The following is a 72,089-nucleotide window of genomic DNA, read 5'->3' as shown; positions in this document are numbered from 1 at the left end:
ATTAATTTGCTATAAAGAAGCGAATAAAAGATGATTTATGTGTGGATTAGTGAATAATTAATTAGAGAATTCTAGTAATTAATTAGAGAAGCTTAATTTTATATTAGAGATTATAAAATGGAGGAACGTGGACGACAAGCCAAGTGAGATTATAAATGATTCCACACTTAAAATTCTAAAGCATATTTATTTTTTTTAAATATCTAAAATGTTTTGATTTTCTATTAAATAAATCTCGTTTGTATTCGTTCAATAAGTATAAAATACATAAAATAAGTAAATGTAAACACTAATATATTTAATTAATTAAAACAGTGTATAGAGAAATTTATTTATTAAATTGTATATAAAATTTTTAATAAAAAATTAAACTTGAACAAACCCAATGATAATAAATAAACTTGAAGTAAAGATTCATTGGACTCATTTACACCCCTAGAAATATCTTCAAAAAAAATTATTATTATTCTTTAGAAAGAACCTATTAAATAGCCATTTTCTAAAATATTATATATATATATACATAAATGCTAAGATGAAAACGTGATTAGGAAAAATTAAATATTTGTCAGGAGTTGTTAGATCTTGACTGGTTGTGCCAATAATTAATTATCTGATTGTTTATTTATTTATTTTAAAAGTATTTATTTTATTTTATATTTCTTGCTTAGCTATTCACCACCATGAAATTAAATGCCTGCGGCAGACCAAAAGTATACATTCCACAAAACAATAAATAATTTAATATTTGCACGAAAAAAATATTTAATCTTAATCCTTGTATCAAGCTTCTTGTTCCCCATCATTAAGGAATTAATTAGTACTAATCTATGTTTTAAATGGCCGACATCCATATTTGTAATTTTATTTTAGAATAATGACAACTACACATTTGATGTTAAATTTATATTTTAAAAAATAAATTAAAGTAATTATATAATTTTATATTGGCTGTCACACTAGTTGTTAGATTTTGCTCTTAATTTATGTTTTAATTGATTAAAAGTACACCTGCCTTGAGCTATTTTAGAATTCAAGGTGTTATTTGTTTCTTGTGAGAGTTAGATTCAAGGTTAAAAATAGCAAGTGTAGTTATGCGATAATATATATTAATTATTAACAAAATCAACTTATTTATATCTATTTATATCGTGACCTTGTGTTTGACTATAAAAAATGTTATGGTGCTTTAGGATATAGCGTAGATAGTGAACCCGTGGCATATCTGATGTAATGATCAGAAGTCAATTTTCAGGAGTTGACGATATGTGATTTACCCCACTATACATTTAATACTTGTGTACCTGTATTTACCTCTTTCCATATCTGTGAGACTAATACTAGGGAGTCGTTAAGATAATGGATCTTCTTTTTTTATGACAGATATTATGGTGTAAGTATATGTCATTTATATGATTGATGTAAAATTTGATCAGAGGATGATAGTGAAAGAGTTTAGTCCGTCTTTTATTTGAAATTCAACAGTCAATTCGACTGAAGCACATTAGTGATTGTCTAGTCGATTGAGTTCAATCAGAAATCAAATAGATTAGGTTTGTTGTAAATCAAGTCTCAATCGACTCTCTAGTTGATTTAGTTCATTATTCAACAGAAATAAACTTTTAATCGACTGAGAACCTAGACTATAATATTGTAAAATATTGTTTCATGAGTCTCACATCTAAGTAAAAAAATATACCTCAATCTTGAAATATCGTTCATTTGATTCTTGTTGAGAGATTGTTAGTGCAATTATCTTTAGGCCAAGGTTGGCCAGTTTGACTAAGTTCGAGGGGATTCGAGTTTGAGTTTCGATGTTGGGATAATATATTTAGAAAATATCTGAAATAGGTCAAGTAGGTTAAGGTTGACCGAATACTTGATAATATGTAAAAGGAAAGTCAAGTAGGTCGTGGAAAACTGAATACTTGATTGGTAAAGTCCTAACTCGAAAGTTAGGCAAGGTAATGTTGGGTTTTTCGGACCGCGAAAACTGCTTTTTCGCGTCGCGAAAATCCCGAAACCCCCATGCCACCAGATCCGTGCGAAGAGTATAGAACAAAAATTTACATGTACGAGTTTACTAACTAGATCTACACTTAGATCTACATGTTTAGAAAGTTACCCTTGTTGCATGCCTTTTGCAAATCCCGCTCGTCCAAGGTACGCCGGATCTCGAGTGTGTTCAAATGTACACACCTCTAGTAGTATCCACACGAACAAGAAGTGTTCTCTAACACTCAAGGATGGAGAAGAGAACACCACAAGTGTGCTAGCACTTCTTGATGCTCTCGGATGGGATTGGAAGAAGAAGAAAGGAAAAAAGAAGAGAATACACTCCTCTAAAATCTCTATGTGACTTCCACTAACATTTCTTCTTGGATTAAACTCATTCACCTTTTTCTCCCTTGCTTGAAACTCTCGGCCAAGAAGAGGAGGAGGAGGAGGAAGAGAGCTAAGGAGGAAGAAGCATTCAACACCACCAAATCAATGCCACAAAAATGAAAACTCCTTTTCTTTATGTGGCCGGCCACACATGGGTAACTCCCCATTTAATGTGGCCGGCCACATTAAATAAAAATGAGGCTTGTAACCTCTTGATCTCCCTTGATGATGTGGAGATGATGTGGCAAGGTTAGTCATGTCATGTAGGATGAGTCAACCTTCATGATGTGGCAATACATCAAGTCAAACTTGATGTTTCAACTTCCATTTGGTCAAGTCAAAATTGATCAATTCTCTTCCTTGTTGAGTTAAATCCAACCTTTGATTCAAGTCAATTTTAATTTAATAAATCTCAATTCATTAATATAAATTGACTCAATGAATCAAATTTAAATTAGACTCATTCAACAATTGAATCTAATTGAGTCTAACTCAATAAGTCTAATTTGAATTAATCCGAATCCAATCTTTGGTGCATCATATGAACCTAATCTAATTGGTTCATCATATGAACCTAATCTCCATCTACTTGTTCTTTGTGTGTGACCCAATAGGTTCTTGTAACGTTAACAATGTTTCTAAACTCCTTTAGAAAACATAAGCAATGAGCGGCATCTAGCAATACATCATTGCTACCCAAGTTACAAGAATGTTGAGATCCAACATCACCTTGTGACTACTAATTGTGACTCCTCACAAAATATGACAAGTGTCCTTCTATCCTAGACATCTAGATTGATCAATGTGAGGCATAAACCGTGTCATCCTCTGATCAATCTAAATCTTGAACTCCAAGTAGACTCACTAAAACAAATGAGCTCAATATCTCATATTGACTCATTTGGGCATGGCCATGCACTTCGTGGTCTCACTCTATCAAGAATACCGATGTCTCTCTCGTCATATAGGAGGGATAGATCTCATCTACATCACTCACATCTCTCTGCATAATTCGTTACATACCCAGTAATCGCCTTTATAGTCCACCTAGTTACAGGTGACGTTTGACGAAACCAAAGTACATAACTCCTTATGTAGGGATCCATGGTGACTTCAGGTCCAAGGACTAGTAGTCATACTAGTAGCCACATGAGAAAGTATATGACACTCATATAACGATCCATGATACTTTCTCATGGCGGGTCATTCAGTATACATTCTCTAATGCATACCCATGTGTCAACTTGATATCTCTATATCCATGACTTGTGAGATCAAGTCATCGAGTTGATCTACATGCTAGTCTTATTGCATTAACATTGTCCCTGAATGTTAATACTCGACTAGGAATGATTAAGAGTAGTGTTTTCTATATCATCTCACTATCGGTTCAGCTAACCGATTGATATAGGTAAGAACCTTCTACTCAAGGACGTTATTATACTTAGTTTATTTGGCACCAATACAAGTAAGTATAATAACTAAAAACCAAATGCCTTTATTTATATAGAATATGATACAACAAGTCCATAATACAATCATCAAATGATTGGCTCTAGGGCTCTAGCTAACAATCTCCCACTAGCACTAGTGTCAATCAGTGTAGGCTATAAGCCCCAATGACCTAGTGTGACCATCATGCTTCCTCTGTGCCAAAGCCTTGGTCAAGAGATCTGCGATATTAGCCTCTGTGGGTACTCTGCAAATCTTCACATCTCCTCTCTTGATAATCTCTCGAATGAGATGGAACCGTCGTAGTATGTGTTTGATCCGCTGGTGTGAGCGAGGTTCCTTCGCCTGTGCTATAGCTCCATTGTTGTCACAATAGAGCTCAATAGGGTCAGCAATGTTATGAACCACCCCAAGTTCAGTGACGAACTTGCGAATCCAAACTGCCTCCTTTGCTGCCTTTGATGCAGCAATATACTCGGCCTCTGTCGTAGAATCAGCTACTGTGTCCTGCTTCGAACTCTTCCAGCTCACAGCACCACCATTTATGCAAAACACGAACCCTGACTGCAATCGATAATCATCCTGGTCGGTCTGGAAGTTAGCATCACTGTAACCCTTTATAGCTAGCTCATCATCGCCTCCATATATCAAGAAATATTCTTTAGTCCTTCTTAAGTACTTAAGAATATTCTTGACCGCTATCCAGTGACTTTCACCTGGATCTGACTGGTATCTGCTCGTCATGCTCAAAGCATACGAGACATCAGGTCGAGTACATAGCATGGCGTACATGATAGATCCTATAGCTGAAGCATAAGGGATCTGATCCATGCGGTCTCTCTCCTCTCTAGAAGAGGAACCTTGAGTCTTCGAAAGACTCACGCCATGTGACATCTGCAGAAACCCCTTCTTGGAGTTCTGAATGGCAAACTGAAGGAGTACCTTGTTAATATATGTACTCTGACTTAGGCCAAGCAATCTCTTAGATCTATCTCTATAAATCTGTATCCCTAGAATGCGGGATGCCTCACCTAAGTTCTTCATTGAGAAACATGTCCCTAGCCAAGTCTTGACAGACTGTAGCAAAGGGATATCTTTCCCAATGAGTAGTATGTCATCCACATACAATATGAGGAAGACAACTATGCCCCCTACAACCTTCTTGTAGACACAAGGTTCATCTTCGTTCTTGATGAAACCAAACTATTTGATTGCATCATCGAATCGAAGAGTCCAGCTCCGAGAAGTTTGCTTTAGTCCATAAATGGACCTATGCAGCTTGCATACTTTGCTAGTATGCTTTGGATCTACAAAACCCTCAGGTTGTGTCATGTACACATCCTCGAGTATGTTTCCATTCAGAAACACGGTTTTGACATCCATCTGCCAGATCTCGTAATCGTGGTAAGCTCCAATAGCAAGCATGATCCGAATGGACTAAACATCGCTACTGGAGAAAATGTTTCATCATAGTCAATACCATGAATCTGCTTGAAACCTTTAGCTACCAAGCGACCCTTATAGATAAGTCCATCCATGTCAGTCTTTCTCTTAAAGACCCACTTACACCCAATGAGTTTACCCCTTCAGGTGGATCAACCAAAGTCCATACTTGGTTGGTGTACATGGATTCCATCTCGGATCTCATGACCTCTAGCCATTTCTCGGAATCTGGTCTCATCACAGCTTCATGATAGGTGGTAGGCTCATCATCTATGAGCACAACGTCATCATGGTCAGACAAGAGAAATGAGTATCTCTCAGGCTGACGACGTACCCTATCAGACCTGCGAAGAGGTATGTCTACTTGAACTGGTTGTTGTTCCTCAACTCTTTGTGGAACAACATCATCCACAACACTTTGTGGCTCCAGTTCAACTTCCATCGAAGCTTCAGTGCTAGGATCCGCATCTTGAACTTCTTCAAGATCGAATGTACTCCCACTAGTCTTTCTAGAAACAAAGTCCCTTTCTAGAAAGACTCCAGTCTTTGCCACAATTATCTTGTGCTGACTGGGAATGTAGAAGTAATATCCCTTAGTTTCCTTGGGATATCATATAAAGTAGCACTTGTCGGATTTGGGTCCTAATTTATCTGAGACTTGAAGTCTAACGTAAGCCTCACAACCCCAAATCCTCATGAAAGACACCTGGGCATCTCTCCCAGTCCATATCCTATATGGTGTATTTATCACGGCCTTAGATGGAACTCGGTTGAGTATAAAAGTTGTCGTGTCTAGAGCATAGCCCCAAAGGAATATCGGAAGATCTGTGTGACTCATCATAGACCGTACCATATCTAATAGGGTACGATTCCTCCTTTCGGATACACCATTCCACTGTGTTGTTCCAGGAGGAGTGAGTTGGGATAGGATCCCACACTCAGCTAGATAGTCACGAAACTCATGGCTAAGGTATTCTCCACCTCGATCTGATCGAAGTATCTTAATACTCTTGCCAAGCTAGTTCTGTACTTCATTCTTGAATTCTTTGAACTTTTCAAAGGATTCAGACTTATGTGTCATCAAGTACACATAACCATATCTACTGAAGTCATCAGTAAATGTGATGAAGTACCTATAACCGCCTCTAGCAGCGACATTGAAAGGGCTACATACATCACTATGTATAAGTCCTAACAAATCAGTCGCTCTTTCGCTGTGCCCACTAAAAAGTGTCTTGGTCATCTTGCCTAGTAGGCATGACTCGCACGTCTCATAAGATTCAAAATCAAATGAGTCGAGCAAACCATCCTTATGGAGCTGGGATAAGCGCTTGTCATTTATATGACCTAAGCGACAGTGTCAGAGGTAGGTTTGGTTCATGCCATTTGACTTGAACCTCTTGGTATTTATGTTATAGATAGGGCTCTCAAGGTCTAGAATATAGAGTCCGTTCATCAGAGGTGCACTACAATAGAACATATCATTTAAATAGACGGAACAACATTTGTTCTTTATTGTAAACGAACATCATTTCTTGTCCAAACAAGAAACTGAAATTATGTTCTTAGTCAAGGCAGATACATAACAACAATCATCTAATTCTAGTACAAGCCCAGAGGGTAGAGATAGATAGTAAGTTCCTACAGTAATAGCAGCAACCCGTGCTCCATTGCCTACTTGTAGGTCTACCTCACCCTTCGTCAATGCCCAGCTATTCTCAGCGCTTGTACATTAGTACAAATGTGCAAAGCACATCCGATATCTAATACCCACGATGAATAAATAGAGAGGTTGACTTCTATAACATGTATACCTGAAGTAGAAATCTTATTTCTCTTCTTCTTAAGATCTTCCAGGTATTCTTTGGAGTTCCTCTTCCAGTGCCTTGCTTGTCCTTGATATAGGTGACAAAGATGTTCAACCATATCGTATGCGCCCATCAACTCATGTTGCTTCTGAAGCTCAGAGTTCATGGTCGCGAGCATAAGATAGGACACATCTAATGCGTCATCTTGATGCTTCTTGTAAGCATCTCTGTCTGCTCGCGTGGCAGTGGCAGGAGGAGCCTCCGGAATGGGCTGCTCCAGAACGTACAGTTTACGTTCTTGGGTGAGAACTATTCTCAGGTTCCTGTACCAGTCCAGGAAATTTGCTCCGTTGAGCTTGTCCTTCTTAAGGACCGAACGCAGAGAGAAGTTGTTCGTGTTTGACGTCATGGAAATTCTACAACAGAAATAAATGCAGAATAAATATCATATTCTTTTTAAATCATTTAATTAGGTCTTTAACTAAATGATGCTCCCACTGAATTCTATAATTCATGTGGGACAAGATCCACATCATACTAACCCTTGAGTTAGTTTTGGCTAATACGCCCAAGATTTAGTATGATCGGTAGGTAACGATTACCAACTACATCTCTATGCAACTCTTGTTTATAGGATCATTATCCGCAGTTATATTAAAACTTGAGTTAGCTTTGGCTAATACGCCCAAGAATTAATATAAATGTGATTTATGTCCTATATTTCCAACTGTTGGAAGAATGCCTATAGTTGTACTCGATCCAACCGAGTTAACTAGTTACTCAATCTAATTGAGTTGTACTCACCCATGCGTTGATAGGCGGGACCAAGATTGTCCCTCCGTACCCTACCAAGATAATATGTGTTGCTCTGCTTTGGCAGATTCAACAACACATGTGATCGAGGTAGTGATAGGTATAACGACACGGTAGGCATTAGAGTTGACGTGATTTAGATCTAATCTAAACGTCGATGTTGTATCATATACTCGATATAGATCTAATCTAATCAATAGGGTGCATCTTGTACACGATGTAGATCTAATCTAATCGTAAGGGTGCATCTTGTGCACGATTTAGATCTAATCTTAATCGTTAGACACTAATTAATTACTTAATTAAACATGCATCACATACACAAGTAATTAACTAAATTTTGTGATTATGTCATGGCCCTACTACGATCTTCTCAAGCCAATGAGAAGATCGGATGGTCAACCTAAGGTCAATAGCTTCTCAAGCTCCTTCCTTTCACCACCTCGTGTTGCTCGCGCCCTTCTCGTAACTCCGTCTCGAGTGGACCTTCCACCGCTTCAAAATTTACATTACAATTTTGAAACTCGAGTTACATTTGAGTCTAAATCTAATTTACAACCAGAATATAAATAGGGAGGCACGACACGCAGGTCGCGTATCAAATACAGCACACACAAACACATGACGGCACGCAAGCCGTATTATAAATTACAACACAAATCCAATCATATTGGGTCTTTTTGGGCCATGACTATCACAAAAATAATATATAATTCAAAATTATATATTTTCATAATTTTTTGTAATTTTTTCATAATTTTTTTCATAATTTTTTACAATGTTATGAGTAAAATTTTTCCGGCGATCCCGATTAGCGATTTCGGTCGCAATCGCGGAGCAAATCCCCTTGCGGGGTTAGGGACAGTACCCCTACCCGCGATCTAACCATCGCGAGTTGCTCCTAAGCGATCCAACAGCGCCTTAGCCCGCTGCCCCAAAAATGTTTTGGGTCGAAACATTGCCGTTACGGAAAAATATTCTCGGTAGTCGAAGCCTACAAGTGTCTAAACACTTGTGCTTCGCTTCTACGAGAAAAATACCCTTTAAAACTATAAAAATCATGAAATTACAGAAATTCACAGAATGTTTATTTTTCATAAAAACCAAAATAAACTCGTACACGCCTTCACACGTGGCTCTGATACCACTGTTGGATTTTTCGGGCCGCGAAAATCACTTTTCCGCGTCGCGAAAACACTGAAACCCCCATGCCACAAGATCTGTGCGAAGAGTATAGAACAAAAATTTACATGTGCGAGTTTACTAACTAGATCTACACTTAGATCTACATGTTTAGAAAGTTACCCTTGTTGCGTGCCCTTTGCAAATCCCACTCGTTGAAGGTACGCCGGATCTCGAGTGTGTTCAAATGTACACACCTCTAGTAGTATCCACACAAACAAGAAGTGTTCTCTAACACTCAAGGATGGAGAAGAGAACGCCACAAGTGTGTTAGCACTTGATGCTCTCGGATGGGATTGGAAGAAGAAGAAAGGAAAAAAGAAGAGAATACACTCCTCTAAAATCTCTATGTGACTTTCACTAACCTTTCTTCTTGGATTAAACTCATTCACCTTTTTCTCCCTTGCTTGAAACTCTCGGCCAAGAAGAGGAGGAGGAGGAGGAGGAGGAAGAGAGCTAAGGAGGAAGAAGCATTCAACACCACCAAATCAATGCCACAAAAATGAAAACTCCTTTTCTTTATGTGGTCGGCCACACATGGGTAACTCCCCATTTAATGTGGCCGGCCACATTAAATAGAAAGGAGGCTTGTAACCTCTTGATCTCCCTTGATGATGTGGAGATGATGTGGCAAGGTTAGTCATGCCATGTAGGATGAGTCAACCTTCATGATGTGGCAATACATCAAGTCAAACTTGATGTTTCAACTTCCATTTGGTCAAGTCAAAATTGACCAATTCTCTTCCTTGTTGAGTTAAATCCAACCTTTGATTCAAGTCAATTTTAATTTAATAAATCTCAATTCATTAATATAAATTGACTCAATGAATCAAATTTAAATTAGACTCATTCAACAATTGAATCTAATTGAGTCTAACTCAATAAGTCTAATTTGAATTAATCCGAATCGAATCTTTGGTGCATCATATGAACCTAATCCAATTGGTTTATCATATGAACCTAATCTCCATCCACTTGTTCTTTGTGTGTGACCCAATATGTTCTTGTAACGTTGGCAATGTTTCTAAACTCCTTTAGAAAACATAAGCAATGAGCGGCATCTAGCAATACATCATTGCTACCCAAGTTACAAGAATGTTAAAATCCAACATCACCTTGTGACTACTAATTGTGACTCCTCACAATATATGACAAGTGTCCTTCTATCCTAGACATCTAGATTAATCAATATGAGGCATAGACTGTGACATCCTCTGATCAATCTAAATCTTGAACTCCAAGTAGACTCACTAAAACAAATGAGCTCAATATCTCATATTGACTCATTTGGGCATGGCCATGCACTTCGTGGTCTCACTCTATCAAGAATACCGATGTCTCTCCCGTCATATAGGAGGGATAGATCCCATCTACATCACTCACATTTCTCTGCATAATTTGTTACATACCCAGTAATCGCCTTTATAGTCCACCCAGTTACGGGTGACGTTTGACGAAACTAAAGTACATAACTCCTTATGTAGGGATCCATGGTGACTTCAGGTCCAAGGACTAGTAGTCATACTAATAGCCACATGAGAAAGTATATGACACTCATATAACGATCCATGATATTTTCTCATGGCGGGTCATTCAGCATACATTCTCTAATGCATACCCATGTGTCAACTTGATATCTCTATATCCATGACTTGTGAGATCAAGTCATCGAGTTGACCTACATGCTAGTCTTATTGTATTAACATTGTCTCTGAATGTTAATACTCGATTAGGAATGATTAAGAGTAGTATTCCCTATATCATCTCACTATCGGTTCAGCTAACCGATTGATATAGGTAAGAACCTTCTACTCAAGGACGTTATTATACTTAGTTTATTTGGCATCAATACAAGTAAGTATTGTTGGTGCAATATCCCTCAGGTCAAGGTTGACCTGGGTAACCAAGCTGAGTCTTGGTTTGGGTTTAGATGTTTGACAATAAGATATTGATTGAAGAAGAGTCAAGTAGGTCAAGGTTGACTGGATACTTGACTGGGAAGTCCTAACTGGGATGTTAGGCAAAATGAAAGACCTAGTGAGTGAAGCTAGGCAGTATGAAAGTCCTGGTGAGTGAAGCCAGGCAGAAGAAAAGTCCTGGTGAGTGAAGCCAGGCAGAAGAAAAGTCCTGGTGAGTGAAGCCAGACAGAAGGAAGTCCTAGTGAGTGAAGCTAGGCAGATGGAAGTCCTAGTGAGTGAAGCTAGGCAGATGGAAATCCTGGTGAGTGAAGCCAGGTGAAAGTCCTAGTGAGTGAAGCTAGGCAGATGGAAATCTTGGTGAGTGAAGCCAGGTGGAAGTCCTAGTGAGTGAAGCTAGGCAGATGGAAATCCTGGTGAGTGAAGCCAGGTGAAAGTCCTAGTGAGTGAAGCTAGGCAGATGGAAATCTTGGTGAGTGAAGCCAGGTGAAAGTCCTAGTGAGTGAAGCTAGGCAGATGGAAATCCTGGTGAGTGAAGCCAGGTGAAAGTCCTAGTGAGTGAAGCTAGGCAGATGGAAAACCCTAGTGAGTGAAGCTAGGTGAAAGTCCTGGTGAGTGAAGCCAGGCAAGGGAAAATCCAGATGGATCAAGGATGATCGGACATCTGGTGCTGGGAAGTCCAAGTAGGTCAAAGGATTGACTGGATACTTGGCATGAAAGAAAAGTCCAAGTAGGTCAAAGGGATTGACCGGATACTTGGCACAGAGAAAAGTCCAAGTGGGTCAAAGGGATTGACCGGACACTTGGTAAGGGAGTCCTAGCAGGTCAAGGGAGTGACTAGATGCTAGGCATGACATACCAACAGGTCAAGGTTGACCGGATGTTGGTTTGGGAGGTTTGGGACTTGGTTTTGGACAAAAATCAAGTGCTGGATCGATCAGTGGATCGATCCAGACCTGTCCCAGCGAACAGAGAGCCTCTGGATCGATCCGTGGATCGATCCAGAGGTCCCAATCGATCAGTGGATCGATTGGGACGCGGCTGCTTCGCGCGATAAGCGCTGGATCGATCCATTGATCCAGAGCACAGAGGCGCTCTGGATCGATCCGTGGATCGATCCAAAGCCTCCCCGATCGATTGGGAACATTCGAATCGATCGGGATCCGACCGTTGGCGTCGTTTATAGCTGCAGGCGTTCGATGGCTGCGGCAGCTCTTCTCCGATTCACTCTAGATTACTCGCCAGCTCCTCCACAGCGCTCTCAAAGATCAGATCGCCAGTTCTTGAAGGATCTTGGAAGCTTTCCAAGTCAAGAGGCGGATCAAAGGCAAGAAGAGAAGCTAGGGTTAGGGTTTTGTACTCATTGTAAGCTTGTAAGCTTGTATTTCTTGTATCCTTTCCCTCTCTTCTTGTATTGAGTCTTGTAGGGCTTCTCCGCCCTTGGTAGTTACCATAAAGGAGAGTTTTATTTAGTGGAGGGTGTGTGTGTTGGTGTGGATCCTTGGATTAGTCACCTCTTGTGAGGTGGATACCAAGTAAAACCAACCGTGTTAGCGTTGTGTGTTTGTTTCTGTATTTTCCACTGCACATCTTTGAAGGAACAAGCAACACCGAGCACCGAGCGAACGCGACGAGCTATTCCCCCCCCCCCCCCCCTCTAGCTACTTTTGGTCCTAACAAGTATAATAACAAAAAACCAAATGCTTTTATTTATATAGAATATGATACAACAAGTCCATAATGCAATCATCAAATGATTGGCTCTAGGGCTCTAGCTAACAGGTAATGTCCTAACTGGAGGTTAGGCAAAGACAAAGTCCGAACTCGCAGGTTAGGTAAAGCAAAGTCCTAACTCGAGGGTTAGTAAGAGAAATTTCAAATGGGTTAAGGAGAACCGCACATTGGCAAGGAAAGTCCTAACTGTGGTCAGGCAAATGAAAGTCCAAGTCGATCAAGAAGGACCGCACGTGTGCAAAGGAAAGTCTTAACTGTAGTTAGGCAAAGAAAAGTCCAAGTGAGTAAAGAAGGACCGCACATTGACAAAGGGAAACCTAACTATGGTTTGACAAAGGGAAGTCCAAGTGAGTCAAGAAGGATCACATGTTAGTAAGAGGAAAGTCTTAACTGTGGTTAGGCAAAAGGAAAATCTAAGTGGATTAAGAAAGACCGCACTTGGTGATTAGAAGTTAAACAGGAAGTTGGCACGAGATGAAAAGTTTAAGTGGGTCAAAGGTTGACTAGACACTTAGTGAAGAAGTTCCAACATGTCATGGTTGATCGGATGTTGGACAAGGGAGCCCTAAACTCGAGTTAAGTGAGTTAGGATTGGACAATCAATTGGATAATCGATTGGGTCAAAGCCAATCAATCAATTGGGGGTTGTTGTCGCGAGAATAGAGAGGCGTTAAATCGATTGGCCAATCGATTCAGCCCTCTTCAATCGATTAGATAATCAATTGAAGTGGGGTTTTTTCACGAAGTACAGTCTTTTACTGTACTAAATCGATTGGGAAAGTGACCAATCGATTAGGAGAAGCTCGTGACAAACAATGAGCTTCTGAATCGATCAAGTGATCGATTATGCCACGTGAAATGATCGATTGGGAGAGGTTCGTGAGCGAACAATGGGCTTCTGAATCGTTTGAGTGATCTATTAAGAAGCCTCGTAATCGATTAGCTAATCGATTGTGAGAAGAAGAAAAGAGTCGTTACGAGATTTGGATGGTTGGATTTGCTTGGATTTGACGTGGCAATTGATTGGGGGTAACGTTAATCGATTGAAAACCCTAATCCGCGGGATATAAAGGCATTCGAAGATTCAAATAATCACTTCTTCTTCCCCAACTCTTCGCTTCCAGTCCTTGGACGATTCAGAGTGAAGTATTCCTACACTTCCAAGTCTACTGTTGGTGCAATCGACCTCCAGTATTTTAATGTTTGTTTGCCAATATATTTAATGGAGCTTGTTCAAGGTTGACATAGGCAATTGTGAAATCTAGTCAGGTTAAGGTTAACCAGATAACTGACAAGTGGTGAGTAGTTTACTGAGTGACTGCAAGTGGTGAGTAGTCTATCAAGTGACTAACAAATTCAAGCAGGTTAAGGTGACCTGATGTTTGGCAACAGAAAAATCATAGGGGGAGGTAACCCTAGGTTTTGGAGGAGTGAACTCTAAGTAAAAGCCTTAGTAAGTGAAGTAAAGTGGTGAAAGTTCTAGTAAGTAAAGTTAGATGGTGAAAGCCTTGATGAGTGAAGTCAGGCAATGGAACCCTAGAGGAAGATAATCTTAGGTACCTAGGGGGAGGTAACCCTAGGTAGTGAGAAGTCTTTGAGGAGTAAACTCCAAGCATATATAATCTGATGGTTTTTGGTAAACTTAAGTATAATTTTGCCAACACTATTTTACATTACTATTATTACTGTTGTACGAATTTAGTATTACAGGAAATATCTTAGTGCATCAAACAATCAGACACTAAGTAGAAAAGGTTTAAACAGCTGGTCCAAACAGGTCTGGAGGACCAGATATTTGCCATGTGTGTTGAGGTAAGCTCCTAAAGTAGTGTAGTGAGGTTGTGTCCCAATTTGGGCAAAATCTTAGGCACTGATTCAACTGAAGAAATTAAGAGATTTTTAAGTTGAGATTAAGACAATCATTACTATCATACTCATGCATCATTATTATTTATTGAGCTAACTTTGTTTTGCTGAATAAATATATTATCTGTGCTAACTTTATTTTGTAAAAAAATGAAGTTGACATTGATTGAGGGGTTCAGTTGACAGAACGGGGAGGTTCAGCCAGCTGATCCAAGATTGTTCCATCGAGGAAATAAATGGATCAGTCGACAGATAAAGCTATGATTAGAGCAAACATGGAAAGCAACGTTTAGTCAATAGATAACTTGGATCCGTCGACGGAACAATATGATTTTTGAGATCGAACGGATTAGATCAGATCAAATTAGGAAAAAATTGTTCAGTCGACACAACATAGGGATCAATCAATGGAATAATTTAATTTTTGGGATCGGACGGATTGAATCACAACAAACAAGGAAGAATCAGGGATCAGTCGACGAAAAGGATCAGTCAATAGAGCAGTTTATCCGTCAACTGAATGAAGCCTATAAAAGAAGACCTTGGGATCCGAACTCAGCACAACTCCTCTATTTGAAATAACTTTACATGTGCTTCATTCCGTCGTGGTTTTTACTACATGTGCAAGTTTTGCTCCTATGACGCTGGAAGACTCACCGACAACCAATGCTTCATTTTATTTATTTATTATCGGTATATTGCACTTGTACTTCATTATATTATTACTTGTACTTCTCATTCATTTATTGGATTGCCTAATAAAAGTGATCAAGGATCACGAGCCTTGGAGTACGAGTCGACTGGGCTTCGAACTAAGTAAAAAATCAAAATGTGTTTTCTATTTCTGTTACCCTTTTTCCCTATTTCTATTCCGATGTGTACTCAAGTTTTCCGAAAGATTTTCAAAAAGAAAATAAAAGCTTTTAAGTGACAATATTCACCCCTCTCTCTCGTCCTCAATGATCCTACATCTACAAGAGACGTTTCCAAGCAAGAAGAAAACAAGCAAGGTTCTCATTGTATTTGTGTATTCAATTCCTTGTTCTTGTTGTATTGTTCTTGTTAAGAGCTTATATGAGGTTTCTCCACCTCGGATTATTTCCAAGAATGAGTGATTTTTAGTGTGGAGTGTGAGTACTATGTGGATCCTTGGATTAGTCATCTCAAGGATGTGGATATCAAATAAATCCGAACATTAATATTACTTTGAGTTTTTCCACTACAACAAATCAATAAGATGAAGTGATTGGAGCTAATCACCCTTTAGCTCCGGAGTTCTCAAAACCCATTTAAGAGTTATCATATGTAACGATACTTTGCCATCATGATCATCTCTCGCTAGGTCATTTATCTCTCAGATGCACCAAATCCATAGCTCATTTCTAAGAATGAATTCAGGAATTGGAGGTGAGCTAAGCTTTGGGTGTGGAAGGGTTGAACTTTAGTCGGCTAAATAAAAAATTTACATAGGTGATTAATTGCGCTTCTTTAATTGTACTATTAAAGAAGTACAATTAAGCATCTTAAGCAAGGCATCCATTATATGGATCAATCCTTGCTCACTCCTTATGTTATCCTTCATGCTTCCGGCACACCCCTACCTATTGTCAATCACTACACTGTTGATGCTCCTCTTCTTGTGATCCCTTAGATGACCAACTTCATCCTTCTCCAAACTCCAACATCCTTGAGTCATCGAGCTGCCAATTTGTCCATACCAAGTCATCATATTTGCCAAATTAATTTTTTTCGGTAGATACCGATCATACCAAGTAGATTGATATTGCTCTGTAGAAAAAGGAGGATAAAGATTTAGGAGGATACAACTAACAATCTTATGAGATGGTGGAAGAAGGGGGCATTAGAAGGAACAAATGCAAGTAATAATATCATGTGTTTGTGAAAGATAAAAAGGGTGTTGGAAGAAACATCAAACAACTAATTCCTAAAATGAAAGGAAACAAGGTGGATAAAGCAATGGAAGACAACAAAGACAAGATGAGATGACAAGATAAATCGACCTATCTCGTGAGATCAAGAAATAGTGGAAGGTGAAATGAAAACTTAAAATGCTTGAGAAAAAGAGATACTAACCATCACTATAAGACTCTAAAATTAATTAGTTTGTTATTTTTTTATAAATGTAAAGTTCATTGATGTCTTTCAATTAGCAAAGGTGATTACGCTCATTCCAATTGCCCATCACGGTTTGTCCCTAGATTATGTGAAGGGAGATAAATCACAGGGTCAGCTTATATTATTGATGTCTTTTAAGGACTTGCATGCAGACCACTCAAAAATTGAAATACGTGTTTTAACCTTTTTAAACAAACTCTCAATATTTTGCACTCCCTTGTCATATTGACACTAATTCCGGATTTGCCAAATCAAATAGAGCTAGCATATAAGAGATACTCAAGTGGTGGGCTTTGTTGAGCCGACGAACCCTGTGATGTTACTATCCAAAACTATCTAGCATCTCCACCGATAAGCCGATGGTGTTGCTGATGTGGAGCCAACTACGTGTCATGTCCCATAGAGGTTACTATGGAACAGTAGAAGAAGAGGTGGTTCACAATCACATCCATATGTTGGCACAATGGACAAGTCTTGTAGGCTTCATATGACAACTTGTCTTTGGTCCAAACCTTAAAGTTTGCGAGCTACCACATGAAGAATTGGTGCTTCAGCATGATGTACGACCTCCACATGATTATTGCCCATGTCTTTTTAGTACTCCATGGCATGAAGAAGTCATACGCACTCGTAACCCCACAAGTTAGTGTGTATCAAACCAACAACCCAGCTGATGGGTGACAATCTAGATAGAATCGCTAGCTCTAAAGATTGCCTACTGAATTTGGTGCAAATGCTTGATGAGGGGGTTGCCCGACGGCTTGACTTGCCACTTCCACAAGTTGGTGCGCTGGAGGTACTGATGATGGATCCACCACACCCTAAAGGGAGTCCTTTTTCCATTGAATGTTCCATAAAAACTTAGAACTGAATTCCATGTTTGTAAGTCTCACAGTCTGTATCCACCTTCCTCTTTCGCCAAGCACATCATTGCCCAGGAGATGGGTGAATGCTTGTAGGACCAAATAAAGGAGCAGAAAATAGCATATATCTTGCCAATCATAGCACACAAAACTAGAAAGATGCAAAGTCAAAAGCACTCAATACCTTGGAGCATTGACTTTACCAATTCAAGTTTGTCGGCGTACAATGACGTTTGCATGGGCTAAGAAGCTAATCTTCGGATGATAGCCTCCGTCAAGGGTCCTTAGTTGTTGATTCATAGCTTCTTCATTGTGAGGGGAATGTCAAAGTAGTGAAACGGAAACCTTCTGCGCTTAAATCAAGTGATCTCATGCAACCAGGCTATCGTGTGATCACTAACCCCTGCCATAAATAAATTTGACTTGTTGAAGTTAGGGAGAAGACCAGCTCGACGTCCATAGTCTACTAAGCAATCCAATATCACCGTAATTTTCAAATCATCAACCTGCGAGAAGAGGATCAAGTCATCCGTATAAGTTAAGTGAATAATCCTTAGACTGGCGCACATAGGGTGGAAGTTGTAGTCATGCAACAGTGAGGTGGCTTTGAGCGACCTCGAAAAGACCTCCAAACATAATCCAAAGAGGAAAGGAGAGAGCATATCCCTTTGCCATTTGAGGAACTCGTACATAGCACCATTGATGGCCACCGAGTAGGAGACGGTGGCAATGCACTCCTCGATCCATTTAATGAATTGATATGGGAATCTGAATCATCGAATGATAGTGAATAGAAATGTCCAATCTATCGAATCAAATGTCTTTTGAAGGTCCACTTTGAGTACACACCATGGGGAAGATCTTTTGCACAAACTTTTGTAATAATTCTTATGCAAATTGGATGTTCTCGACAATAAAGTGTCCCTCGGTGTACGCAGTTTGTTCCAGATTGAGTAGATTGCCCATCACTTCTCACAATTATTTTACCAACACTTAGGAGATTATTTTATACACCACCATGCAGTATGAGATCATACGGTAGTAAAAAACGCTTGATGTGTGAGCGGGCTAAGAACCAACACGATCAATGTGTGGTTTCGTTGCTTGAGTAACTAGCCTACTGCAAAGATTTGCTTGACAACTTCATACAAATCTATGTGCATCTTCGTCCAAGCTACCTTAAAGAAGTTCGATCTGTAGCCATTTGGTTCAGGAGCTTGATCACTTGCAATGGTGAAAAGGGCTATCATATTTGATGCAGGAATAGAAGAACAATTTTAATTTTTTTATTATTTTTATCAAGTTTGATATTTAGGATATTTTGATAATTTTTATTTTTTATATTTTTGAATTTTAAGACCATCTAGGATATTTTTAATTTTTAGTATATTTAGAATATTTTTATGTCAGGATTTTTTCTTTCTTTATGTCTTAGGATTTAGAGTTTATTATATAAATAATTGTTTAAGTTAATGTAAGGAATTTTTTAATTCATAAGAATTTGTGATTCTATCATTTCTTCTCAATCGTCAAGTTTCGTTACCTATCTTCTGACATTCTACCAAATCAATAAAGTTTAGAAGATTGCTTCCGGTATTTATGCATGAATTAATGAAATCGATAGTTATCCGTCGCATCAGTTGGTATCAGAGCGAAGTTGATCTTACAAAGTCAGTCATCATCTCCTTCTTTAGGAACGATGAGTTTTGTTTTTTTATTTCTTGATATTCATACACGAATCAATAGAGTTTAAAAGATTATTTTCGATAATCATATGTAAATTAATGGATTCAATAACATTCTATTACATCAGTTGATGTCAGAGTATCATTTTCGATATTCATAAGCAAATTATCAGAATTGATAGTTATTCATTGCATCAGTATCTCCTCTGAGGTGACCGAGGCAACAAGATTTTGCTATTGTAAGCCTGTGATAACCGATTCTGTTGTGAAAATGCTGTATAGTTGACATTTAAAAATATATAACATATATAAAAACTTAGAAGTTCATTCGAAGTGTAAACCTAGATAAAATTTGTCTTCGTACATGAAAACCCAAATAGCTCCACTCTAATCAATCAAATGTTAGCTAATTGTGCTCAACACATTAGAGAACACGAGCAATGTGTTGGAAGCAGTACGAAGATGGAACCTTGTTTTGAGCGTGAATCACTTTCCTTAAGATTGTTAGAAGCAATACGAAGATGAAACCTTGTTTTGAGCGTGAATCACTTTCCTTAAGGAAATTTTGCCCCCACTATGTTGCTGCCGGGTTTTAGTGACAAATTCCCTCCAGGATACTCAAAACAACGTAGATTCTATAGACAGCAATTCTATAGATTCTCCCAAGACAAACTAGAGAATAAAAAGTGATTACCGAGAAGATGTTAAAAGGATGTATTTGTAGTGAACAATTCAACCTTTGAGAAAGGTTGTGGAGACACCTATTCATGAGCGGACACGTTAACTGTCACATCTGTTAACCAAAAATTCAAAATTAAATTCATTCCAAATTTAATATTTGTGTGCCCACGTGCCCCGAGTGCCCAAGTGCCCATCGTTGACATATATATATAAATATGCTCCACTTGGTTACCAAGGTCACCAATTAAATACAACACACTTGATGCACATCCTTTAATAAGTCTATAAAACATCTTCATTCTTTTCAATGTGGGACTAAACATATATCACTATTTCAACAATCCCCCACTTAGTGATATTTGTAATCAACTGCAAAGTTATATGTATCTAGCAGGTGTCTTTCAACTTAAACCTGCTATTAGTATAAATATTTCAAAATCTCATCGAAATATATGGTAGTTAATGAACTTAAACCATAATTTCTATATGATAAGATTGGAAATATCATACACATAGAACTTTTGATTTCTCTAATATGTCCACCGTGAGCTTTAGCACCATATTATGGCCTTGTGCTACCCTGGATTCACAAACACTTACAAAGGTTTTATTCTCAAACCTTTGATAGAAGCGGCACCACTTCTTGTGTTTGCATAGGTGAAGACCTTTAAAATCTCGTTTGAGATTTATTGTTTATGACCAACATACATCTTCATTAAGAATATTTTATATTCAGCCTCTTTTCCATAAGTACTTCATTGATTCTAGTACTTGCTACATGTCATTAATAATTTGTTGTTACCTGTTAAACCTTTAAGATTGCTGTGCAATAAGAAAGGTAAGGTTCCCATTATTACTGACAAATCAGAATGGTTTTAGACCCATTGCACTTGTAGTGCTTTTTATCATATCTCTCGAGAGTCCTTTTGTTAATGGGTCGGCTAGGTTCTTACTAGACCTAACATAGACAACTGTTATAATACCATCAGAAATTAGTTGTCTAATATATTCATGTTTCAGGGCAATATGTCTTGATTTACCATTGTAAATCTTGCTAAATGCTCTAGACATAGTTGCTTGACTATCACAGTGCAAAGAAATCGCTGGCATTGGTTGTGGCCACAACTCTATGTCTGTCAACATGTTTCTTAGCCATTCAGCTTCTTTGCTTGCCGCTGCCAAAGCAATGAATTCTGATTCCATTGTAAAATGAGTAATGCATGTCTGTTTCTTGGAAGCCCATGAAACAGCTCCTCCACCTAAAGTGAAAATCCAACCAGATGTCGATTTATTATCAGTGATACTAGTTATCCAACTAGCATCTGTATAACCTTCTAGCACCGATGGGAACTTATTATAGAATAAGGAATGAGACTTGGTTTTCTTTAAATATCCAAGAACTCTTCCAACTGCTCTCCAATGTTCGGTGCTAGGATTATGTGTATACCTTGAAAGCTTGCAAATAGAAAAGGCAATGTCGGGTCTTGTACAATGCATGGCATACATTAAACTGCCAATAGCACTTGCATAGTCTAATTGACTAATTGATCTACCCGAATTATCTACCAATTTATTCGAAACATCAAATGGGGTGTTGGCTTCTTTTATTCCTAGATGAGTGAACTTAGAAAGAACTTTATCTATATAGTGAGATTGACTCAAGGCAAAACCCCCACTATGTTTCGTCACTTTTATTCCTAAAATTGTATCAACTTCTCCTAAATCTTTCATCTTAAACTGAGAAGATAAATAAGATTTAGTTTCATTTACTCCTTGCATATTTGTTCCTATAATTAACATATCATCAACATAAAGACATATAATTATTCCAGCAAATTTTGTAAACTTAGAATAGATACATTTGTCTGCTCCATTATGTCTAAAGCCATGTGATAAAATCACTTTGTCGAATTTTTCATGCCACTGTTTAGGGGCTTGCTTCAGTCCATACAAGGATTTAACCAATTTGCAGACTTTCTTTTCATGACCAGGAAGTTCAAAACCTTCTGGTTGTTCCATGTAAATTTCTTCATCAAGTTCACCATTTAAAAATGCTGTTTTAACGTCCATTTGATGAATATGTAAATTGTAGATTGATGCTAAAGCAAACAAAACTCTTATTGAAGTAATTCTTGCTACAGGAGCATATGTGTCGAAGTAATCAACAACTTCCTTTTGCCTAAAGCCTTTGGCCGTAAGCCTTGCCTTGAAGGTTAGTAGAGAACCATCAGTGTTGTATTTTCTCCTAAACACCCATTTACAACCAATAGGTTTTAATTTAGAAGGTGGATCAACTAACACCCATGTTCCATTTGCTAGAAGTGAATCCATTTCATCGTTTAGTGCTTCCTTCCAGAAACTGGAATCTCTTGAAGTCATTGCTTCACTATATGTTTTTGGATCATCTTCTAAATGCAAAACAATAGGTATTTTACCCAACACCTCATCTCTACTTCCTTCGACCAAAAACATTAATGATTGTGAATTTATAAAATCATTACCAAAATATTTTTCCTTTCTTGCTCTCTGACTCCTCCTTGGTTCATTAGGAGGTTCTACTGGTTTTCGTTTCTTAGTTGAACCAGAATTCATAATAGTGCTTTGTGTTGTATTTTCAGGGATTTCTTCATTTGATTGTGGAACACCTTTTGAATCTTTTAGAAAACTTGTTTCTAAAAATTCAACATCTCTAGATTCTATAATAGTATTAGAATCTGCATCCAACAACCTGTATGCTTTTGAATTTTCAGCATATCCCCCGAAAATACTCTTAAGAGCTCTAGGTCCTAACTTGGTCCTCTTAGGATCAGGAACTCTATAATAAGCTATACACCCCCACACTTTCAAATAACTTAGATTTGGCTTCCTTCCTTTCCATACTTTATATGGAGAAGTTTTAGTTTTCTTAGACGGAATTCGATTGTGCACATAACAGGCTGTTAGTAATGCCTCTCCCCATAGATTTGTTGGTAGTTTAGCATGTATCAGCATAGCATTGATCATATCTACCAGTGTTCTATTTTTTCTTTCAGCCAAACCATTCTGTTATGGGGTGTAGGGTGCACTAGTTTGGTGGATTATGCCATTATCTTCACAAAAATTCGAAAATTCGATTGGAAAATATTCACCACCTCGATCACTTCGTAGGATCTTAATTTTCTTTTCCAATTGATTTTCAACCAAAACCTTATAGTTCTTAAACATATCAAATGCTTGATCTTTTGTTGTCATTAAATAAACTTGCGTGAATCTAGAATGATCATCTATAAAAGTAATAAAATATCTTTTTCCACCTCTAGTTAAGTGACCATTCAATTCACATATATCAGAATGTATTAGTTCAAGTAATTTGGTTGTCCTTTCATTTTTTGGAAAAGGTTTTCTAGTCATTTCGCTTGTATGCAAATCTCACAATTTTCAAATTTTTCATTTGGACATGAAATTAAATTATGTCTTGACATAAATTTAATTGAACTAAAATTAACATGAGATAAGCGAGCATGCCATAAATTAAATTGAGACACAATCATATAAGCAGAATTATTATCTTTATTGATACTTAATTTAAACATTCCATCACAAGAGTATCCTTGTCCTACAAATACACCATTCTTAGAAATTATAAGTTTCTCTGCTTCTATGACAGCCTTCAGTCCCCTCTTGCATAACAAACTGGCAGAAATCAGATTCTTCCTTACATCAGGAACATGCAGTACATTCGTCAAGATCATCTTCTTTCCAGAAGTAAACTGCATCTCAATGGTTCCTTTTCCAAGCACTATGGCCGTATCATGATTTCCCATCAAGACTTTTTCTTCCTTTGCCGCAAGTTCATAATTTTTGAATAAATTTCTTTCATTGCAAACATGAACTGAAGCGCCAGAGTCAAACCACCAATCAGCAGATTTTTCACTTGTTGCCATGTTGCATTCAGTTATCATGCCGATTTTAAGATCAGCAATCATAGCAACGATATCAGGACTTGGTGGACGTTCAAAAACACTCACAGTTTTTTGTCCAACATTTCCTTCCACCTTTAGTCTCTTGAAAAACCTGCATTCATTTTTGTAGTGGCCTTTCTTTCCACAGAAGTAACAAGTCTTGGTTTTCTTTTTGTTAGCAAAGGTTTCAGGCGAAGTTTCAGCAAACTTTCTTTTCTTTCCAGAATATTTTGTTTTCTTAGACTCAAGATTATTAACCTTAGAACCAGACTCACAAGAAAATTTATTTTCACGAATTCGAGTTTCTTCCTCAATTCGAATATGCTTTATGAGTTGGTCTATGGTGAAATCCTCAGAAGTGTGTAACAATTTCTTTCTGTAGCCATTCCAAGTGGTTGGCAATTTTGCAATTACAGCAGCCACTTGCAATGGATCAGACACTTCTATTTTCAGATCTTTGAGTCTAGAAACTAGGACAAGTAGTTCATCGACTTGATCCATGATGGACTTATTATCAATCATACGAAATTCAAAAAACTTCATACTTAGAAATCTGTCCGTACCTTGTTTTTCAGATGTATATTTGTTCTCTAAGGTATTCCAGATTTCTTGTGGAGATTTGATTGAACGAAAGAGATCATATAATCTATCAGTTAAGGCATTCAGGATGTATCCTCTGCATCGAACTTCATCCTCTTCCCGCTTCTTTCGAGTTGCTCTGATCTCATCAATATCCTTATCAGTTGGTGCAGGAATCGGAGGCAGATCATGCAGCAGTAGATATGCGGCGCCCAATTCAGTGAGGAGGAAGAATAATTTGTCCTTCCAGCGGGTGAAGTTTGTCCCATCGAACCGGTCCAATTTGAATGCATCGAAAACAGACTTTGAACCAGTGGCTTCCATTGTAAAATGGATCAAAATTTCCTTAAGATTGTTGGAAGCAGTACGAAGATGGAACCTTGTTTTGAGCGTGAATCACTTTCCTTAAGATTGTTGGAATCAGTACGAAGATGGAACCTTGTTTTGAGCGTGAATCACTTTCCTTAAGGAAATTTTGCCCCCACTATGTTGCTGCCGGGTTTTAGTGACAAATTCCCTCCAGGATACTCAAAACGATTCTATAGACAACAATTCTATAGATTCTCCCAAGACAAACTAGAGAATAAAAAGTGATTACCGAGAAGATGTTAAAAGGATGTATTTGTAGTGAACAATGCAACCTTTGAGAAAGGTTGTGGAGACACCTATTCATGAGCGGACACGTTAACTGTCACATCTGTTAACCAAAAATTCAAAATTAAATTCATTCCAAATTTAATATCTGTGTGCCCACGTGCCACGAGTGCCCAAGTGCCCATCTTTGACATATATATATAAATATGCTCCACTTGGTTACCAAGGTCACCAATTAAATATAACACACTTGATGCACATCCTTTAATAAGTCTATAAAACATCTTCATTCTTTTCAATGTGGGACTAAACATATATCACTATTTCAACACAATGGACGACACATCTAGTCAATCTACTTTCTTTTGGTTCTTATATATAAAAGATCCATCTCTTGACATCGAGAATTTCATTCTAATGCTTAACCTTCTTCGATATTCGATAACAAGTCGGTGGCGTGTGGATCCCATAAGATCAATAGACATGAGCCACTCATGCATTACATGGGCAATATAATCACCTAAATGACATCTACAAAAGTTGGCATTAATGAGATTGATAATAGCTAGCTATTGCCCTTCTAAGGCCAAGTGTTGTTGCCCTCGCAAACCCTTCATGGCGCTCTTTAGATATTAACACCACCATTCATTGCCATGACTTCGATGCCAAACCATTGTCCTTGTCCTACAAACTCAATATCCATCACTTTGTTGACCAAAATAAATGGTGTGAGTTTAAGGAGTCAAATCCAAGTCAAGTGGGATTGCTCATTGGGCCATATTTTTTTAACCAAAATAAATTATTTGAGTTTGAGTCAACTCAAGTCAAGTCAAGTCAAGTAGGATTGTTCATTAGGTCATTGCATGATTTCTCTCATGTGAATCACAATTACTTGTGAAAGAAATCATTCCCTCCATCTATATTTACCAAACAAGAAATTCAAAAAACAAATTGTGGATATACTTTTGCATTTGGTGGACTCTTTTGATTGAAATGCTTTTTTTTCTCATATGAATCAGCTAGGCAGAACATCAAAAGAGAATCCAAAATAATTTTTTTAAAATCCATGTGTTTAGATTTTGTCCAACTAATCTTGGAGATAGACGATCTAATTTGAACTCTAGTCCTTTTATTTGTATCTCTAAATATTTTATTACTACACAACACTTATAACGGAAAAGTATAATAATTCATTAGATATGGATGGATGCGATAGTATTACCCTATAATCATTAGACTCTTACACTTGATGTAGTCAAAGTAAACTCCAACTTAGTCACCACTTTTTGACAATGAGCAATCGAACATCTTGCTTCAATAATTTCTTAAAGAATCAAAAGTAAATTGTGGGGGCAAATCAAGATTCACATTGGACTTTCTAAGATAGTGCTTACCTAATAATTTCTATTGTTATTATTATTAAACTCGAGTTAATTGTTGTGATCTCAATGATCCATTATATAATAAGACTAGCCACCTTGAAACTTATTTGGCTCCCTCTTTGTTAATGATTGCGTACACATTGACGGTTGTCGATCTCATTAGAAGATAGAGATCAAATCAAGAGGAATATTGTTTGGTATGTGAAGAGTGACAAATTATTATTCTCTTGGTAAAGATAGAAATGATTTTAGATCATTATTATGGTGATTAAACCACTCCTAAACGACTAAAAATATGATAGCTATAAAGTTAGATATTAAAAGGTCGATATGGAATCTCCTAGGGTTAAATGAGAGTGAACTCCATCAACCCTAATTTATAAAAGATAAACGCAATGATTGATTAGCCCATAACAGAGGCATGCTTTAACCTCCTTTTTATGAAAGAAAATATCTTCTTTAATCCCTATTCATCCTACTCTTAATTATATCACTAAATAAAATAATTGTGCATACCTAAATCTCTATATCCACCTATTTCTTTGACCATGTTGGATTTACTTTATAGATAAATTAGGTAAATTAGAGAAAAGGCCGTTTACCTGTACTAATTAGACGGGCAGACTATTGATAAAAAAAAATATGAATAAAGTATAATCTAAATTCATTTGATTAAAACACTATAATTATTGAATGATAATAGATGAAAGGGTATATTTAAAGTTGTCAAAAAGTGCACCTAACTTTTAAATTTCTCGAAGGCCCTACTTATTTTCTATTTTATCCCTCCCGTCAATCACTGTAGTGTTGAATTCAAAGAATAATATCACTGTGATGTTGAATTTAAAAAATTAACATCACCATAATGTTACATAAATCCTAAAATTAACATCACTATGGTGTTGATTTTTAAAATATAATATTACAATGATATTATTCTTTGAAATCTAGTATCACAGTGATATGCTTTTTGAATGCGAGGTATAAAATGAAAAATAAATACGTTATTTTTTAAAAAAATCTAAAAGTTAAGCATGTCTTATGAGAATTTTATAATTTTAAATGTGCTCTTTAGTTTGATTATTGAAAGAATGAGTCTCTTTTCTTTTCATTTTGAATGGTGTCCAATCAAAACAATTAAGGACATATAGCCATAGCCATAGCCATAAAATATAAAAATGTGTTCATAGCTCCTAAAGATGGAGAGCTTAAAAAAAAAGTGATCACTTAGGTGGAAGTGTACCCTAAACTTTTGTGCATTGGTATTCAAATATTTTCTCATTAGTAAATTCAGAATATAACTTATCCACGCTCAAAACATATCTAAAAGGTTCATCTCGTTTGAAATTTAAATTTTAATATTTTTATTATTTGATGCATCATTTATCTCATTGGAAATAAGAGCACCCTTTCTAGGAAGATGTGATGAACTCTAAGGCATAAGCCTTCATATGCCCGTTGGGGGTAAGGACTAATTAGAGGACACATATTTATTATAATAAAATAAAATCAATTTCTAATAGAAAAAAATTCATCTAATCCTCAGTCAGTCAATCAGCAGTATAATTATATTAATAAATAGAAGTAATAAAAGATCATTAATTAAGATTTAGAAATGTCACATCTTAAGTTTGAAAAGTCATTGTTTTAATTAGTACCTTTAAGTGAGTGACACCCTTTTAAGAATAATATATGTATTTTTTTATTTTAATATGTCAAAATAATAATTTTATTTATTTTTACTCTGTTCTTCGTCTTCTTCCTCCTCTCTTTACCCGAAGCTGAGCTAATCCCCATAAAAGGTTACCGCTGGTGGAGGGGCACATACGCCTCCTCCGCCTCGCCGCTGGCGTCCAAAGCCCGGCATCCTCTCACCGCCTCTTGCGGTGACTCTATCTCACCTCCCTTCCTCTATATATGCTCCGAGGTCAACTGCAATGCCTTTCTCCCCGCTTTCTTCTCTTCTGCTCTTTTCCTTCTTCTGCCGCCTCCTTCTCCATTCTTATTCTTATTCTTCTTCTTCTCCGTCGTCGTCGTCGTCGTCGTCTTTCCGAGCTTAAAAACATCGCCTTTTCCCCTTTTGCCTGCTTCTCGCGGCGGTTTTTCGTGTCGGGAATGGAAAAGGAGCGATTTTTCGGTGGCGGCTGGAAGTCGGCGCACGCGGGGCTTCTGCCGGAGGTGAGCGCCTTCGCCGGAGATGAGCATCTGCCGCATTCCTTCGTCGGCTTCGGGTGGGAGCAGCCTGTGCACGGCCAGGAGGCCCACGCGCAGCAGCTCGAGTCGGCGCTCAGCTCCCTCGTCTCGTCGCCGTCGTCCAACGCTCCGGACGGCAACGACAGCGTGGTCATTCGCGAGCTCATCGGACGGCTCGGCAGCATCTGCAACTCCGGGAACGTCTCCCCTTCCTCTCGGTGCCACAGCGCGCACGCTTCCTACTACAGCACGCCGCTCAGTTCTCCCCCGAAGCTCAATCTCGCCGGGGCGGATCACCAGCGGCAGCGCATGCTCGTGAACCAAGTGGCGGCCGCGCCGTTCTTGGCCGACCAGGGGTTCGCAGAGAGAGCGGCGCGGTTCTCCTGTTTCGGCGCCGCCGAGGCCGGCCAGCTCTCGAGGGTCTCCAGCAGACAGTCTCTGGCGAAGGAGGTAGCAGCATCCTACGCGATGATGGCAGGGTCGTCGTCGTCGCCGGAGGCTTCGTCGGCGTCGGAGAAGTTAACGGCGGTCGTCGCCGAACACAATGCGCGGAAGCGGAAAGCGGCTCCGAAGGGCAAAGGAAAAGCGGCGGCGCCGTCATCTTCCTCCGCCATGGATCCTCCCGAGGCAAGCCCCAAAATCGAATCTTTCATCGACGCATCGAAATTGTGCGAACTCATTCCCCTTCCGCAGGAGGAAAACTCTGACTCAAAGAGATGCAAAGCAGCGGAAGCCGGCGGCGCCGACAAGGATGCGCCCGTCAAACCCAAGACCGAGCAGAACAGCAGCGACGACGGCAATGCCAAGCCGCCGGAGCCGCCCAAGGACTACATCCATGTCAGGGCAAGAAGAGGGCAAGCCACCGATAGCCATAGCCTCGCCGAGAGGGTAAGCAGAGAACTCATCTTGCATGCTGCGCCATAGTGCTTTCTTAATCCTGATTCCGCCATTGTCTTCTTCTTCTTCACCAGGTCAGAAGAGAGAAGATCAGCGAGAGGATGAAACTACTGCAAGATCTTGTGCCAGGCTGCAACAAGGTAGAATTTTGCTAACATTTCCAATATTTTTCATGTTAAGAAAAAAATAATAATAAGAAATTCTAGCACAATAATAGAAGGTCGAGGATAGACAAAGAAGATAAATGAAATTTGTGGCCATCACAAATTTGTTATTGCCTCAAACTTCAGTCACATACAAAAATTCCTATTGGAGTAAAACTTCTTTATAATCAACACATTGTATTATTTTTTCAATTGCTATAATTTCATCATTCATAGTCTTTCTTCATTTTGGTTCTTTGACATTTTAGACATATAAATTGTTCTTGTGCCTTTGAATTGAAGGTCACAGGAAAGGCTGTTATGCTCGATGAGATAATCAACTATGTGCAGTCCTTGCAGCGGCAAGTCGAGGTAGAACTCCGAAAGAGAGCCCAATTTCTTTCAGCAAAACTAGACTACTTCCTGTTTAAAATTGTGTTCATTCTGGTTTCAGTTCTTGTCCATGAAGCTGGCCACCTTGGATCCCCAGCTCGAGTTCGACACGGAGACTCTTCTCTCGAAAGAAGTAACTCCCGTTTCATCCTTTTCGCTCGCTCAATTGCTACATTCGATATGTTCATTGTGTTTGAATGGTCTTGTGGTTTATAGATGCATCAAGTTCATGTGCCATTGCCACAGCAAGTCCTCTTTCCATTAGACATGGCGACCTCAGCTTTCTCACTTGCTCAGCTGCCTCTGAAGCTTGCTGAGAACCCGCCGGACTCGATGTTTTCGAGCTTGCAACTACCTCCTATCGATCATGTAATGATAATGCATCACTTTCGACACAAATTCAAGAGTGTCGAGAATAACCTGACTGACCCCAAACTTGTTGAACTTGTTTGCAGCTTGCCAATCTCTGGGAAGACGACCTTCGGTATGTCGTTCAGACCGGGTTCCCGCAGAGCCAGGAGGCACCATTCTCCTCCGGAGCTCTTCGAGCCGAGTGAACCGGAAGCGCCAAAGAAGATTGAATCATGTGTATGACTGCTTAGGATACAGATGCATTTTGTACATATCTACCTACCAAGCAATATATATGTGTGGAACTAACTCCATTAGAGCTGATGAAGAACTCAAGAAACAGGAAAATCTGGTAGGTTGATGAAGAAAATAATACATTTTTTTTTATATAAATTAATCAAGTTGCTTGTCGTCAAAACTTTTGGCTGTCCCGTGTTCGTATGATCTTTGGTTGTATCTGTTTCGGCTGGAAGTCAGAAACATATTTTAGTGGAAATTTGAAGTTGTCTTGTTAGTTTTTTTCACCATTGGTTGAGCTGGAATCCATTTCTGCATTGAATGGGACAAACTACGACAATAATTTTGATTGAAAAATATATATGTAAACTGACACTGAGGGAGATGATCTTTATTCAGTGCCGCATGTTGGGGCAAGACTACTCACACGCAAAGCCAGGATCCGATAACCTATTAGAAAACATGGTACCGTTAACAGTCATGTTAACGAGCCTCTCGTGAGTGTTCCACTCCATTAAGAGAAAGTTCAGTACAAATTTAATAAGTATATGGATAGGAGCCTAAAAAGGTGATAAAATTTATTTGTCGAATTTTGACCCACCCCCTTTCCAACACCACTACAGTCATTATTTTATGAGTCGTGCAACCATAATATATTTTATAAGTTATTATTAAGGATATTTTAATAATATCATATTTATACATTAATCACATACATATATTACAATTCATTTTTAATTAGTCAGATTCTGATCAACAAGATTTATTGTTATCTTATACACTTACCAACAGAGCTAGTCGTAGGACTATCCAATAACTATTAGGGTGTGTTTGGTTCGGGGTTATTCTTGATAACCTTGATTATTCATCCAAGGTTATCAACAAAAACCTTGTTTGGTTTAGGTATTCGATGATTCCCAAGTAATATTCCATGGCCGACACATCAGCAAAAGGATCATGCAGCCCGAAATCGGAAAATCTCATAAAACTAAGGTTTGTGTTGATTCCGGGGTTAACGAATTTTTTTTACCAAAAATACCCTCCAATAAGAAAAAACATGAAAAAAAGAGAAAAAATGTAAAAAAATATTAAAAAATATAAAAAAAATAAAAAAATGTTTTAAAAAATTTAAAAATTTATTTTTTAAAAAAATAAATAATTTAAAAAAATAAAAATAAAAAATAAAAATTTTAAAAATGTTAAAAAATTTTACAAAATTTTAAAAAAATTTATAAAAATTTAAAAATTTTAAAAAATAAAAAAAAATTTAAAAATAAAATAAATAAAAATAAAATAAATAAAAATAAAATAAATAAATAAAAATTAAAATTTTAAAAATGTAAAAAAATTAAAAAATATAAATATAAATAATATAAAAATATAAAAACATTAAAAAATAAAAAAACACATAAAAAAGTAAAAAAAATATACAAGGAAAAAGAAAAGTAAAAAAATAAAAAATAATAATAATAATATTATGTATAGTTGGTTTTGTAACTGAGGGTAATACGGTAAAATATTAAATTAGGGTATTCATTAAAACCTTCAAACAAACAAGTTTTTGGTGCATTACCTAAGTTGAACCAAACAACATTTGGTTATGTTTTATTCTCTATAACCTTGGTTATGTGATTACCTCGTGATCCGGTAGTAAGAGCGGGCCCCCCCTTCTTGCAAAGTCAACGCCAAGTGAAAGTCACCGGAGCAGCCGCCCATCCGAGGAGAGTGTGGTCCGACCGGACGGACGATCGTAGACGGCCGGCCCGACCGGACTGCCGGTCGGCCGATGGAATCGAATACCCGGATGGGTCCGGCCGGCTCGCACTTATGGTTGGAAGACCCTGTCAAATCAGGGTTCCGACGCTCAGTTAAAAAGGTCACGGACCGAGCTGACCTTTTGACCGGCCACAGTCATAAAGCGCCCCTGTTTATTAGTCTCCACAAAGCACAGGTAAACCACTGCGTATGTCCGGTCGGATGTTGAGGGAGCTGTCCGCTCGGACGACAAATTTGGAGCAAGGAAAAGGACCCGAGGATTTCTCCTCTGACAACCGGTAGGTTTCACGTGTGTGTCATGCTCCAAATCTTGTGACAGAGGATTCTGCTGTCCCATCGAGGGCATGCTTTGACTGTAGCGATATGAGTCAGGTAAGTTTTCTGACAGCCGCATACCTAGGAAAGGACAGAAGACACGTATGCACCTAGGTACGCGTGCCCAGACCCTTCATAGCTCTATATAAAGAACCTCAGGTTTCGCCGGTGAGGTACGTATTCTGAGATTTTGGAAGCCACTTTGTTCATCGTAGCTTACCTGACTTGAGCGTCGGAGGGCCGTCGCCGGGACACCCCTCCCGGCTCGGTTTTGCTGCAGGTTCACCGGAGCACTCGAGGATCCAGCAGGGAGCGCCGCATCCCCAGCGTTCGTTGACTCTTGGTTCGAACAGGATCACCTCGTAATCACATAACCAAGGTTATACATGATGACTTGAACCAAACACACCCTTAGGGCGGTACAACATGTGTCTCTATAAATAGTGATGTGATAGATAGTCAACCCCATGTGGCACGGTTAAATGTACAACTAAATTGTAAGTCAAAAGCAAGATCACACCCCACTTAGAGAATCCATATTGGTATTAATACGAACACGTTAATGTCAATATATTATTTTTTTTTTAATCGATAGACATTAACGTATTCATTCCTTGAACACGTTAATACTATAGTGCTACTAAAAGCATCCATATTGGCATTAATGTTCCAAGCATTAACGCCAATGTGGATGCTCTTAGTCAAGAGAAGGGCCAAGCCAAGCCCGAATGTGATCTAACCTCAACACCCAGCTCGATAGGCGATCTGACCTCGACACCCAGCTCAGCAGAAGGCCAACCTCGTAGTACTCGATCACTCCCGACTTTAGGACCACTACCACTCAATTCTCAACTCCCGACTTAAGGACCACTACCACTTGTTGTTCAACTCCCGATTCTGATACCAATATCACTCGATAGTTGTGTAAGGAGCGAGGATGGGTCAACCAAGGACATGGAGTACATAGAATGTGGAGAACGTGTGTAGGTGATATATCCCCTCAACCTAAAAGTGGTTATGTGGGCATGCACCGTGGGGACGATATGGGACCCCCTTGACTCGGACGCGGAGAAAGGAAGGACATGGGCTCCACTTCCTTCACTAGGGTAAGGGTATTAAAAAAAAACTTGCTCCCACGGACACATGTATACTCTCACAATTTCGACTACTACTTTACTACAATATAACATTTCTTCTCCTTCATGTTCTAATCATCAAATTTTGACTTAAGTACGATCGGAGTAGTTGCGCTAAGGTTCATTTTAGCCTCCATTCTAACTCTCTTTAACTATTACAGAGATTCTTCTCGAAGACTTCTGATCCGTCACCAACCCCTTCTCATTGAGGATTCCCTAACCCTTGATACCGAATCAAATAGTATAATTAATGATGGTATTAGACATTTATGGTATCTGATTCATTCCTAATTTGAATTTTTCTCTCTCTTTGTTTTTTAAAATCCTGTTTTATTAGTTTTTCTTGTTTTGTTATTTTTTCTTGATCCCATAATAACTTAGGCATAGAGAAGTTTGGTAGAATTATGATACATCAATAATAATCTAAAGGATACATCTACAATATATTTAGCTATCATTAATCTTTAAAGTAATATAGAAAATCAATATAATAATTAGCGAAAAGTTGATATGAATCCATTGGTAAGGATTATTGCTTCTTACTTGTCACCAGAGATCCTGTAAACACAGTGAAAATTTTCCACAGGATTGAGCCAGCAATCCTAGGTCCTTCTTAATGGGGGAGAAGAATCAAAAGAAGAGAACATGATTCATCATGCTCTAAAATGAATCTCATCTCTTCCTTAATATATCATGCTCAACCTATAGGTATTATTCATCATAAAGTTCATCCCTCATTAACATCCCATCAATGTTAATAAACTAAACTAATAGATATACTGATTGAATAGACATCCAATAATATAAATCTCTTTATGATGGCAAAAGGTAAATATGCTCGCCTCTAGCGTCCCTGCCAATTTGTTTCAGGGCTAACACGAAGAAGGTAAATCATGGTCAGCTACTAGCCTTTGGAATAGTGACTAGCACATAAGGGAGGTATTTATCTCGGCTTTGCCGAGATTCAAACCTCAGATCTCATGGTGGCAACACTTCATGCGCTAGCCACTAGACCCATCCGAGGGGACAATCTAAACCCCTTTATGCTACAAGTATTAAATCACTTAATTGGGATTTAATTTCTTAATATAATTAGTTATGTAGTTATGTGTGTTAATCAAGTATAAACCCAAAATAAATCTCGGTGAATCCTTTGATGAATTAATAGGGTATATCATAAAAAAAATCATCATCGTGTTGGATTTTATATTTCTGTTCAATGGGTTTGTGTGTGTGTGTGTGTTTTTTTTTTTTTTTTTTTTGTAGCATATGATTTTATATCATTACAAACAAACTAGTTAAGAGCCAGATCTACGTACTACTATTATAGAATATGTGATCCTCTTAGGATTGGGTATTTGAGATCTCTTTGCTTACTATTGGTGAGGTGAGTATACGACATTATCACCCTAATCCTTATTGAAAATCCGACTTTGTTTCTTTTTCTTAATTAAGATTTCACGCTGAGACGATAACAAATCTAGTGCATTTAGATTCGCCGTCTCATTGTTTGTTTAATTCAAGTCTATTTTAAAATAGGGTGTTAATTAGATTTTGTGCCTATATTTTTATTAAAAAAATAATTAATCAGGTAAGGTAACATTGAGTTTAGGATGATCAATCTAGTTTCACAAAAATTTTCTATCGATCATTAGACTAAATCAGAAAGTACTTATGATGAATGATCCAGAAGTTTAATATTTCTTGACTGTAAATACTATTTAGAGGAAAAAATTTTACCTATAAGTTTATTTAGTCGGTAGAATTTCAATATTAGAAGTCATGATTAAAAAGAAATTTAAGCCACATCATAAACAATAATGAAAAACACATTACCTTAAATATGTTTAAGTTCTTGTTGGTTTCAGATACGAACAAGCATGATTTGATGGTGTTTTTGGTTCCTTTTTCCGGCTGAAGTGAAAATTTAAGGTTTTTGAGCAGTTGACAGTGGATTATATTGTTCATTCATCTAAAATTTATCCAGTTTAAATTTTCTGAGTTTTAAAAAAAAAAACAGAGAGAGAAGTTTTGCAGTATTGATTATTCTAGTTAGATTGAGAAGTATTTATAAATATTATCAGACTGACTTAAATTATAATGAGGATATAAATATTAAGATTTTGAATAGAATTGAAACTCAGAATGCTTTATTAATTTTTTGCACCAAACGTCAATTTTTAATAATCCTTATAAATGGAAATTAAAAAATAGATATCTTATTTAATTTTATAGCCACGTACGTAATTTTAATAAAGAGAGTTTAAGATATGATTTAATAATTAATTTTTTCGAGCTGGAAATCAGGTTGGATGATCGGGGCTATGTGGCAACGGTCGGATGTTAGATTGTCATTCAACCATCCACAATTTAATCTTTAATTATAGTGCATTAGTAATTTTTTTTAATAAGACGTATAATCATAGGATATTAAACTTCTAAATTATCTATCATAAATATTTTTTAATTTATTTTGACATCCGATAAAATTTTATCAGACCGTCTCAGGTTATCTAAGTGTTTTTTTTAAAAAAAAAAAATTCAGATTGGGCGTGCTTTGAGGCAGCTCAATCCAGCTTGGTTTGCGCCATGCCTAGCAAGCTCAATTGGAATTGGATCGTGCCCAAATCATAGGCCATGCCCAGCATGGTGTAGAAGAAGGTTGATATGGCTTGTGTCAAGCTTAGCCCACATTTAAAATATATAAAAAAATAAATTAGAAAATGAGTTATTTTAAAATAATATATATTAATTTATATATTTTTTTAATTTTATTTTATATTTTATATCATATTTTTTTAAAAAAAAAAAAAAAACTTCCTACCAGGCTCAATCAATGATGGTTATTGTGACTCGGCTGGGCTCAACACATCACCTAAACGAGCCAAATAGTCTTGATCCTTTTTGAGCCCCATTAAATCATTTGACACCTTTAATATCACTATAAAAAAAAGTACCCTGAGTGGAATTCATGCCATATATATATTTTTGATATATTATATATATTTAAGGTTTAAAATTTTAAGATTTAAGAGTTGAGTTATAAGATCATTTCCATTGGAGTATTAAATGAGTATTATAATACTCATTTAACATCCTTTTTTTTATTGTGAATGAGTATTATAATATCCACGAACAAGAGAGAGGAGAGAGGATAATGCCCACATCCACAATGGTTGAGAGTATTTCTCCTAAATATTTGTGGTCCCCACTTCTATATCATTTTTCAAATATCCTATTATTCAAATATCTCAAATCTCACAATGAAATATCTCATCATCCAAATATTTATGGGTCACACCCATCAAATATCCTCAACTTTACAATCAAATATCTCACCAATCAAATATTTATGAGTCTCATGACCATTTTATTAACTTACATATAATTTTACATTTAAATAAAATTAATATATATTTTTAATATATTTCATCTATCATTTATTCATAAATAATTTTTTTGGACATTTATTCAATATAATTGTTTTAATATTAATATTTTATTTAAATGAAAATAATACAACATCGGGCTACACATTTTTAAAAAAGAAACTACAACATACGAGTTAAAATATTTCACAAAATTAAAATTGAATAACTAAATATTTCATATATAATAAATTAGTTATTTACTCATCACGATGACATGTTTCCAAATGTGTTCAACCAAAACATGACGAAACTGATGATGCACCTAAATATCATGTAATTCAGAATTTCTTCGAATGTATTCAGCAAATTCACTAGTTGAACCATGATTCGTTGTGATAGTATCTTGTTCTTCACGATCCCAAATCGATATTGTATGACCTTCGTCCTCCATAATCATATTTGTGTAAAATAATGCATGTACATATGATTTCTTTGCATTTATTCATAAACCAATGTTGCCTTAGACCTCTTATAATTGCCCAACGAGCTTGGAGTACCCCAAATGCCCGCTCGATATCTTTTCTTGTAGCCTCTTGTCTTTCCTTAAATTTCATTCTTTTTGGATCCTGAGGGCAGGAAAAACTCTTGACGAAAGTGGCTCATTCCGGATATATATCATCTGTTAGGTAATGCCCTTTTGTATATTGTGTACCGTTCACAATAAAATTAACTTCCGGTGCATTTCCTTTCAATACGTCATTAAAAATAGATGATTCATTAAGCACATTGATGTCATTGCGAGATCCAGCAACTCTAAAAAAATGCATGTCATATCCACAAATGACAGATGCGACTGCCTCAAACACAATTGTTGGATAGCAATGATCGCCTCGTGTGTACTGTGCCCTCCACGCAACCGGACAATTTTTCCAAGCCCAATACATGCAATTAAAACTTCCTAACATCCCAGGGAAACCATGCTTTTGTTTATGCATTTCAAGCAAACGAGTGATGTCAGTTGCATTGGGTTTTTTCAAGTACTCACCTCCGTATATTTGTATCACGCATTGACAAAAGTTGGATAAGTATTCGAGGGTAGTTGTTTCACCCATTCGCAAGTACTCATCAAATTGGCTGGCGGAACCTCCATAAGCCAGTTGACGGATATCCGTCGTGCATTTTTGAAGCGGCGACAGACCTTTTCTCCTTACTACATCTTCCCTCCATTTAAAAAATCCACTAGGATGATTTTCCAAATAAGTGACTATGCACAAAAATAACTTTTTTCTTATTAGAATTGTCTTCGAAACATATCATCGGTATACACCGATTCAACACAGAAATAATCATTAACAAGTTGAGTGTGTCCAGCTACACGGTCTCTGTTAATTGTCCTTCTTCTTTGTGTACTCCCATGATAATCTTGCACCAACTCAGCCACTCTAAATTGATTGTACACTACCATCATGAATAACGCTTCACCGGGATCTGATATTGTAGGACACATTGTGTCTTCGAGAATATTATGACTAACTTGAGAACTTTCTTCACTAGAATTTTCGTCGATATTTGAAGAATTGAACAAATTCTTAGAATAATGATCGGAATTGTTATCAACTTCTCTCTAAATTTGTGGTATAGTGTGGAATTGATGAAAATAAATGAAATAAATGATGTATATAAAGGAGAAAAAATGATCGTTATCCAACGTTTGAAAAAAATGAACTTGATTAACGTTCGTTTTCTTTTTCTAACGTTCATTTTTTTTTTATTTTTTCAACGTTCTTGTTTTTGATTTTTTTTCCAATGCTTATGTTTTTGAATGTTGGATTTTGTTTTTTATGCAACGTTCGTTTTCTTTATAAGTTAGTTTGTTTTAATATTTTTTAATTTAATTAAATTAAAAAAAAATAGCCCACCAATTTGGTGGACCCCACACAAGGGAAATCACCTGGCACTAATTAGTGTCAGGTGATTTCCAATCCCCTCTCAAATATCTCTTACTATGAAAGATATTTGAGAGTGGAGGATATTTGGAGAAATATCCCCTCCAAATATTCTCTATTGGAGATGCTCTCACAAGAGAGAGGAGAGAGGATGTTGAAAGGTTTGAACACTCTCTCTCAATTTTTTTTTTAAATTGTAAAATTTTTAATATTATTTAAAAAATTAATAAAATTATTTTTTTTACAAGTTAGATTATTATTAAAAATTAATAATAATAATAGTTTAAATATTTTAAAATATATTTATTTAATATGATATAATTTTAAGATAAGTAAGTGGGCTATGGAGCCATAAATAATGAGTGTTAATGTTAAAAGGGATGTGAGTGAAAGAGATATGTTGTTATAATGAGTATGTGACAGTGGACCCCATGCTTTTTAATGAGGTGGTGAGTGTCTTAGGCTATGTTTACTTGGGAGAGTGGAAAGCAAAATTAAGGAAAAGTTTCCACAGTGGAAAAGTTTCCGTCGTTTACTTCATTAAAATTTTCCGAAGGAAAAGTAACGCAATCCATCCGCGGATAATTTTTGAGCCAAAATCGATCACCTCAAAATCGGACGGAAAGCAGCGGATGAAAAATAAATGACGCATGTACCTCTTTTGCATTCACAAAATTACATCATATACAAAAAAAAATGACGCATGTAGCCTTTTTAACTCATAAAATTACACTATGTAAAAAAAAAAATGACGCATGCACCCTTTTTGATTTACAAAATTACATCATAAGTATTCACCTTCCTCTATCAAGGTAAACAAGTGTGCAAAGGAAAAGATTTCTTCATCATTTCTTTTCTCTTCCTCCAAAGATAACTTTCCATAGTTGATTCCTTTCCTTTCCTCATCCACACTCTTGAGTAAACCCATAATGACAATGCATAGTGGATGGTCTAATGGTATTGAGTTAATAAAATATTTTCCTTTAGGGTTCATGTTTCCCTATTGAATTATAGTATTCAAAATTAAAAATTTTAGATACTCACAGGATATATTATATGTATTTAGGATTTAAAATATTATGATTTAAAAATTGAGTTATAATGGGTTTAAGCTAATAAAATTTTCACTTTAGGATTTAGGCTTCCCTTTTAGTTTATAGGATTTAAAATTAAAAATTTTAGATGCTTACGAGTATAAGATTTCTTTAAGGGGTGTTTTTTTTTATAGAGGTGCCTATGTTTAATCTAGACACCTCGATTCTTTGTTTTAATTAAAAAATTCCTTAAATTTTAAATCTAAAATATCCTAAATACATATATTATACCTTGTGAGCACTTAATTTTTTTTTTATCTTGAACACTATAACCTAATCCCTGAATCCTAAAGGTAAAATCTAATTGACTTAATCTCGAAAAAAAAATTGTATACCATCATCCTACATGTGTCTGAATGAATTTCAAACGCCCTAAGTGAGGAACAAGGTCTACAGTATATATTGCTGCGGACAAAGCGTCGAGCGCTCGTGCACACCATAGTGATCCAGACACTTAGATCCACAGTGATACATGCGCTTGGATTCAATCCAAGCGCATGCATTCAATTTTTTTTTTTTAAATTAACATCTCCTGAAAAAATACTATACCTCGTGAGTATCTAAAATTTTTAATCTTAAACACTGTAACCCAAAATGAACCCTTGAACCATAAAGGAAAATTTTTATTAGCTTAAACTCATTATAACTCAACCCCTAAATACTAAAATCTTAAACTATAAATATATAAATATTATTACAGCCGTTGTGATGATAGCTGTGTATTAATTATGATTATAATTATTATAACTTATAGTAGCTATAACTAGAGGGGACATATAAGAGGGGCTAGCTTGGGCTTTAGCTCAGTCTAGCCCCTCCTTATAGGGTATACTATTTAGCTTAAATATTTAAATCCTATTATAATTTTTTTAAATAACCCAGTATGCCCTTTTCTATATATCCAAGACTTCAAATTTAATCAAAATTTTAAAAGCCTAAATAATTTCTAACTAGTCCAGATGTCGAATCCATAATAAATGAATTTAATGAGAAGTTTTATAAAGTAAAATATAGTATGAATAAACTTGATTTATTATATTTCTGATACTTATACCGTTATTCTCTTTATACTCTTTTAATCTTATTTTTTTTAATTATTTATTAATATTTTATTAAAATATTATCATATGAAAGACTTATTATATAATATGATATATTAATTTTTTATGGATAAATTTTTTCATATAAAAAAGATAATTTATTTTAAATTTAGCCCCCGAATAAAATCCTGGTTTCGGCTCGAGCTATAGCCACAATTGAACCAATTTTGATTAAATTGTTTCAACTAAGTCAAAATGATTATATATAGAGTATTACCGTATCAAATTCCTATTTTAATTAAAGCTATTTTATCATTATTATAGTAATAATAATTATGTAAGTTATAATAGTAAACCTATGTCAATCCACATCTAATAATCGATCCAATCATTCGAGATACTTTTAAGTTGACCTATCAAAAATCTTAAGTTACCTCAATCGACCTATAAAAATTCTAAAAATGACAGTTTGGTATATGAAGTCCTAGTAATATGGGATTTTGGAGAAGAATTTATTATACATACTCTCATCCTCTATTGAAAGAGATTATTTTCATAACTTAAACTGACCACTGAGTTAAGACTATTCAAACAAATTGTTTATTTAGGTGACTTATCAACCTAAGGTCAAATATCTAATCAATCTAGTCTACCCAACTCCTGAATCACCAAGTACTGGGTGGAGGTCCTTAATTTCTCCGTGTTAACCTAGGGACGGATTGACGGGGACGCTGGGACGAACGAATCACCTTTTTTACCACATGGGATGGAGGTCCTTAATTAGGTAATAACACTCACTACCTAGCTAGAAGGTAGATTGTATAATTACTGTCAATTTTTTTCGAAACAAACCCAAAATACATCAATATTAACATCCAGGGTCCTCGAATCCATTTCCAAAGCTCGATGATTATCAATTAATGAGGCCACAGATTATCAATGAGGTCGATGTTCCACATAGCTTCATGCTCCATCAAGTAAATTCATCATCTAAGGTTAATTAGGTCGACTATTTCAATCACCCAAAACAACACGAGTGATCTGATATATATAGAAACTCCTAATTCAAAATGCATCGCTAAATCATCGAAAGAGTTAGAACCATGGATAATCTGCTGCTCCGTCACAATCTGTGGGGTTGTCTTGTCTTGGTTCTTAACTTGCCTGTATTAATTGCACACATGAAATCTAAGTTACTGATATTAATACCAAACAGAATAGCAATAGATCAAAACGGTTGATCTTAAGCGAAGAACAACTCAAAATGGCCGCAATCTGATTAGAGTTTCCCAAATCACAAAGTATATACTCTTGCAGAAGAAGAATGTTTAGGCGAATCGAAAAATTTAGGAAATGATTTGATCATCAACCTTGATGTAGCAAATCCAAAGTGCTTGCTATTATTTCATATGATGAGGTAGTGAATCGGCTAGGGCAAATCAGTTTTTGGGTTTGAAGTTCTTCGGCACGGATTCAATGACCCAGACAACGTCGTACGGGTCCTTCACCTTCCCGAAGACGCCATTGTGGTGCTCCGCCACTTCGCTAACGAGCTCCGCACCGGCAGCTAACGCCCTCTTTACCGCCTCATCTACGTCCTCAGTTTCGATCCAGATCGCGATCCCGCCGAAGGATGCCGCAGATCCTTCCTCGCCTCTGTCGACGGCACACGCTAATTCGCGTCCAAATGGCAGAGGAAAGGAAGAAAAAGGGGGGGGGGGAGGGGGATTGAAGGGGATTATTGCTTACCCTTCGTCAAATCGATCGCTGACGAGCAGAACAGAGGAACCGATCTTTAGCTCGGAGGAGATGATGCGTGGAAGGTTGCGCTTGCGCTTCGGGTACGACACCCGCCGAAGCTCCTCCGCACCGAAAGCGTCTCCGTAGAACTTCACCGCCGCCGCGGCCTTCGCCCCAGGAATCAACAGCTGCGTCTTGATCCCGTACAGCCCCGCTTCACTCGACGTCGCCGCCATTGCGAGATCGAAGCTTCCGGAAAGCAACAACAAGAGGAAAGGAACGGACAACTGAACGAGAAGAAGCAAGAAGGTATTTATCGAAAGCGCAGTCCGCGTCACTCCTCGAAACCGTTGGAATAATTCGAGTTCATTTGATGCCTTTACTTGAATGCACTTCCGGAGAGCAAACAACTACGATACTGCCCTCCATACCGGCCGCTCAATTTCCAATCTCAGCCGTTGGACAGGATCCGAGACCAGGCTCCAATTACCCTTTCCCACTCGCCTTGGGGACCACACGCTGAAGACGAATGCGGTACGTGGTGCTACAACAGCGTCGTTTGTTGGGCTTCCGGAGGAATTTGGAGAAACAGTTGGAGTGCCACTCTCGGGAGGCGGGAGGCTTCGCTCTGCTGCCGCGGGACCCACGTGTACATGTGTCGACGGTCATTGCAGTTAGAGTCTGCTTTCAGTGGGCACAATCGAATTAATGTCTTTTTTTATTTATTAAAAGGACATTAAGAATTTTTATTAAATAGATTAATGTTTTATTAAATATTATATCAAATTAATTAATTTGTTATCGATTTATTTGTTCAATTTTGAAAGTAAGAATTGATTTATTAAAAAAAATTAATTAGTTCAATTTTAGTAAATTTGATTGGATTGATTCGATTTTAACTCACCTCTAATTAGGATACAAGATATGCCTGCATACTAATTAGACATAATCTACCGTGTTAAGCTAAAAATAAAAAATAAAATAAAGAGATTTTTTTTCAAAAAATATTTTTAAAAATCTAAAAAGTATTTATCTTGTTTTTAATTTTTATCTATTTAAATATTTATTTTATTTTTAAATATAAGACTCCATATGTAATTCCAAAGTGACCCCAAGTTCCATTTATCCTTTTTTAAGCAACCAAAAGATAATATATAAAATTGATACATATTTAGTTTTAGCCACAAATTTATTGTTTATATAGAACTAAGTTCTTTTGAAAAAAACAATTTATCTATAAATTTACAAAATTTAAATACTTTAATCTTTATTTTTTAAACAACATATTTTTTTTATAATTGTTTAAAGGTATACAATTTAAAATCTATAACGTATATATTCTTTTGAAAAATATTCATGACATAATTTAAATCATTTTTCTTTTTATTTTTTAGAAAATATTTTTATAATTATTTAATATATCTTATAAAAATTTAAAATTCTCTTGGTCTTCTCTAGTAAACAAAGGAAGAGCGGATGATACTCTTAAACAAACTAGGGAGTATATATCACTCATATAACTTCTCTCACTTGTTTTTGTTAATCAATTATCGTACATTTTTCACTCTGCCACGTACAGCCATTTCTTTCTTGATACCTCTTTTCACTCCAATACATGTCATGGAGCATCCCTAAATATAAAACATTCACTTACTCTAGCACGCTATAGGAATATTCCCGAGTAGAAATATCCCTTCTTCACTTTAGTACGTGTTAAGGAAATATCCCTGATTGAAAGCATGCAGAGTGTGATCTGAAGTGAATAATAAAAATTAAACGGGGTAAATAACTATAAAGTTTAGTTTTCGATGACCAATAATTCAAATAATAAAATGGATGAAATCGAAGCCCGACGATAATGGTAGTTTCGCCGGTGGTCGCCAGTAGGAGAGGAGTTAGTCGACGACATCGATGATGACGTGCAAGTAGAATGGGAAGGGTGATGACTGAACTGAATTTTTATTCAGATACGTAATTGATGGTTGATAGGCCTGTGTGTGAATGTAAATATATGATTGTTATTTCTTAAGTTCGTATGAGTTTTGGGTCATCTCTTTCATCATGAGCCACCAATAATATAAGTATAATTATCTCACTATCTTACTATTTTATAAAGAATCTACCCCCTTTACTAACTAATTTTGGTGAAGCCCAAAATATACGTTAATACCATTTTTTCTATTTATATCGAAAATAATTCTAAAGTTTATTAGTAATTTCTACAAACGCATCCATCAATGATTTAGAGTTTGAGACTTAACTGCGGTATATTATTGGGAAGTTTTCTCATTAATCAATTAGGGATCTAGAGTTCAAGACTCAATTGTAGCGTATTATTGATATCTTTTCTCATAATCAATTAAAAATCTAGAGTTCTCTTTAATCCTACATCTTAGAATTGGCAACACTGCGAACAGAGAAGCTTCTATAAATACCCTAGGCTTACGATGTTAGAAAGCATACTTTTCTCGGTCTTTTGCCTAAGATCAAGTATGATATTAAATTAATTTTTTATAAGGGAAGAGCATTACAATAGCTTGCTGCTGGGATGAGATTCTCAAATGTCACCCTAGCAATGCACTATTGCATGTAGTATTTCTTCTTATATATAAAAATTAAATTAATTTTTTATGAAGGAGAGTTTGTTATTCGCACGCGTTTCATGTATTATTACACGTGCAACTAAGGGCAAAGCTACTTATAGCTTCGGTGGGGCAATTGTCCCACCTCAATTTTTTTATAAGTGTATAACATTATAAAAATATTAGAGTTTTGGTCCACAAAAAATAAAAGTAGCGGCAATCCTCAAAAATTAAACTATTTTTTATAAGCGAATTCTTCTTCCATCAGATCTCTCCCTACATTGCCTCACTTGGTATAAAGGTCCTAGCTCACGCAATGTGTGTGTATGATCACTAGTATATATATAAAAATAAGTCCCTTCCTATGTTGGGCCTTGAGGCGGCTGCCTACCTTGCCTCATAGAAGGTCCAGCCTTGGAAACATGTTGCTATAATTATATCTTGGATGAGAAATTTTAATGATTGATAATTATTGAAATTTATGTTAATAAGTTGGATCTCACTTGTATTATGAGTGTGTAGTATAAGAGAGGTCCAAGAAGATTGAGAGCTAGATTATTAGTAAGAAGAAGTTTGTGCAGACTGGAAAACTTGATATAAGCTAAGGAAAGACCAAGAAGGTTAAGGACTAGTTTTTTTTGGCAAAAGGTGAAAACCCGAGCAGATCATGAGATTCGACGAAGGGTAGATGAAGACCAGAGACGAGGAAGCTCCAGGCACAAAAGTCTAGAGAATATGAGGTTCATCTGACATGAGATAATCGAGAAACAAGGGTAGAGAAGCTTAAGCAAACTTCGATTATTAGAATGGATGAAATAACTGTATCAATCAATTAGTAACATTTAACAATCGATTGGTACATTAAAGACTTGAAGGGAGTTATGTACTTGAAGGTTTAGGGATAAAAAAAAACTTGTATTAGGGTTCACCAATCGATTAGTATGATATAACAATCAATTGGTGAGCCAAAACCCTAAATTTAAAATCCCAGTTTTAGGTTTTGCAACACCAATCGATTGACACAATCAATTGAGTGAAACCTAGAATTCGGAGTTTATGCAATTATTGTATCAATCGTTTGTAAGTTTTGCCAATCGATTGAAAGTCAATTCTGAGCAAATAGAAGTTGCTCAAATCAATTGGTCCCTTCAACTGAGGGGTGCCAATCAATTAGTGCAATAGATTGACAAAGCATAACGAGTGAACAGAGGTTTTCAAAATCGATTGGCCGATCGATTGAGTACTATCAATCAATTGGTAATTGAATTACCAATCAATTGAAATTCAAAATTAGGATAATCTTAGTCATTGATTTTGGTCCTAAAAGGAGGAATTATTAGTGGTGGTAGATCGTTAATGGTAGGTCTTGGATTAGTCATCTAAGAGGTGGATATTAAATAAAACAAACGTGTTAGCATTGTGTAAGTGTTGATTTGGTTGTGTCGTCAAGTTTCCGTTGTGTAAATTCATTCAACAAAGTGATCAGAACTATTCACCTCCTTCCCCCCTATCTCACAAGGTCCTAACAAAACTATTGATAATGGGAACGTGCAAACGTGGGGGTTGCCCATGATGTGCATATTACCCACATTTAATTGGGGCAAATTACTATACTACCCTTAGTGGATTCCCATTATATAAGCATCCAAACCATTTATCCCACATGTCCTAGAATCAAAAATCAAGAATCGAAAAAGAGAGAGATGCAATAAAGAAATACGTGAGATAAGTTTTCACCATGCAAAGAAGGAAGAAGAATGTCTAGTGGTGTGCAATATGGGGATCGTGGTGAAAGTAGCGATGGCGGCGTGGAATAAAAAAAAGCGCGACAATGAAACATTAGGTTTCACGAGAGGAAAAGTTTAATTTAAAAAAAATAAATAAATAAACGTTAGTTTTATTTTGTTTCTTAATGCATGTGGCTTATATTAATGCATGCTAGGATGGCAGATTCCACATTTTTCTACTACAATCACGTCTAGAGAATTAATTTGACTTGGGTACTGAACTCGACTGATTTTTAACCCAAACCAGACCGACCGACCAGATTGGTTTGATGAGACTAGTTTGGTCTAATAAGATTCTGATTTAGTTTAAACCATTAGTTGGTTTAACTTGACCAGTTTGGTCTAAACTAGAATTGGTCTGATTCAAGATGGTTTGTTTAATTAGACCGGATTGAATGTAATTGAGCTGGTTTAATTAGATGGGTATGGGCTGATCAAATATGTCAAATTTGTTCTAATGTTCTAGATTTGAATATTTGATCAAAATTGGGTCAGATTGAATTAAATAAGTTTAGATTAAATAATAACAAAACATACAATAGAAAATCTCTGTCTAATTAGATTAGTTCTAATGAGGACAATGGACAAAGTTTAGAGTTCGGTTTCCTAATCGACCAGTCTAGTGTGTCAATCCACTGCAGCTCCTCAAATAAAGAAAATTAGTTTTTCTTATTTGCTTATGAATTTTGTATATTTTTCTATACATATATGTAAATTGAAATGAACCGGTTTTGTTACTAGTTTGTCAATTTTGTACTGATATTATTATTATTTTTCAATTCCAGATGCCACGGATGATATGCACGATGACTCGTTGCAATGTACGACGAAATAAGCTAGGGAGAAGATTCAGGAGATTGAATATGACTCATTTTTTAGAGTCAGAGGACATATTGGACGACTTGATCGATTATTCTGGAAACTTGAATAGGTAGAGTTTTAAGTTTGGATAATTAAAGGATATGCGCTTTGATTCAATCATTGTTAGGGTATCCAAAGGTGGTAGCACACCATATATGGGGGCGCTTTGAAGGGCGCATCTCATATGCAAAATTGTATGTGAAGCTACTTCACCATGACTATCTAGAGGAAGATCATGAAGAATCTGAGGAGGATCTAGAAAATGATCATAAAGAACCAGAGGAAGATCCTAAAGAATTTGAGGAGAACCTAAAGGAGGATCCTGAAGAATCTAAAGAGGATTTTGAAGAAGGTTTGATGATAGACCAAATTGAAAATCCTGAAGTTGGTCTATCTGAAATTGCCTCAAATGCATCCATGTTGAAAGGGATTAATTGACAACTACACTAGTATTTGTCCTAGTGGGAATGATGTTGACCTATCTAGTTTATTAGAGTTCTGTTATTGTAACTGTCATTATATACAAACAGTATTAGTCTATTTAATTTTGAGTCATGTTATAATTTCTGTCGTTCTGTACGAACAAAGTTATTTTATGAAAAGTTATGTTATGTGTTAATTGTTAGGACCTGTGTAGTCGGTAAGAGGAGGATGAATTGCCTATTAAAAACAACGTGAACCTTTCTCGATCTTCCAACTCAGATTAGTAGCACACTTTATAAAAAGAAAATTAAACAACTAATAAATTAAAGACACTAAGGAGTTACTTAGTTACATCCTAGATGGTTATTAATCCAAGACATAAAAGAGCACTGAAAAGATCTCCTTCGTGTAGGCGGTGAAGTCTATTATAATCATTGAACGCTCAGAAATGTGCTAGAAAATAAATATTAGAGTTGTTAATTTTCTAGTTCTAGGTGTCTTTTTATAGCCCCTGAAAAATTATATCCGAGGCTGGAAGGTGCCTCCAACAAGCTAGAAGGCACCTCCAGCGAGGCAAGCGAGGATAAGACTTTATCCTTGCTAATGACTACTTTTTGCCTAGTCTAAGGCGCCTTCCATGAAGGCTTGAAGACGCCTTCAAGAGTTTGAAGGCGCCTTCCACCAAGAAGGTGCGAGGGCGCCACCAGCAGCGTTGGAGGTGCCTCCAGCAGCTCCGTTTTGCTCTTCCGCTGCTCCGTTCGGCTAGGTGATTTCTTCCATCCGGAATTAGGCTCACTCAGACACATTTTCGGTTTTCTCCTCGAGCAGACTTCCTCCCCAACTTCTCATCCCTCGAATATCATGCACGTCCTTCTTGTTCACCGGTATACTCTTCCACAGCACCTCGTCCCTTGGATGCACCGAGCTCGTCGACTCCCTTCCCGTGTCATCCTTTTCGCTAGCTGCATCTTCCGTTCGACTTCATATGTTCCTATGGTCCTGCATACTTAGACACAAAGATCAAAATACATAGGACCTAACTTAACTTGGTTGACCACATCAAAACTACCACGAGGTACTAATAATCTTCTCCTTTTTGATGTGCATCAATCCAAGTTAAAGTTAGGGTTTCACAAAATAATAACAAGTTGTAAAAAAAATCTTGCAATACAGAGAATTAACTAAGTTAACAAAAATTACAAAAAATTGAATAATGATAAAAATGTACTGTTCTTACTCCCCCTTAACTTATACTTATCTCCCTTTTTGATCACATCAAAAATATGAAACACTTTTATTGGGGTATCTTAAAAATTTTTTATAACCATTAACTATCTTAACAGTTAGACAATTAAATATTAATTCAATAATTGGTTTCCAGGTTGTAGTGAGACACTAGACCTTCTTGGGTATTAGAACAATAACCACTTCTAGATAAAGCCTTTTAAATAAAATAAATATTTAATTTTCTTTATGAGACTTCTAGGTAAAAAAAATATCAATTTAATCTAAGCATGATCTTGGAACCCAGTATAGGTTCCTACCTACTGTTTTTACTAAAAATTTAGCTGGTACATAACTTCTATGGACTTTTCTAATTTGTCCTTGGTGATTTCTAATATACCAGTTGATTTTACCATAATTTCTAAATCTTGTTTTCTAATAGAAGTTAGAGCATGCATGGTTATCTTTCAATTTCTCTATTTGTGTTTTCAATTTTTTATTTTCTAATTTCAGATTATTAAACAAGTCTAGTGGGCATGCATTAGCTAATTATCTTTTTAAATCAAAAATTTCTTTTTCTAATTTGCATATATTTTTAGAAAGCATTTTGATAAACTCAAAAAATTGCTTAGGAGATAGTGCATGTACCTCACTTACCTTATGTTCTGATGCTCTCCCTTCGTCACTACTTTCTTCAGAGGATCCTCCCCCTTCATCGATGCTCATTTTTGAGAAACTTTCAATGTTCCTCTGGTGATCTGCCATCAGGGCTAGCCCGTCATAGGCTTAAATTTCGGACTCGAAGGACAATGATTCATCCCATGAGACATTCAAACTCTTGTGCTTCGATCTTATTGGTCTTTTACCCTTACCCTTCTCCTTTTTCTTTAGTTTTAGGCAATTATCTTTGATATGCCCTTCTCCTTATCAATTGTAGCATCAGACCTTTCTTTTGTTTTGAAAGTACTTTTTTGCCCGTAACTTATTAAATATATTAGATTTAATGAATTTACTAAATTTTCTCACCATTAGGGCTGCTTCGTCTTCATTAATTGACGCTTCAGAGTCTGGATCATCCATTCATGCCTTCAGGTCAATATTCTGACTAGGCTCATTTTTCAACTCTGCACATCTAGATCCGTGAAGTTCAAAGATAGAAAAAAGATTTTCTAATGAACTAACTCTAGGTCTTTAGATATATAAAATGAGTCGACTATGGATGTTCACTCAGGAGTCCTAGGAAATGCATTTAAAGTATACCTTAATGAATCTCGGTTCGTTACCTTTTCTCTGAGATTCACGAGTCCGGTGATGAGTTCTTTGATCATCGAGTGTAGATGTGCAACTGTTTCACTTTCTTCCTTCTGGAGGTTTGTCTGTTGGTTCCGGAGCAGGTCCCGTTTCGCGAGCTTTGTTTCGGTAGTTCCTTCTTGTAGTTTCAAGAACTTGTCCCAAAGTTCCTTTGCTAATTCGTAATCTCCGATCCGATTAACTTCCTGGGGTGAAAGTACGCTGAGTAGGTGGAACTCGGCTCGTCCGTTCGCTACGAAGTTTGCTCGCTCCTTCTTGGCCCATAGGAATTCTTCATTTTCATTTCCCTGTTGGTCTTTGAGAGCTACAAAATCATATTTAATTATCAAAAGAATTTTAAAATCAATTTAAAAAAATGCCTCCATGCATTTCTTCCATAATGCGAATTCTCCCTCGAACTTTGGCGGGCAAATGCTCTGTTTGGCCATTGTCTCAATGTTTTAATCGGCGGTTAGTCCTTCTGAGGTGAACTTGTCTCTGATATCACTTGTTAGGACCTGTGCGGTCGGTAAGAGGGGGTGAATTGCCTGTTAAAAATAACGTGAACCTGTCTCAATCTTCCAACTCAAATTAGTAGCACACTTTATAAAAAGGAAATTAAACAACTAATAAATTAAAAGACACTAACAAGTTACTTGCTTACAACCTAGGTGGTTGTTAATCTAAGATAGAAAAGAGCACTGAAAAGATTGTTAGGACCAAAAGTAGCTAGAGGGGGGGTGAATAGCTCGTCGCGTTCGCTCGTTGCTCGGCGTTGCTCGTTTCTTCAAGAATATGCAGCGGAAAATACAGAAACAAATACAACAACGCTAACACGGTTGGTTTACTTGGTATCCACCTCACAAGAGGTGACTAGTCCAAGGATCCACACCACGCACGCACCCTCCACTATGAAAACACTCCTTTTCGGTAACTACCGAGGGCGGAGAAGCCCTACAAGACTCTCAGTACAAGAAGAAAGGAAAGGGAAACAAAATACAAGCGCAAAGCTTACAATGAGTACAGAAAACCCTAACCCTAGCTTCTCTTCTTGCCTTTGATCCGCCTCTTGACTTGGAAAGCTTCCAAGATCCTTCAAGAACTGGCGATCTGATCTTTGAGCGCTGGAGGAGGCGTAATCTGGAGTGAATCGGAGAAGCGGTGCCGCAGCCATCACACGCGCCTTTAACGACGCCAGCGGTCGGATCCCGATCGATTCGAATATTTCAATCGATCGGGAGGCTTTGGATCGATCCACGGATCGATCCGAGTTTCTGAAGCGCTGGATCGATCCACGGATCGATCCGGCGCTTATCGCGTGAGGGCCCCCAATCGATCCATCGATCGATTGGGACCTCTGATCGATCCACGGATCGATCCGGAGGCTCTCCCGTCGGATCGATCCACCGATCGATCCGAGCTCATCGACTGATCGATCCAGCACTTGATTTTTGTCCAAAACCAAGTCTCAAACCTCCCAAACCAACATCCGGTCAACCTTGACCTGTTGGTATGTCATGCCTAGCATCTAGTCACTCCCTTGACCTGCTAGGACTCCCTTACCAAGTGTCCGGTCAATCCCTTTGACCCACTTGGACTTTTCTCTGTGCCAAGTATCCGGTCAATCCCTTTGACCTACTTGGACTTTTCTTTCATGCCAAGTATCCAGTCAATCCTTTGACCTACTTGGACTTCCTAACACCAGATATCCGATCATCCTTGATCCATCTGGATTTTCCCTTGCCTGGCTTCACTCACCAGGACTTTCACCTAGCTTCACTCACTAGGGTTTTCCATCTGCCTAGCTTCACTCACTAGGACTTTCACCTGGCTTCACTCACCAGGATTTCCATCTGCCTAGCTTCACTCACTAGGACTTTCACCTGACTTCACTCACCAGGATTTCCATCTGCCTAGCTTCACTCAGTAGGACTTTCACCTGGCTTCACTCACCAGGATTTCCATCTGCTTCACTCACGGGACTTTTTTTCTGGCTTCACTTACAGGACTTTCCTTCTTCCCTCACTAGGACTTTCCTTCCCGGCTTCACTCACCGGGACTTTCATCTGCCTAGCTTCACTCACTAGGTCTTTCATTTTGCCTAACATCCCGTTAGGACTTCGATCAAGTATCCGGTCAACCTTGACCTACTTGACTCTTCTTCAATCAATATCTTATTGTCAAACATCTAAACCCAAACCAAGACTCAGCTTGGTTACCCAGGTCAACCTTGACCTGAGGGATATTGCACCAACAATCTCCCCCTTTTTGATGTATGACAATACCACAATAACACTTACAATCCCATATGTAAGTTAGGCTAATCTCATAGCCTTCTTCTTCATGCCAGTAGGTAATGAAAGCATAAATTAAGCTCTTCATTCTCCCCCTAAGAGGGCAAACTCCCTCTAGGTAATGAAAGCCTAACTTACTCCCTTTCATGAGTCCTTTCATTCTCCCCCTATGACCTTCCCATAGGTAATGAAGGCCTAAGCTTAACCATACATTCTCCCCCTATTGGCACACATCAACCCATCGTTGGACACACATCAACCTATGCTCCAATTCTGGGCACACTTCAACAAATCCACTTGTTGAAGACTCTCCCCCTGAAGAGTTGCTCATCGTTGTTCACAACATCACTCGTTGTGATCAACACGATAATGAAGGTCCCATACCCTTCATTTATCCTTAACTTCTCCCTCAATGTAGACAACTACCCAACCTTGAGCATTATCTACCACTTGAGTGTCCACTTGAAATAATGAGGATATTCACTCCCCATTTCTCCCCATTTCAAGTTTAAATGCTCAACCTTGAGCAAGTTCACAACAGAAGGTTAACCACCTTCCAAGGTTCATGAAAAATAATTTTCATGTCTTTAAAGAGTCCCTCCCCCTAAAGACATGGTGGTAACTTCTGTCATTGCACCAACAATGACTTGGAATCCCTAAAACATTAGGAAACCCAAATTTAGAAGTTTTGAGGTTTAAATATTCAAAATTTGAAACAACCTCAACCTAAACTTCTACTTAGTCTTCGTTAACCAATCCATCCTTGTTTTCAACATGAAAACACCCTTTGTATGTATACAAATGTATTTAAGGGGTTTGGAATGGTTACCTAGACTAAAATAGGTTCAAAGATGCTGAAATCAGGCCTTCCCAGCCAAAACTAGCAACTTGGATCGATTGAAGTTGGGTTCCAATCGATTGAACCTTGCTGAATCGATCCACTGATCGATTCAGACTCCCTGGATCGATCGGCTGATCGATCCAGCGAGCTTCTGCTCGCGGGAATTGCCGTTTGAATCGATCCATGGATCGATTCAGGAACTCCAATCGATCCATGGATCGATCGGAGCTCTGATAGTTGCTGAAATTCCATTTCAGTCAACTTCAGAAACCCCTAGAAAATTCTACAAAAATTCAAAAATTATGAAATTTTGTGTAGACATTATTTAGGGCATACTTAATCATGGAAAAATAGCTTTCTATGAAAATACATCATATTTTCAAAGATTGACACAAACTTGAAAACTTGCAAAAACTTTAGTGTTTTCTTCAAGTTTGTGTCTAACTATTCAATGGTGATTACTATCAAAAGATAGCCTTCACCAAGGTTTTCCAAAAACATTTTAAAAACATTTTCAAAACCAATATCCCATCATGTTCCTTGGGCATAATGCACATGACTTGTACATTAGCTTTCCCAATGATGGGAAAACACATAACTATGTGTTTTGATGAATTTAAAACTCAAAGGAATGCACTAAATCAACATCTTGAGCTTTGTTCATCATCCTAACATCTCACTTGTATATAATATGCACTAAAACACATACAAGTCACCTTAGAGGTCTTTGTGAGATGTAAAATTTGGTTTTGCCCTATTCTAGGGATCATGCATATCTATCTAGGCATTTTAGAGATATTAGACATCCACCCAGGATGTCACTTGTTAATAAGTGTCGTTAAATGCCATTCGTCCTTAATTACAAGGAATTAAACTAAATGCATGATTACGTTATGGCATACATCAACAGAAAATAATTTTCAAAAGAAAATATCCTATTACTACATGATGTATGAATGTCATGACATGGTATTTTTGGATTTTCCATAATAAAACATGAATGCAAAAACTAGACATGATGTCATGGCATATGATGGGCAAACAATCATGGCAAGATTTAGCATAAATAAAATATACCTAGATTAACTATCTAAGTATCCTTAAAGTCTTAGCTAAACTTACACCTTAAACCTAGATTGCCCTAAAGTGCTACAAGAGAATGCCAAAACCTAAATTGGCATTTCTAATTTCCTTGATTTAATGTATGCCAATTGAAAATAAACATGTCCTCAAATGTTGGCATATTCCATGTTTCCTCAAGAGTAGCACTTTTAAATTTAAGGCCCGGATTGCCTTAAATTGCCTAAGAACATACCAAAATCTCAACTTGATAGTTCTTATGGTTTTCCCAATTTGTGCCATTTTAAGATAAAAATAATTTTTCACCATTTGGCACATTTTACTCTTTCAAGGAGTAATCAATAATTCCATTTCATTTTCAAAGGTTAACTAAAACCTTGAAAATGCTCCTTAAATGTCAATTTCCTCAAAGTTGGGTTAACTACCCTTCTAATCGGAGTTGACACTCTCTAACCCATCTATGGGGTAGAGAAGATGCTCCTAGGAACCCAACACCTATTGGTGCTCCTTGGATGCTCTAGGTACTCAATAGGGATAACTTCCCTAGATACCTTCCTAGTGACTTTGTTGAGCTTCTTAGAAGCCTTGGTCACATTTTCTAGGTCAACTCTAGGGATAACCTCCCTTGTGACCTTGTTTGTGACTTTCTTAGACTTCTTAGAAGCCTTAGTCACATTTATTGCAAAAATACTCTTAGGGATGACTTCCTTAGTATTTTTGGCTTGACCACTAGACCTAGGGTTTGTTCCATAACTATATGGAACTCTATGGTAAGAGGGCATATCCTTCTTAGCCTTTGGCTTGTATCCCAAACCTCTATGGCCATTGGATGGCTTTTGTACCCCTAGACCTAGGTTATGCTCATTTTGCCCTAATAGGATATTTTCCATCCTTTTTAGGGTCTTTTCAATTTTATCAAGTCTTGACCTCAAGACTTGATTTTCCATCACTAAGTCCTTAGTTCTTGGTTTTCCATTAAGTTCATGAGCATTTTTGTTTCTAGGCTTGTAGCTGCAATCCTTAGAGTTTTTACCTAGACTTTTACCTACATTCCTAGTCTTAGGTGTAGTAGTTTTAGCATGAAAAGCTATATGTTTTTCTTTAACGCTATCATGCTTTCTATTTTCATGGTAAATAGCATTAAAATGATAGAAATTTGACCTAGCATGCTTTTTACCATTTTGTAAGGGAATAGGCTCAATGAAAGTTACCTTCCTTTTTACCTTAGAGGCTCCCCCTTGACTAATGCCTCCTTGAGCCTTGACCATCTTCTTCCCCTTGGGGCATTGACTTTGGTAATGCCCTTTTTGGTTGCAAGAAAAACACACAATGTGCTCCTTGCTCCTTTTTATTCCGGGGATGGTCTCCTTGGGCTTCTCCTTGCCTTTTTGTGCCACTTGGCCCTTCTTCTTGGCCAAGTTGGGACACTTGCTCTTATAGTGCCCATGTTCCCTACACTCAAAACATATTATATGATTTTTATTTTTAATTGAAACATTTATACCTTCTTGTATAGGGATGGCACTTGCTCCTCCATTTGATATTTCTTGAATTTCGGAGGTGGCACCATCTTCTTCTTCTTCACTTGACCCGGATGTAGAAGCTTCTCCTTCTTCTTGATCCGGCGTCACCAAGGATTGCTCCCCCTCAATCCTAGAGGTGGAGGCTTCATCATCTTGAATATGAAACAAGGAGTATGCTCCCTCCTTGTTCCCTTCGTTGCATTCCCTTGAGGATGAAGCTTCTTGGATCTCCTCTTCTTCGGAGGTTGAGCATCTCTCAACCTCGGAGCCCTCCTCTTGGTCTTGCTCCAAAGAGTCACCCTCTCTGGATACTTCTTGCTCTTGTACAGTGGAGGAGATCTCTTCATGAAGCTTGGCCAATTTGCTCCATAGTTCCTTCGCATCTTCAAATTCTCCAATTTTGCAAAGGATGGTGCTTGGCAATAAATTAACCAAAAGCTTGGTCACTTTGTCATTGGCCTCGCACCTTTGAACTTGCTCTTGGCTCCACTTGCTCCTTTTGAGTACTTTGCCCTTGGAATTTGTGGGAGCTTCAAAACCTTCCATGAGAGCAAACCATTGCTCTATCTCCATCATAAGAAAATTTTCGATTCTTGATTTCCAAGAATCGAAGCTTGTAGATGAATATGGTGGAGCCACCCTTGTGTCAAATCCAAGTCCATCTTGGAATTGCATCTTGAAGTTGAGCTTGATAAAATCTTGAACTTGAAGAATTTGCTCCAACTTCTTCACCCCTCTAGCTTTTCTTGTTATGCTTGACCCTTCCGGCGATGATTCCGGTGAAGAGCGGCCTCGCTCTGATACCACTTGTTAGGACCAAAAGTAGCTAGAGGGGGGGGTGAATAGCTCGTCGCGTTCGCTCGTTGCTCGGCGTTGCTCGTTTCTTCAAGAATATGCAGCGGAAAATACAGAAACAAATACAACAACGCTAACACGGTTGGTTTACTTGGTATCCACCTCACAAGAGGTGACTAGTCCAAGGATCCACACCACGCACGCACCCTCCACTATGAAAACACTCCTTTTCGGTAACTACCGAGGGCGGAGAAGCCCTACAAGACTCTCAGTACAAGAAGAAAGGAAAGGAAAACAAAATACAAGCGCAAAGCTTACAATGAGTACAGAAAACCCTAACCCTAGCTTCTCTTCTTGCCTTTGATCCGCCTCTTGACTTGGAAAGCTTCCAAGATCCTTCAAGAACTGGCGATCTGATCTTTGAGAGCACCGGAGGCGAGTAACTGGAGTGAATCGGAGAAGCGGTGCCGCAGCCATCACACGCTGCAGCTATAAACGACGCCAGCGGTCGGATCCCGATCGATTCAATATTTCCAATCGATCGGGAGGCTTTGGATCGATCCACGGATCGATCCGAGCGTCTGATCGCAGCTGCAGATCGATCCACGGATCGATCCGGCGCTTATCGCGCGAACAGCGTCCCAATCGATCCATCGATTGGGACCTCTGATCGATCCACGGATCGATCCGAGCTTCTGATTGGGGCTGTCGGATCGATCCATCGATCGATCCAACTTGATTTTGTCCAAAACCAAGTCCCAAACCTCCCAAACCAACATCCGGTCAACCTTGACCTGTTGGTATGTCATGCCTAGCATCTAGTCACTCCCTTGACCTGCTAGGACTCCCTTACCAAGTGTTCGGTCAATCCCTTTGACCCACTTGGACTTTTCTCTGTGCCAAGTATCCGGTCAATCTCTTTGACCTACTTGGACTTTTCTTTCATGCCAAGTATCCAGTCAATCCTTTGACCTACTTGGACTTCCCAGCACCAGATGTCCGATCATCCTTGATCCATCTGGATTTTCCCTTGCCTGGCTTCACTCACCAGGACTTTCACCTAGCTTCACTCACTAGGGTTTTCCATCTGCCTAGCTTCACTCACTAGGACTTTCACCCACCGGGATTTCCATCTGCCTAGCTTCACTCACTAGGACTTTCACCTGGCTTCACTCACCAGGATTTCCATCTGCCTAGCTTCACTCACTAGGACTTTCACCTGGCTTCACTCACCAGGATTTCCATCTGTCTGGCTTCACTCACCAGGACTTTTTTTCTGCCTGGCTTCACTTACCAGGACTTTCCTTCTGCCTGGCTTCACTTACCAGGACTTTCCTTCTGCCTGGCTTCACTCACCAGGACTTTCATACTGCCTAGCTTCACTCACTAGGTCTTTCATTTTGCCTAACATCCCAGTTAGGACTTCCCAGTCAAGTATCCGGTCAACCTTGACCTACTTGACTCTTCTTCAATCAATATCTTATTGTCAAACATCTAAACCCAAACCAAGACTCAGCTTGGTTACCCAGGTCAACCTTGACCTGAGGGATATTGCACCAACAAAGATCTCATTCGTATAGGCAAAGAAGTCTATTACACTCGTTGAATGCTCAAAACTGTGCTAGGAAATGAATACTAGAGTTGTTGTTGATTTCATAGCTAAAGGGGTCTTTTGTTATCTCTTGGAAAATTCTATCTGAGGCTAGAAGGTGTCTCCAACAAGATGGAAGGCACCTCTAGTGAGTCAAGCGAGGATAAGAAATTATCCTCGCTAACGACCACTTTTTGCCCAATCTAGAAGGCGCCTTTAATAGTTTGAAGGTGTCTTCCACCAGAAAGGCACAAGGGCGCCTCCAACAACTCTATTTTGCTCTTCCGTTGCTCCGTTCGCCTGAGTGATTTCGTTCATCTAGAATTGGGCTCACCCAGACCCATCTTTCGGTTTTCTCCTCAAGCAGCCTTCCTCCCCGACTTCTCATCCCTCGAACGTCGCACACGTCCTTCTTGTTCACCGGTGTACTCTTCCGTAGCACCTCGTCCCTCGGATGCACCAAGCCCGTCGGCTCCCTTCCCCAGCCATCCTTCTCACTAGTTCTGTCTTCTGCTTGACTTCTTGTGTTCATAAGCTCCTGCACACTTAGACACAAGAATCGAATACACAGGACTTAACTTAACTTGGTTGATCACATCAAAACTACTATGAGGTACTAACATTAATAAACTTGAAAATGATTAGTTCATTTCATGATTAGTGCATGTTTAATTTAATGATTAGTTTATGGAAAGAAGCCTAAAAACAAACTGACTTGCTATAACTATTGCAAGAAGGTCACTTTGCTCAGGATTGTACTAAGCCGAAAAATGTAGATCTATGTTTAATTGCTTTTCATGAGCATTATGTTTCTAATTCAGTGTTGTCAGCTATTTTTTATCCTTTGTGGATTATAAATTCAAGAGCAACGAACCATGTAGCTCATGATCAAGCTATATACATGGATGATTGTTGGGTATCGACTGATAATAAATGGATAAATATTGGAAATAATGCAAGGATTGAAGTAAAAAAAGTTGACACTTGCAACCTCAACCTACGTGGTGGATGTATCTTGTTTTTACATTATGTCCTTTATGCTCCTGAGATTCAACGAAATCTGATCTTTATTGCTTGTATTCTTGATTTGGGTTATTGTATAAACTTTTTTAGTCAATATGTGGAACTTCAAATTAATTCTATGTTAATTATCTGTAATTATAAAACGAATGGTTTCATAGTTCTTGATGTTGAACTAGATATTAATTATGGAATTAATGGCTATTTTTTCAAACATTGCTCTTACTAGTGATGTTGATATTAATGATGAAGTTTGACATGCTAGACTAAGACAATTGGATAAAAATGAATGAATAAATTAGCTAAAGAGGGTTTATTAGATACTTATGCTAAGATTGATTTGTCTATATGTGAGCAATGTCTTGCTGGAAAAATAACTAGGAAACCATTTGGTAAGAATATTAGAGTTGAATCACTATTACAATTATTTCATTCGGATATTTGTGGTTTGATGAATGTGAAAGCTAGACATGGAGGTTTCTATTTCACTACATTTATTCATAAGGTCACATGTTTTGGTCATGTGTATTTAATTTCTCATAAATTTAAAGCATTAGGTTGCTTCAAACGTTATTTGAACGAAATTGAGAATCAATTGAAATATAAGGTTAAAACCTTACACACTGACGAGAAGTTGGAGCGGAAGGTTGCTCGAGAAGGCCGAAATTGGGTTCGGGTGAGCCTTATTTTGGTTGGCCGAAATCACTCAACCGAGTGGAGCCGGAGCGGAAGATCCGGACCGAAGTGAGCAGCACCAGAGCAGAGGGCTCGGACCAGAAAAAGTCAACTGTGTTGACTTTAGTGGTCTGGGCGCCCGGACCCAATCCGAGCTCCCGGACCAGTCCGAGTACCCGAAGCGATTCTAGGCGCCCGGAACCCGACTTTTGATCGGATCGTATTTGACCGCGATCCGTTTCAAAGGGGATAAAATTTTATCCCCTTCCAGGCACCTGGAACCCTCCAGGCGTCTCGATGAAGGCTATAAATACATCCATGGTCCAAAAGCTTTTCAATTCAACAAGCAATTTGATATTCAACACTTGTGCGCTTCTATTGTTTAGTTTAACTTCCTTCTTTCCGTGCTTACACTGCTGTAAAAGAGACTTCTCCGTTTGAAAGAGAATTTAGTGCGATCATCTTCCTTGGATTAATAACCTCTCCGGTTGTAACCAAGTAAACTCTGGTGTCTCTTTTCTTTTGAGTTCAGTCTTTAATTATTTATACAAGTATTATTTTAAAAGTCCGAGAAGGGTATCTCTTTTATATTTGTGTAGAGGTATTCAACCCCTCGGACAGCTGACCACCAACGGTCGCCAACACTTCTTTTTTGTATGCCACCCCAAACGGTCGAGCTTCCGGACCCGCTGGCAGGTCGGCTTACCACCTTAACCCGATCTGAAGAAATACAAGAACCACTCGGACTACCTTCATGCCGCATCCATGCTAGTCAACTAGAAGTATGACATCCACAAGTTGCTGCTTGAGGGTGTGTTGTACATCTTTGGCCCGAGTCTAATCCGCACTGGCCTCCCGATCAGCTTAGGTAAGAGATTCCATGTACGTCTTTCCTTTGATTCTAACTGATTTTTTTGCTTCTTTTGCAGCCGAAGTCATGCTGCGTGCTCGGATGTCCAGCCTTGATAAGCTTCAGAACACCGAGATTGAGGTGGTTGTTATTGAAGAATTGGCGATCCGCGGCCTACATTCGGTCGACTCTCAAGATGAGAGCGCAGTGACTCCCGCCTTGGCGAGTGGAGGGGCAGCTAGCCGAGCTCCCAGTGTTGAGGTTGCTGGCGGCTTGAAGCAACCATCCGAGCAAGTGTCTATCGTCCGATCGGAGAGTTCAGGCTCCTCTGGCGAGCCGTTGTTAAGGTGCAAGAGGCGCTGAACAGTCTTCGCGCTCTGCTGCTTCGGCAGTGGGATCTGCCGAAAGGGTCAAGGTCGGCACCTCAAATCCCTCCGCAGTTCCTGATACCACGCCCAAGATATCCTTCGACCGGACTCCTTCGGTGGTCGAGCTGTCGTAGGAGCCTATTGCCACAAAGCCCTGGGCTTCCAGGACGCCATCGCAGCCATTGAGGGTTCGACGATCGGTCATCCTCCAGGCATTTGCATCCCGAACGAGCGCTTCGTCCGAAGAAGATCCTCGCTCTTGGTTGGCTTGGGCTATCTCAGAGGGTGTTTGGAACAGTGTCCGATAAAAAGGTATGGGCGCGGGTGGTGCCTCTCCATGCGTGCCGGTTGGCACTCGGTTCTGCCCCCAGATAGAAAGTTGCTCCAGGGTCCTCCTGTGCTGCTCGGCCTCCTGCGACGGGCTTTTCCTGAAAAGATGTATTAGTAAAGTGTCCCTGACACAATACTTTAACGAGCCGAGCATATCTCTGAAGTGACAGTGGAAGCTTCTGCCGTACGATATTCTGTCTGAATCAGCCGCCAACCATGTCGTCTGTCAGTGGCGCATGCTCCCAAAAAGATAATATCCAGCTAGCGGTGTCTTTTACTGGACTAAGCGGGATAGACGCTTGAAGGATAACTGCTCGGCTTGGGCTCTTACTTTCTGCTTGGCTGAACGTATTATCTGGTCAAGCAGGAAAGCCGCTTGACGTGCCCTTGCAAAAGTCTTTCTGAGCGTCGGAAGCTCGGAACCCCACCGAGCTGTTATGATGTCGGTTCAGGTCTTCATTATCCGGATCGTGTGAGCGTGCTATCCGATCAACCAGTGGTATAGGGGTATTTGACCATATTAACTCTGACCTCCATCATGACACTGACTTTCACTATGACAGCGAGGTGGGGCTTTCCCCCCTTATCACCACATCATCGAGTATTATAAAATTTAAACTTAATTTATTTATCTTAACGAGTCTCATCAAATAAATCCAAATAAATTTTTATCGAATCGAAATCCTAATACTTCAAGAACCATTTAATTTATTTAGATCCTTCCTTGTTCCTTGTTCCTTGTTCCTTGTTCCTTGTTCATTGTTGCGTAACCTCGGTCATATCCTTTTCACAAGCGCTGAGTTGCAAAGTGAAATGGAATTCATTAAATTAGGGAGAGGATAAAGGATGAGGTCTCTGTCAATGAGTGTCTGATAAGAGGATGAAAATGAAAGGACATGTAAGTCATGCAATTAATTAATTAAAGAGATCATCAAGTGGGAGAAATTATCATAATGAGAGATTCGTTTAGAATGAATTTGATTCTATCTCTTAATTAACTTAAAATTAGTATATAATGATTATATTAAAATCTAATAGCATTAAAATGGCATAGCATCGACCAACAAATTTAAGAAAGAAACTCTTTATAATAATACTAATTACAGACATTAAATATCTAATCTCCATCAACAATTCATGCACACACTCACATTAACCAATAACAGACCCACTAAACACACTTTAATTTTTACCATTAACTATTAATTATCATGCTTAATACAGACTCTTATTCCGTCGATCATGACGCAGATCCTCTTACTACTCATCACTGGCCTCCGCAGCCTCCTCGGTCGGCGCCGCCGCCTCTTCCTCTGCCTCCGCCTCCTCGTCCGGCGCTTCCTCCTCAGCCTCCGGCTCAGCTGCCGCCGGTTCACTCTCGGCGGCTGGGTCTTCGGCGGGCTCCTCCTCAGGCTCCGTGGCGACCGGAGCCTCCGCTTCTGCCTCCACCTCAGCCTCAGCCTCAGCCTCTTCTGTTACTGGTTCCTCTGCTTCCGTTGCAGCCACCACTTCTTCTTCTCCTCCTCCTTTGGGCTCCTCCTCAGCAGCCGCTTCGGCCTCGGCTTCTGGCGCTGGCTCTGGCTCATCCCCGAGGGGAGCAGGTGGTTCCTCAACCAGGTCCCCGATTACCGGAGCTGATTCAACCTGCAAATCAAACATATAAGACGATAGCTGAAGAGAATCATAATTTTTAGTGGACACTCACCGCAGCAGCCATGGGAGCTATTGATGAAGAGCAAAGGAAGAAGAAAGAAGAAGGTGGTGGGGGAGATCGTGTAGAAGGAGAGGGAATTTATAGTCCTCCCACGGATGCAGCTTCAGTGTCGGCTCCCTGCACAGTGCAGTTCAACTCCGGGTCAGACTGGACGGCCCGACCGCTCTAACATTTTGATCCGGTCGGAATGGGACGAGAAGTCAAGAGGCGGGGTCCGCCGGGGGTACGGGCGTCACGCCACCGGTCGGCGCCTGGTGGGCTCGCGACGAGACGGGTGGGAGCCACTCTCACGTGGAGGGAGAGCTTGGGCTGGCCGGGTGGGACCCACTCTCTACGCTACCAATTGATTTGTCGACGTGGGTTAATTATTTATTTATTATTATATATTTTTTTAAAAAAATAAAAGGAATCTTGCTTTGTATATAATAGATCTTGCGTGAGATACAATGTTCGATTGATTAGATTTTTCTAGGTCCAGTGTGGTTTTTGTCGTATCTATTTGTGATCTTGATCTTGATCATTGAAACGCTTTGTTAAACCTTTCTATTTGCAAATTATTTTGTCGATAAGATTCATTGAGATTTGTGATAAGGTAATATCATCATTTTGTGGAAAAAAATAAAATAAAATCTAAAAAAAGAAAATGAACAATTTAACTCTTTTTCACTTCAATTGGTGAGATATTCAACTCCAAGGAATTATAGAACAATGGAAAAAATATTGTAATCTAATGAGTTTTAATATCTGGCGCAACAGAAAATTATAGTATTTTAAAAAAAAAATTAAATAAATAACAAAAAAAATTCTAAAAATATTTTCTATAATTTTTTATAGTAATTTCTTGTTTGAGTAATTTTTGCTTGTATTCTCTTCAAATTTTAAATGTACGAACTTGGCCCCTTAGGACATCTCAGATGATGCAAGTTTCTACGATGCCATATCAAAATTAAAAAATTTTACTTTTCTCCCTATTATAAAAAAAATATCTTAATAACTCTTTTACGTGTTTCATACTTTCTTATAACTCCTTTATTTTTAATTTTTCAAAATAAAAACTAATATAAAAATATTTTAATTGAAAAAAAGAAAGAACAAAGAGCAGCTCTCTAAACAAAGTCAGTCTCTACCAGGAAAAAAAAAATCTCTCCAACTATGAAAGGAAGCTCCGTCATCGCTGTCACGCATATGCTCTTATCAATTACCACACTTACTTTAATTGACTATGTCTTAATAAAGAGATTTTGGATAAAATCTTTGCAGGTAAGAGTATTTATCTAATCAACTCTTATTCTCGTAAAATACTTAACTCCCTTAGTTTGTTCATATGTTTTTTCTTGAAAGAAAATTTGAACCTTTAAGGGTCATCAAATATTTTTTTGCCAAAAGGATTTAATGATCCTCGAGAGTTTAGATTTCTTTTTGTTAGACAATCTTATCATCGGAGTTACAAGGAAATTTACTAAATTGAAAATATAAATTCTGTTGGATATAATTATCCTTATTTGGTGGACTTATTTGTAAGTTACATACGTGAATACGATCCGAACCCTTTAAAGTGATCTAACTTATGTCTAGTGGATTTCGGGTAATTAGATGTGGATCTCATATGTGTAGAACCTATAGTCCTGCATCTATTATCATCGATGGGTTGATAATAGATGTGCACTATATAATGGGTTGGTTCCCAAAAGATTAAGGTAATCTTGAGATGTCTCTTCGTTCCCATTGACAAAGAGAATCCGGCGCCATCAACCCTAACTTCTCCGGAAGGCCAACCTTCTTCTCCTCCTTCTTCTTCCGCAGGATTATTGGATCGACAAGCTTTGCACGAAGAACTATGACGATTCCGCTGCATTCAGGTTCTTTGTAATTACAGTTTTATTTCCTAATTATGTCGTGTTCTCGATGAAACGAAGATTCATGCTCATATGTTCTTGTTTTTTCTATTCGAATTCTTACTTTGATTGTCTAAAATTCATGCGGCTTAGGTTTTACGAGAACCATCAATTGGTATCAGAGCCAAGTTTTTGTTTCATCGTTTTTATTGGCTATAAAGTTTGAATTTTTCGTCGATTTATTGTTTGTATGCTAAATTAAGTTAAATCTAGGAAAATGCTTGATCTTCCATGTAGTAATGGTGTGATAGATTGATTTGGTCGACCAATATATTACCAAGTCTAAAACATCGAACAAAATTGATGGAAATTGATTAAGAATTTTTCTTAATTTATTTTCCCCTTAAATTCGTGACTATGTCAATCATTAATCGATTATAATTATTTTTTAATCGATTGAGGTTATTATTATTATTATTTTTTATTAAGTTTTTTTTTTTCTTTCCATAAAGGTTGTTGTTTTAACAAAACAGTATCGAAAAAAAATCGATTTTTATGAAACACGGTTTCGTGAAACAGTAATAAACTGTTTCATTAAAAACAATGTTTTTTTTTTAAAAAAAAAAATAATAATAATAATTTCATATAATAAAATAATAATACATTAAATATTCCTTTTATGCATGCATAATTAAAAGATTAAATAGCATGAAATAATACTATTTAATTATAGAACTAAAGAAATTTTTTAATTTCTTATGGAATGTTCTATATACAATCATATAATCGCATATAGTAGATTTTCAGATCGATTGGGATAATTGATTGGATCTATCAATCGACTACCATAAGATATCAATCGATTAATAAACCTAATTTCATATTGTTAAGGCTGATTAAATAATTTCTGTTCGAATTAGGTTCCTAGATTTTTTTGAGTCTATCTACACAACGTGCTACTAAGTTGAACTAATGTGTCAGCCCAAAGGAAGACACCTTAGGTAGGTTTATTGCATTTTGTGTTGGTAGACGTATATCTATGCTAAAAGTAATCGACCCAAAGGAAGGTTACTTTTATGCCGGATATATGCATAAGGTAGCTTACAACTATAAAACAAAATATTACATTGTCTAGATCATGCACACAATATATCGACCCAAAAGAAGGCATATTATGTGGCCGATTAAAGTCGTTGTAAGCTATAGACCAAAATATAATTCATATAAAGTATCATATTATGCGCACAAATGGGTCGGCCCAAAGGAAGGCACATTGTGTGACCAATTAAAGTTTGAGTTATATTAAAGAGTATCACTAACAAATAATGTGTCGGCCCAAAGGAAAACACATTATGTTGTACTTGGTATCTCATAAATAGCTCATTTATATGCATTTAAAATTTTATTTTATTTGCATAATTTTATATTACTTAATATGTTCTTGGCTTTAGTAAAATCGTGAGCTTAAATAAATTTCTCTCTTTAATTTCAGTGCAATCTGTAACTGCCAACATTAATAACAACCCAACACTAATTGGTTCGAATTTTACTAAATGGAAAGAATACGTAACCGTAGTCTTAGGCTGCATGGACTTAGATTATGCATTAAGGAATAATCGCCCCACACCTTTGACTAGTACTAGCACTATAGAGCAAAGGGATGAATTTCAGCTGTGGGAGAAATCAAATCGTATGTTTCTAAGTATCATGAAACTTTCCATACCGGTACCAATAAAGGGCTCAATAACAGAGGGAGAAGATGCTAAGAGTTTCCTGAACCAATTAGCAAACCAATTCACCTCAAATGAAAAGGTCGAGACTACCACACTTCTTACGAAGTTGGTAACCATGCGGTATAATGGTAAAGGAAACATAAGGGAGTCCATTATGGAGATGTCCAATATAACGATAAGTCTGAAAGCACTAAAACTCGATATGTCTGAGGGTATGTTAGTGCATTTCGTCTTGATGTCTCTGCCTGCACGGTTCACTCCTTTTAAGATATCATATAATACTCAAAAGGAAAAGTGGACATTGAATGAGCTTATTGCCCAATGCATGCAAGAGGAGGAGAGACTAAAGATTGAGACATCTGAGAGTGCTCACTTAGCATTTGGTTCTCAAAGTATGAGCAAGAAACGAAGAGGATCAATAAGAAAGGAAAAGGAAAACAAACTGCAGATTTGGGAGGCAATGGCCATAAGGAGCACAAGAAGCAGGATAAGGAATCCACTTGTTTCTTTTACAAGAAGAAAGGTCATATGAAGAAAGACTGCCTCAAGTACGCTAATTGGCGTGTAAAGAAAGGTAAACTTCTCAACTTTGTTAGTTCGGAAGTCAATCTAGCTATTGCACCCACTGACACTTGGTGGATAGATACCGGTGCTACTACTCATATAAGTGTCACTATGCAGGGTTGTCTCAGGAGCCGACTTCCGCTTGATGGTGAAAGATACATCTATACAGGAAATGGAAAGAAGGTTAAAGTCGAGTCGATTGGTGTTTTTAGGCTTTGTTTAGGAACCAATGTCTTTTTGGATTTAGAAAATACATTTATTGTACCGTCTTTTCGACGAAATTTAATTTCAATTTCTTGTTTGGACAAATCAGGTTATTCTTGTTCATTCATAAATGAAATTTTCAGTATTTTCTTTAATTCAGTGTTGGTTGGCAATGGTTCCTTGGTTGATAAGCTTTATAAATTGAACACCTTTACTCCTACAGTTGACAACGTGATAATGTATAGTATAGGTACAAAACGTAAATTGACTAATGAGAATTCTTCCATATTGTGGCATAGGTGTTTAGGACATATATCCAAACAACGCCTAGAAAAGTTAATGTCACATGGAGTTCTCGATTCCCTTGATATGCCAGACTTTGATGTCTGCATAGAGTGTATCAAGGGGAAGACCATTAACAAAAGGAATAAGGGGGCTAGCCGTTGTAGTGATGTTTTGGAGCTAATACATACGGATATTTGTGGGTCATTCCCTAAGGCATCTTGGAATGGACACACATATTTTATTAGCTTCATATATGACTATTCCATATTTGACTATCTGTACCTTATTCATGAGAAATCGCAATGTTTGGACATGTTCAAAATGTTCAAAGCCGAACTTGAACTTCAACTAGGTAAGAAAATTAAAGCTGTCCAATCCGACCGTGGGGTGAATATTACGGTCGATATGATGGATCAGGTGAACAACGTCCATGACCTTTTACGAATTACCTTGTCGAGTGTGGAATTGTGCCTCAATATACCATGTCTGGTACACCCAGTCAGAATGGTGTAGCTGAGCGTCGCAATCGAACCCTAAAAGACATGGTAAGAAGTATGATGACTTTCACTTCTCTACCAGAGTCCTTGTGGGGTGAAGCACTTAAGACTACAGTTTACCTACTCAATAGAGTACCTAGTAAAACAGTAACTAAAACCACATTCGAGATGTGGACGGGTAAGAAGTCTAGCGTTAGACACTTACACGTTTGGGGTTGTCCAACTAAAGCTAGGCCTTATAAGCCTAATGAAAGGAAACTGGACTCAAGAACGGTTAGCTGTAATTTTGTAGGATACTCTGAAAAATCAAGAGGATATAAATTTTATGATCCCTCTAATAGATCCTTCTTCGAAACGGGAAATGCCAAGTTCATTGAGGACAGTGAGAGTTATAAAACCAGAGAAATATCTTTTGAGGAATGTGATGGCAATCCTCCTGTGGTTTCTACTAGTGCGATCTGTAGCGGTATGGTTACCATACCGCACATTATGGGTATCACATATCCAGTAAGCGTAGTAAACCAAGATATTCCCATGACATCTCCAATGCTATTGGAGGAATCTGCCACTGAAATTGAAGTATTGCCTCATATTAATGAACGAGTACCTCAACCACCTCAAATACAAGTGCTTTTAAGGTGATCCACAAGGGAACGGAGAAGCACGAATTCTCGTGATTATGTTTATCTCCAAGAGCATGACTTTGACATAGGGTTGGAAGGTGATCCTACATCTTTCCAAGAAGTCAAACAATGATATGATCCTGAAAGGTGGATTAACGCTATGCAAGAAGAGTTGAAGTCTATGGCGGGCAATAACGTTTGGGAACTTGTCGAATTGCCTGAAGGAAAGAAGCCTGTTGGTTGTAAATGGATATTTAAAACTAAGCGGGATTCAAGGGGTAATGTCGAAAAGTATAAAGCTCGTCTTATTGCCAAGGGATTCGCTCAGAAAGAAGACATTGATTACAAGGATACTTTCTCACTTGTGTCAACGAAAGACTCCCTTAGGGTAATCATGGCACTTGTAGCTCATTATGATTTGGAGCTACATCAAATGGATGTAAATACTGCATTCCTCAATGGAGACATAAAGGAGTCTATATCTATGGTGTAACCAGAGAACTTTGAGTCTAACGACTCAAAGCACCTAGTATGTAGATTAAAGAAATCCATTTATGGTTTAAAATAGGCATCCCGTTAGTGGTACTGGAAATTTGATCAAGTGGTTACCTCATTTGGATTTAAAGAGAACCCTATTTATCAGTGCATATATGCCAAGTTCAGTGGGAGCAAGTTTGCTATACTTGTTTTGTATGTGGACGATATATTGCTTGCGAGCAATAATAAGGGTATGCTGCATCAAACCAAGTCATTTCTATCTGATAATTTTGAAATGAAAGATCTTGGTGAAGCATCATTTGTTTTAGGCATACAGATATATCGTGATCGTTCAAGAGGTATTCTTGGACTTTCACAATAGACCTATATTGAAAAGGTGCTTATAAGGTATGGTATGCAGAACTGTACACCCGGTGACACACCTGTGTCAAGAGGTGACAAGTTCAGCTTGCAGTAGTGTCCACGGCTTGAACTTGAAATAAAGGAGATGGAGCAATTCCTATATGCGTCATCAGTGGGAAGTCTCATGTATGTACAAGTTTATATTCGACCAGATATAGCATTTATAGTGGGGATGTTAGGCAGATTTGTTAGTAACCCAGGATCGTCATATTGGAAAGCGGTAAAGAGAGTGATATGGTATTTGCAAAAACCAAAGGACATATACTCACGTATCGGAGATCAGATCATCTGGAGGTGATTGGATATTCAGACTCCGATTTTGCTGGATGCTTGGATAGTAGAAAATCTACTTCGGGCTATATCTTCATGCTTGCTGGAGGGGCTATATCTTGGAGGAGCGTCAAACAGACGTTAGTAGCTACTTTACTATGGATGTAGAGTTAGTAGCATGCTACGAAGCATCCAATCACGAGATTTGCTGTTAGGACCAGTTGGAAATTGACATGTATTGATCACATTTCATGTAATTTTCACTCTACACATCCACATCTTGATCGATGTCATTAATGATATTGGTATTGTGATTACTGTTGGGGCTTGTTACGATCATATACAGTAGTTATGACCTCTTTAGTCCTATACCAATAAAATTAATGGACCAGATTGTTTATAGGGGTATTTTATACTAATAAAGTTTGATATCAACTAAAGTTTTACTTATATTTCACATACAACTCACATATAGCCCAAGTGAGAGATTGTTGGATATAATTATCCCTATTTGGTGGGTTTATTTGTAAGTTGCACACATGAATACGATCCGAACCCTTTAAAGTGATATAACTTATGTCTAGTTGCGGCTTAGGTTTTACGAGAACCACCAAATTCAACTTCAATTTACCTGTTGAGCGATTTGAGTTGATAATCTCAAACTATCAGCCTTGAATGTTAGGGCGACCAACTGGGTTGCCCTTGTACGAGTGACACTTCTCTGGTTGTAGTTGAGTTCTCCTGAGTACCACGTCGCCGAGTGTGCTACCGCCTGCTGAGTCGGGATGAAAGTCACCCGAGCAAATTGCCGAGTTGGGAAAGGAAGATGCCAAGTACT

General features: G+C 37.8%; 3 protein-coding genes and 1 pseudogene across 3 annotated transcripts; 2 read left to right on the top strand and 2 right to left on the bottom strand.

Annotated features, from left to right (window-relative positions):
* The first annotated feature begins 28,216 nt into the window (after nucleotides 1–28,216).
* LOC121981571 (transcription factor bHLH78-like) lies at nucleotides 28,217–30,991 on the top strand. The gene is made up of 7 exons (XM_042534164.1): nucleotides 28,217–29,280; nucleotides 29,347–29,541; nucleotides 29,625–29,690; nucleotides 29,997–30,065; nucleotides 30,148–30,219; nucleotides 30,303–30,455; nucleotides 30,542–30,991. The coding sequence occupies exons 1-7, from the start codon at nucleotides 28,378–28,380 to the stop codon at nucleotides 30,641–30,643; spliced, it is 1,560 nt and encodes a 519-aa protein (XP_042390098.1). The 5' UTR covers nucleotides 28,217–28,377; the 3' UTR covers nucleotides 30,644–30,991.
* An 11,604-nt stretch (nucleotides 30,992–42,595) lies between these two features.
* LOC121983193 (uncharacterized protein At5g48480-like) lies at nucleotides 42,596–43,388 on the bottom strand. The gene is made up of 2 exons (XM_042536149.1): nucleotides 43,102–43,388; nucleotides 42,596–43,008 (listed from the first exon to the last, which is right to left on the bottom strand). The coding sequence occupies exons 1-2, from the start codon at nucleotides 43,326–43,328 to the stop codon at nucleotides 42,792–42,794; spliced, it is 444 nt and encodes a 147-aa protein (XP_042392083.1). The 5' UTR covers nucleotides 43,329–43,388; the 3' UTR covers nucleotides 42,596–42,791.
* A 2,163-nt stretch (nucleotides 43,389–45,551) lies between these two features.
* Nucleotides 45,552–45,697, top strand: LOC121983417 (annotated as a pseudogene).
* A 17,997-nt stretch (nucleotides 45,698–63,694) lies between these two features.
* On the bottom strand, nucleotides 63,695–64,492 carry LOC121981570 (cytochrome c1-like). Its single transcript, XM_042534162.1, has 2 exons — nucleotides 64,332–64,492; nucleotides 63,695–64,270 (listed from the first exon to the last, which is right to left on the bottom strand). The coding sequence occupies exons 1-2, from the start codon at nucleotides 64,341–64,343 to the stop codon at nucleotides 63,887–63,889; spliced, it is 396 nt and encodes a 131-aa protein (XP_042390096.1). The 5' UTR covers nucleotides 64,344–64,492; the 3' UTR covers nucleotides 63,695–63,886.
* Nucleotides 64,493–72,089: the final 7,597 nt, after the last annotated feature.

Source organism: Zingiber officinale, chromosome 5A, assembly GCF_018446385.1.
Source record: "Zingiber officinale cultivar Zhangliang chromosome 5A, Zo_v1.1, whole genome shotgun sequence".
NCBI lineage: Eukaryota > Viridiplantae > Streptophyta > Magnoliopsida > Zingiberales > Zingiberaceae > Zingiber > Zingiber officinale.
This window is presented reverse-complemented; position numbering and strand designations above follow the sequence as displayed.

What these genes read in the sequence shown, in the direction of transcription:
- LOC121981571 (XM_042534164.1), top strand. Translation starts at nt 28,378, where the DNA reads ATGCTCCGAGGTCAACTGCAATGCCTTTCTCCCCGCTTTCTTCTCTTC. An exon ending in CCGCCATGGATCCTCCCGAG is followed by an intron (nt 29,281 to 29,346) that starts GCAAGCCCCAAA and finishes CCCCTTCCGCAG; the next exon opens with GAGGAAAACTCTGACTCAAA. An exon ending in AGACTCTTCTCTCGAAAGAA is followed by an intron (nt 30,220 to 30,302) that starts GTAACTCCCGTT and finishes TGTGGTTTATAG; the next exon opens with ATGCATCAAGTTCATGTGCC.
- LOC121983193 (XM_042536149.1), bottom strand. Translation starts at nt 43,328, where the DNA reads ATGGCGGCGACGTCGAGTGAAGCGGGGCTGTACGGGATCAAGACGCAG. An exon ending in AGCGATCGATTTGACGAAGG is followed by an intron (nt 43,009 to 43,101) that starts GTAAGCAATAAT and finishes TGCCGTCGACAG; the next exon opens with AGGCGAGGAAGGATCTGCGG.